This window comes from Pituophis catenifer, unplaced genomic scaffold (assembly GCF_029215685.1).
Source record: "Pituophis catenifer annectens isolate HBS135680 unplaced genomic scaffold, rPitCat1.0.hap2 SCAF_3, whole genome shotgun sequence".
In the NCBI taxonomy this organism is placed as follows: domain Eukaryota; kingdom Metazoa; phylum Chordata; class Lepidosauria; order Squamata; family Colubridae; genus Pituophis; species Pituophis catenifer.
Window position 1 is genome coordinate 215795866 of NW_027256883.1, and position 69872 is coordinate 215865737.

The window sequence follows — 69872 nt, forward strand, 5'->3', positions numbered from 1 at the left end:
GAACAAGGACGGATAAATGAAGGAGGAACAAGCAATAACACAAGCAGGTAGGAGAAGCTGCTGTGTGCCAACCCTTCCTATTCATGGACCAATCTTACTGCACTGATGACATTACCAAGAATGTCAGTGAAACGTGATCAATATGCAAACCAGGTTCTTAGAGCCTCAAGGATCCACCAGGAATTATCAAGGGTGCAGCCACAAGGGTTTCTCCTGGGTCCTCTGCTATTCGATGAAGCTCTGAATCCTTGGATGAAGAGGGGGAGGAAATGCAAATGGATTGCATGGGATAGGGAATCCTCTGGAAGAAAGAAAGAAAATCCACAATTACCCCATTACAAGAAGAAATAGGTGGAAGATCATTAAAGAGAGATTGAAGAACTCAGGAGAAATTTCCTGACAATGAGAACAATTCATCAATGAAGTGCGTCAAAAGATCTTCTAGTCCAACCCCTTGGCCAAGGTGGGCAGACAAGTGACTTTCCAGTCTCTTCTTAAAAGCCTTCAGTGATGCAGCACCAGCAACTTCTGGTGGCAAGTCGTTCCACTGGTTAATTGTTCTTATTGTCAGGAAATTTCTCCTTAGTTCCAGGCCGTTTCTCTCTTTGATTAGTTTCCATCTGTTACTTCTTCTTGTCCTGCCTTCTGGTGCTTTGGGGAATGGGTGGACCCCCTCTTCTCAAAAATCTCTCTGAGAAACTGAAAGACCAAAAGGACAAGTACCAAAAATGGGAAGAGGGTCACATAACTAAGGCAGAATATCAGCAGATACCCCGAATCTGCAAAGATGAAGTCAGGAAAGCAAAGGCTCAGAATGAACAAAGACTTGCAACCAAAGTCAAAGATAAATTTAAAAACAGATAATTTTATATATGTAAATTTTATATTTCAACATATAAATAGGAAGAAAAAAGTCAAGGAAACAGTCGATCCATTAAAGAGAGAAGACGGCAAAGAAGTAACAGGCAACAGAGAGAAAACAGAGCTGCTCAACTCATTCTTTGCATCGGTCTTCATGCAAAATATAGCCCAACATACGAAAAAAAACTACTGCAAAAGACAAAGTCTGCCATTGGTTTACATATTTACAATCAAAAGAAAGATTTAAATCAGACAAAAAAGTTACGGGTTTGACTTTGTGAAAAATGAATTGAAAATCCTACTGTGTGATAGTGATGAACATATTATTGCGAATATCTATAAATTGTTATTGAATTTAAATTTGGAAAATGAATATGTAAAGCACTGCATGATTCAGTGGGCAAGAAACTTCAGATATAATGTAATGCTTGAATAGGAGAATATGTGGACGAAAGGTTTAAATTTTACACTACATTATAATTTAAAAGAAAATTTCTGTAAGATGATGTGTCGCTGGTATTTAACACTAGATAAGTTGTCCAGAATGTATAAAGGTATTTTGAATGAATGTGGGAGATTCAAATGTAAAGAAGGGGGCCTTTTATCACTTATGGTGGACATGTAACAAAACAAAGAAATATTGGAATAGGATTCACATTCTAATACAGAAGATTCTCAAAGTGAATATAAAGATAAAACCAGAAACATTTCTTATGAGTTTAATGGAAAAAGATTTGTCAAAATTTTTTGGAACTTCTTATATATGTTGACAGTGGCCACTTTATGAACAAAAATGGAAGGACACTTTGATTCCCACAATGGCTGAAAGGCTGCAAAAGTTGATGGAGTTTGCAGAGATGGCTAAACTGATTGCTTTAATTAAAGAAAAAAATATAATTACTTTTGTTTCTACTTGGAAACCACTGCTGGACTTTGTGCTGGGGGGGGGGGGGGTGGAATTAAACACCGATTTGGGGCTTTACTGATTAGATAGGTTTGTTACTATAGAAATCTAGTTCAGACTAGAAATAAAAATTAATATAAGCAAGAAAATGGCAAGAGAACACCTGTCTGATCTTGATGAATATAAATCACCAGGACCTGATGGATTACATCCCAGAGTTCTGAAGGAGCTGACAGATGTCATCTCAGAACTATTGTACCATATCTTTCAAAAATCCTGGAGCATTGGGGAATTATCAGAGGATAAAAAAAAAACCAGACCCAGGAAATTACAGACCAATCAACCCAACATCAATACTTGGGAAGATAGTGGAAAAAAATAATCAAAAAACAGATCTGTGAACATCTAGAAATAAATAAGGTTACAACTGGAAGCCAGCATGAGTTTGTTAAAAACAAATCAAGCCAAACCAATCTTATTTCCTTCTTTGACAAAGTGACTAAATTAGTAGATCATAGTATATGTAGATTTAACAAGGCATTTAACAAAGTAGACCACAACCTACTTCTTGGTAAGCTAGAAAAAAGTGGGATAGACAACATCATCACCAGATGGATTTGTAACTGGCTGACCGTACTCAACGAGTCGTCCTTAATGGTACCACATCTACATGGAGGGAAGTGAGCAGTGGGGTACCACAATGTTCCCTCTTAGGCCCAGGACTCTTCAATATCTTCATAAATGGCTTAGATGAGGGAATAGAAGGGGAACTCATAAAATTTGCAGATGACACTAAACTGGCAGGAATAGCCAACACCCCAGAAGACAAACTCAGGATCCAAGACTTGAACAATGGGCCCTATCCAACAAGATGAAATTGAATGTGGAGAAAAGCAAGGTTTTTCACCTAGGCAGAAAAAAACCAAAGGTACAAATATAGATTAGGTGAAATCTGGCTCAAAACAAGCAACTATGAGAGGGACCTTGGAGTTCTAGTGGACGATCAGTTAAATTGAGCAAGCAGTGTGCTGCAGCAACCAAAAAATCTAATACATTCCTAGGTTTTATAAACATAGTGACAAAATAAATCATGTAAAATATTAATACCTTTTATAAAGCCTCAGTAAGGCCGCACCTGGAATCCTGCATCCAGTTTTGGTCACCACATTACAAAAAAGATGTTGAGACTTCAGAAAAAGTTGCAGAGAAGAGCAACTAAGAGGATTAAAGGCCTGGAGACTAAAACACATGAAGAACAGTTGCAGGACTTGGGTTTGGCCGGTCTAGAGAAAAGAAGGACTAGGGGGGACAGGATAGCAGTCTTCCAGCATTTGGGAGGCTGCCACAAAGAAGAGGGGGTCAACTTATTCTCCAAATCACCCTGGAAACAACCTGGAATTAAGAAGAAACTTCCTAACAATGAGATCAATTAACCAGTGGAACAGAAGTTGCCTTCAGAAGTTGTGGGTGCTTCATTACTGGAGGTATTTAAGAAGAGACTGGACAACCATTTGTCATGAATTTGTCAATTCAGAAGAGTCTCCTCGTTGGTGATGCAAACATTGAGATGTGAGGTTTGTGCCCAGAATGGCCTCCAGTGCTTACCCCTGTCTCATCTTAGAACCATGGAGACCCAAAGCTGAAATCAGGAGGAATGTTTTGATTAGGAGAGAGCCAGGAAACAATGGGGCAGCCTCCCCCTTGGAGTTATGGAGCCTCAACACTGGAGGTTTCCAGAAAAGGTGGGACAGAATCTCTCCAGAATGCTCTGAGGATTTCTGCACTTGAAGGAGGATGGACTAGATGACCTCCAGTATTTTTTCCCCATCCTCTCCTTCTAGGAGACCCCAAGGCCAATACTTGGAGCATGGGCAAGGTCATGTTCAAGGTCATGTGACCCTAACCGCCTGGGGAAGCTGTGCACTTTCCTGTCCCCTGATCTTGGACCAGTTCTGGTCTGCCCAGAGGATGAGCTGGACCAAAGTGGGCAAATGTGTTCTGTTCTCACTTCTGTTTCTCCTGGAAGTCCTCATTGCCTGGGACTTCTGGCTTCCTGACCAGGCAGGAAGGAGAACCATCTTCTTCAACCCAGTGCCCACAAGCAGCTGAACTGTCGGAGGGCACTGTTCTACCAATGGTGGTTCAGGAGGAGGAGAATTCAGAAGCGAGTGGGTGGGAGACATGGAAGGTCAGCCTGAGGGCTTCCACAGAGTGGGGATGGGTACCTATCAGGAATCAGGGCCCAGAACACCAAGTTCTGCTTCAGCATCATGGCACTTTCCTTTTTCTTACATCAGCTCCACCTTTGATGGACACAAGGAGAGCCTGAAAGGTCCCAGAGAGACCTGCCTGTGCCCAGATCACGTCTAGGCCTAGGAGACACAAGGAATAAGCAAATGACACAAGCAAATGACACAAGGAACAACCTAGAGCACATACCTTACTTCCTGTAGACAGGATCCTTGCACTCAGACAGGCAACCGTAATGGCAACACTTCTGCTCCCCAGCACAATTCCAGTCATTTTCACATATTTGGAGACAAGAATGTTGTTGAGGGATGTGGGGACACTTCCCATGTTTTTCTGCCCAATCCCAAGGCAAGAAGACAATCCCAAGGCTGAGAGAATCTGCTGGAATTGGAATCCCAGTTCAAGAAAGATCTCATCTCTGGAAATTTCTGGACCCCAAACATCTCCATACATGCAGGATGATACATTGCCAGAATCCCACCTCCCCACTTCCTACCCCACAAAGCACAGCCATTTCCCTCTGGGGTCAACTCTCAGACCCTGGGGGAGGGAGGGACACTATAAATGGGACCCCCTCTCTTGGCTGGGATCAGGGGTGGACCTGCACAACTCCAGTTTCCACCAAAGAGGAAGGAGGAATTTCATGGAATGGAAAGTAGAGACTTTCTGTGCTGGTTCTGCACACCCCCAGAGCCCCCTCCCCAAATACAGAGGGGATAAGATAGGACCCTCCCCCAAGCAGATGATGGGCAACCAGAGAAGTCTTCTTTCCTTGGACCTCCTGGAAGTTGCCTGAAGTTCTTAGGCTAAATGGGGAGTGTTAGGATATGGTTTGAGCCTAACAAGTTGTCCAGGCAATATATGTGTTCTGTGACTTTAATATGAATATGTATTGTGTGACTTTAAAGTTTTCCTGCTGATTCATTGTAATGCTGAGTCATGCTGTAATTAGATAATCACTGGTTGTAAACGTATTTAAGAAAGGTACTGTAATGTATTCAGTTGATGATAAGCTACCATTGTGTGTGGAGTTGCTACCATTGTGCTATCATCGGTTGGATGGATCTGCTACCATTGTGGTTTGTGAACCAGAGTGAGTTTGTTATTCTAACCAACTACCAATATGGCTTTCCCCTGTTTTCATAAAAAATATTTTCAAATATTTATATTTATATAAATATTTATATTTATATTCCCCTAGTCCTTCTTTTCAGTAAACTTTTCAATTCCTGCAACCATTCTTCATATCTTTTAGCCTCCAGTCCCCTAATCATCGTTGCTGCTCTTCTCTGCACTCTTGTTAGAGTCTCAACATCTCAACATCCATTTATAATACTTTGGATTTTGTAGTTTTGTCTCCTGAGTTTTTTTAATCAAAATATGATGTGACGGTGCCATACGATGAATAGATGAATGCATTTGGCCAAGGCCCCAGTGGGGAGCCGAGCAGAGCAGAGGAAAGAAATTCTCCACTCTCTTTGAGGGGGCATCCCTGCAGACATTCTGTTCCAGAGTGGGTGCGTGAGGGAGAATTTTCCCGGGTGGGTGGGTGGGTGAGATGCCACCAATTCTCACCAGCTGGAAGGGCTCTTCGCCACAGCTGCAAGAGCCCTTTGAGGAGCATCTGTGTGTGACCACAGAAGGTGAACGAGGCGGTTTGTTCAGGGTGTTGCACGAAGATTCGTGTAAAGAGGAACACTCAGAGCAGAGCAAGGATGGCCTCAGATCAGGAGTGACCCTTTGCCTTGGCCATGCAGGGAAGGGCTGGCTGCAGAGGTGGGTTCCAGCAGGTTCTGACCAGTTCTGAAGAACCGGTAGCGGAAATTTTGAGTCGTTCGGAGAACCGGTAGTAAAAATTCTGACTGGCCCCGCCCCCATCTATTCTCTGCCTCCCGAGTCCCAGCTGATCGGGAGGAAATGGGGATTTTGCAGTATCTTTCCCCTGCCACGCCCACCAAGCCATGCCCACAGAATCGGTAGTAAAAATTTTTGCATCCCACCACTGGCTTGCTGGGACCTATCACTGGGGGAAGAGAGTTTCCTGAGAATCTGAGCACAAACACCTGGGCAGGTGGTGCCACCTGCCTGCTGAATGAAGGCCGTAAGCAGATCTGGCAAATAAAGGTATTTACTCCAGTTAGATTTATATGGCCAGGAATTTATAGATTTCTATCACCAGCTCCAGGAATTGGAATGGCTCTTCTTTTCACAACAGCCCTGTGGGGGAAGCTGGGCTGAGAAAGAAGGCTTATCTGAGGTCAGTCCAGATGGCTGGTCAGGTTTCAGCCCAACAGTTGGCCTCACAATTACACCTGGTTTTGTTCACACAACACCCTTCCTTCCTTCCTTCCTTCCTTCCTTCCTTCCTTCCTTCCTTCCTTCCTTCCTTCCTTCCCTCCCTCCCTCCCTCCCTCCCACCTTCCTTCCTTCCTTCCTTCCTTCCTTCCTTCCTTCCTTCCTTCCTTCCCTCCCTCCCTCCCTCCCTCCCTCCCACCTTCCTTCCTTCCTTCCTTCCTTCCTTCCTTCCTTCCTTCCTTCCTTCCTTCCTTCCTTCCTCTACATGGTGAGGAGATGAAAGTACTCATGACTTAGGAACAAGTAGTAAGCAAAAAAGATTTTCCATAGACAAGCATGAGAAACCCCCATATATTTAATATTCTTCCTGCCATTTTGTTTTCTTTCTCTGTTTTTTCCTGCTCCTTTTTCCCCCTGTTCTGCTTAGTTAAATAAAGACAGAAAACTTTCTCTGATTTGCCTCATGGCCTCCAGCCAGACCATCCCTGTGGAGCCATTGCAAAGTCTCTGTGTCCACCCCAGACATAACTCTGGAGTAATCCCATCGTAGGGACTGAGTTTCAGGGATTTCTGGCTCCGAGAGATGCTTCCCCTGTGCATTCTCTCTGGGAAGCCACATTGGAGAATGATGCGCTGCCTCTCAGCTCCTCTTCCTCTGACACGGGGGGGGTGGGGGAGAGACATGGGTCAAGGTGGGGAGGGGAAACCCCCAAAGTGGCAAAAGAAGACACCTGAGACCAAGAGGGCAGCTGGAACCCATGCTTTATTGCAGAGAAAAAGGAATGAGCCCAGGGTGGGGTTTGGGGGGAGGGTCTCCAGGGTGGTCCAAGACAGAAGAAGGATCTTTGGGACAAGTTGGAACACTGGATCCAATTCTGGTGGATCTCCTTGTTGGGGATTCTGTAAAAACAAATGTTCAGATGTGAGGTTTCTGCCCAGAACGGCCTCCGGTGCTCCCCACTGCCTCATCTTACAAGTTACAACCAGGGAGACCCAAATCTGAAATCAGGAAGAATGGCCTGATTGGGAGAGAAGGGAAGCAATGGGGCAGCCTCTTCCCTGGAGTTATGGGGCTCCATCACTGTGGGTTCCTCCACTGGAAGGAGGGTGGACTAGAAGACCTCCAGGGTCCTTTCCCCATCCCCTCTATCCAGGACACCTCAAGGCCAGTGCTTGGAGCATGGGGAAGGTCATGTTCACTTGAGCTTCCTAACTTGGAGAGGGAACATTTCTTACAGCCAGAAGTGTGAGATTGTGACCCTAAACGCCTGGTGAAGCTGTGCACTTTCCTGTCCCCTGATCTTGGACCAGTTCTGGTCTGCCCAGAGGATGAGCTGGTCCAAAGTGGGCAAAGGTGTTCTGTCCTCACTTCTGTTTCTCCTGGAAGTCCTCATTGCCTGGGACCTTCTGGCTTCCTGACCAGGCGGGAAGGAGAAACATCTCCTCCAACACAGTGTCCAGCAGCAGCAGCTGAACTGGGCGGCCACCGTTCTCCCAATGGAGGTTCAAGAGGAGGAGAAGTCAAGAGAGAGTGGGAGGGGGATGTGGAGGGTCAGCCTGAGGGCTTCCACAGAGTGGGGGAGGGGTTATCTATCAGGAAGAAGGGCCCCACCACACCATGCAAAGGTTAATGTTTGTGCTCGCTGCATGAAGCTTCCACCACTTTCCTTTTTTCACCTTAGCTGTACTTTTGATGGACAAGGGAGCCTGCAGGTGCACAGCCCGGGAAATCTGAAGGTGCCCAGGCCAAGTCTTGCCCTAGGAGACCCCACACAGACGTTCCTTTGGTCTAAGCAAACTTGTATCGTTGTTACCTTAGCTAACATCCATGCAGTCGGTAATGCAACCGTAAGTGCAACACTTCTGCTTCCCATCACATTCCCAGTCACTTCGACATCTCACAGGACAAATAGTGATTCCTGGAGGAGCCTTGCCACACACCCCAGGTTTTTCTGCAAAAGAGAAGATCCCAAGGCTGAGAGATTCCCCTGGAATTGGCACCCCAGATCAAGCAAGATCCCATCTCTGGGCCTTTCAGAACCCAAAACATCTCCATACATCCAGAGGAGACAGAGCCAGGTGTAGCGTCTCCCAATCTCAGCGTCCTCACAAGGTGCAGCCATTTCTTCTGGGGTCAACCTCTTAGCATCCCAGGCTGGACTTCATAACTGGGGTCTTCTCTCTTGACTCTGGATGCTAGGCTTACAAATGGGCACCCCCCGTTTCCATGAATGAAAAACATAGTTCTCCTTTAGCTCTGCTGGGGGTCCATCTCAGTCTGCCTTCCCCACCAGGAAGGGATTCCAGGGTATGGGAGTAGAGCCTTTCTCCGCTGGCTCTGCACACTCCTGAAGCCCCCTCTCCCAAAACAGAGGGGGGAAAAGACAGAGGTCTCCCTCTGGACATCCAGAGAGGTCCTCTTTCCTTGGGCCTCCTGGAAGTTATCCTGAAGTTGTTCAGCTCAATGCAGAGGAGGGTCAGGGAGGGAGGTTGAAGCTCTGAGCTGGGCCACTCAGCACACACACCTGGACCCAGGTAGAGATGGGCCTTTGATGGCTCCAGAAGAGGGCAGGGTGTCCTTAGGCTAAATGCTGATTAGTGTCTAATGTGGTTATGCCAACAACCATATAAGCAGGGACAAACAACCACACAGAAAACAATTCCCCAATCAAGGAACTGTCAAAAAGAAAACAACCCTCTGACCAAGACTTGCAAGGAAAGCTGCAGTATATAAACAGGGAGCAAACCTCCCCACACAGTGGTACTGAAGATGTCCCTAGTCAGACATTGAAAAATCTGCAAGGAAACAACCAAGATCTCCTCCTCTCCCGTCTAGCACTGATGATGTTCTCTAGTTGGGTAATAAAATGTCTGCAAGGAAACAACCAAGCTCAGAGAGCACCAAGGATCCTACAATCCTCCTCCTCCTCCTCCTCCTCCTCCTCCTCCTCCTCCTCCTCCTCCTCCTCCTCCTCCTCCTCCCCCCTGAAAACTCCACTCCCTTCTATCACTGGTGATGTTACCTACTTGGGTCATGAACCATCTGCAAGAAAACAACCAAGTTTAGGAAGCACCAGTGACCCCCACAGTTCAACCTTGAGCTACATGAATCCTCTTTTATTGGAAGAGTCAGTCTGCAACTCCTCCCCTACTTACCAACACAGGTGTAGTGACATTTATCTTTGGTCTTAAAATTATTCTCATTCCCATGGCATCCACCGTAATTAAACTCCTCGCATTGTTTGGAATCCGAGTTGTAGTAGAAGCGAGTTATTATTGCTCTACATGGTCCGGGTTCAGCAGAAAGATCACAATACTCTGTGACAATGGAGGGGAAGGTGTTATTTGATTAGCTAGCACAAATGTCTTCAACACACTTCCTCAACCTGGTGCCCTCCTAGCATGTTAAAATAGGATAGATTAACAGAGTTTGAACAAACCTTGGAGATCATCTAGTCCAACCCACCACCCAAGCAGCAAACCCTACACCATCCCCAGCAAATGGCAGTCCAGTCTCTTCTTGAAAGAGTCCAGTGATGAAGCTCACACAACTTCTGGAGGCAACTTCTGTTCCATGGGTTGATTGCTCTCACTGTCAGGAAGTTTCTCCTTATTTCCAGGTTGAATCTCTTCTTGTTCAGATTTCAATGTTCAGATTGCAAACAGTCGAGAGACATCTGGGATGTTTTAATCTCATTTCCTGCTCTGGGGGTTGGATCAGATGGCTGACTGGATTGTTCCTGTTGCTTAAAATCCTGATTCTGCTGCTGCATTGAGTAAAGATAGGTCAGCCTTTCCCCTAAAATTGCATTTCTCTTTCTTGGGGGCCCTTCCCATTTCTATCTCCTACTCAGCTGACACCCAACCACCATCTCCAGAACCTCCCCAGAAGAAGCCCCACCAAGCCAGAGGTTCTAGACTGGGGTCTTTGGTTTCCCTTTCCTGGGGGGGAACTCTGGTCACTTCAGCCCCTCCCTGCAAAAGGTCTCAAGATCTTTTTGAAAGCTCACTTGGACGGTCCTGGGCGGAGACAGGGGTCAGCTCTGCCCAGAGGGTGAGGAGTCCCAGCAGGAGAAGAAGACCTCCAGAAGACATGATGGATCCGTCTGCCCCACCCTTGGGCTTCTGGCTCTATTTATTCTGCCCATTTGTCACCTCCAGATCCTGGATGAAGGATGACGTAATGCACTGAGAATCCGAATACTTTCCTCTTTCACAAGATGGTTGAACAGGTCCCTGTTGATGTCCAGGGGTCAATTCTGTGGTTAAGCAAAGCTCACCTTTCCAGAGTTGCAGCAGAGCCGGGGAAAGTCCCGTGTTAATGAGTTGGGGGTGTCCCTGAACTGTGGGAATGTGTAGGTTGCTCACTTGCTGTGATGGCACAACTTCCTTATCAGGGCTGCCCTCAAGCTGGATGTGAGACGTGAGGACACTTCTCCTCTTTTGTTCAGGTATGACTGCAGAGAAACTTTGCCTCAGGACAGGGGCAAAGAATCCAGAATGACAGAGTGAGAAGGGACCTTGGAGGTCTTCTAGTCCAGCCCCTACAGTCAGACCTTATACCATTCCAGACAAATGGCTGTCCAGTCTCTTCTTAAAAGCCTCCAGTGATGGAGCACCCACAGTTTCTGAAGGCAAGGCGATCCACAGTGAATTGTCCTCACTGTTAGGGGTTCCAGGTTGCTTCTCTCATTAATTAGTTTCCATCCATTGTTTCTTGTCCTGCCTTCAGGTGCTTTGGAGAATAGGTCAGACCCCCCCCCCCTCCTCTTTGTGGCAGCCCCTCAAATATTGGAACGCTGCCGTCATGTCACCCCCTAACCCTTCTCTTCCTTGGACTAAACAACATACCCAGTTCCAGCAACTGTTCTTTACATGACATAGTAAACGTGGGGTTTTCTTTGTGTGATATTTCAATTCTCAACTCCCACCCCCTCCGAAGTGGGCAGAGCAGCCTGGAGAAAATGAACAAGAACTTAAGACAAGGGCATCACGAAAGGGACACTCAATGAGAGAAGACATTCGTGTCTTGTCCCCTCACCCCAATACCCCGCCTTCTCCTACCAGTTCACTTCTGACTCTCATCTTGTCTTTGCTGAAGCCCTTTGCTAAAGAAAGAGAGGAAAGTTTTAAGGAGTCAAGCGCCTAGGAAGATTTCCTGCTCCAGGACCTTTGTGCACAGTGCCTGCATGCAGTGATGATGCTACTTTGATTGGTAACGAAATGTCTGTAAGAAAACAAATAAACTCAGGGAGCACCAAGGATTCTCCTCCTGCCCCTCCTCCTTGGCACAAACCCTTCTCCCTTCTAGTACAGATTATGTTCCCTAGATGGGTAATGAAACGTCTATAAGAAAACCGCCCAGCTCAGAGAGCACCATGAATGCCACAGTCTTTCTCCTCCTCTTCCTCTTCCCCTTCCCCTTCCCCTTCCTTCTCCTCCCAGGAAGGAAGCAGATCAGCCCCTGAAACCCCTGTTTCAGAGGCTTTTTGTTCAGCCTCTGAAACCTCCATTTCAGAGGCTGGGCAGGGCTACATTCGGTGTATAAGACGCACCCAAATTTTCACCCTCTTATTTTCACCGTCTTATACCCAAGTATGGGAAGGAGCATACTGCTTCCTTTTTCCTTTATTTAATCTTCCCTGGTACAAGCTGACAAAGCAAGGAGAACCTGTGGCTTAGAGGTTAATACATCTGCCTAATATGCAAGCAAGCCCAGGTTCAAATCCCAGAAGGGTATGGCTAGCTGATGAGAACTAAATAGCTTGAAATAGATCTATACTAGTCCCCCTTTATTGCTTTGTCAGTAAATATAAATTTAACACAAAATAGTTTGTCATGAAAGGGACTGCCTGAGGGCTCATGGATTGGGGCTGAAAGGCGTAAAGGAAGCAATATGCTCCTTCCCATATTTGGGTAGACCAGGTTGCTTCGATAGAAAACACACACACACACACACACACACACACACACACACACACACATTTTCTCCAGTATTCTTAAAACAATCTTAGCTAGCAGGAAGTATGCCATTTACTTACTGTGCTTTAATGCCTCTGGTTGAAAGTTCATATTAGTTGCAAATGTATCTCCTGTGTCAGAAAGGACCATCTCAACACAGAACAAGACCAGCAAGCCAACCCAGAGCCTCTTGAAGACTAGATCCATAGTGACTGAGCGCTCCTTCTAAGCAACAGGTTGACAGAAAGTCAGAAACGAATCCTTAGCTATATAAAATTGGAATAAGAACACCAATATTTAGATTCAGTGGATCAGAGCTGATGGGAAGAGGGGAAGGGGAGCCATTTCCCTCAGCCTCAAACTAGAGGTTATCTCAAATAAATAATCATGTTACTTCTCACTTTTTGGAAGGGAGGGAAGGAAGAGGTCTGATTTTGTTCTATTCTAATCATTTCCCTTTACAGCAGCGCCTCAAAGGCTCAAAATGGCTGACACTGAGCTGCTCTTACATAACATAAATGGTAGCCATAAAAGACATGGATTCCTCTTATAGAGCCCTTGGAAGCAGCCCATGACTCAGAGACTGGCATTTCAATCTTCTGTCTGCACAGAGCATCTCATTCTCTAGAAGAAGGACAGAGTCAATTATTTTGTAGCCCCCTCAACTCAAGCGACAGAGCCCAGAAGTAACTGGTGGCTGTCCAGTCTCTGTAGAAGAGACAACTGGAGGAAACTGATTGAACAAGCCCCCTTTTCAAGCAGTGAGAACCTCAATTTTCAATTCTGCAGAAGAAGACGTGGGTAGCTCCTTCTAAGCCTGCTGGAACACTTCATAGTTGCATCCCAGACTCTGGAGCAAAAGATTCAGGAATGGCTGGATGGGAGACTCAACCCCAATCTTACGTATCCATCAACTTTCTCAGAAGGGGCCTCTTCCACCATCTGGGCTACCTTTGGACCATCACACAGTTGACTTACATGTCTGGATGGATGGATGGATGGATGGATGGATGGATGGATGGATGGATGGATAGATGGATGGAGCCTCCTTGGTGTGCTCAAACCTTTGCCCAGTAATCTTCTCTTGGGCTGCCAGTTATATAGTTGCCCATGAATGAAAGAACCAATTCAGGGCATGGAGATGTTCCAAGGTAAATCTTTTCATTAACATCTTGAAACTTAGAGACAATCTTCAGTGCCAGATTCATGTGATTCTTCCAGGTGACCTGCCAAATCAACATCTTCACCTGGAATAGATTGGTGGTCCACCAAGCCTCAGAATGTGAAAGCAAAGAGGAAGGGGAGAGCTGGTCCATTCAAATGACTTATCTGGTTTTGGCTTAGTGTGTTGTGTGACACGTTATCAGGTACTCCAAGAATCTAAGGATGAGCTCCAAATTGTACATGTGATCTGCCTACTTACCAAGGAAGTATTGTCTCTCTCTTGAGGGTTAGGACCACCTAGAGGTCACCCCTTGTAAGGGGAACTTCCTTGATCTGCAGCTCTGAAGGACAACCAACTGAAGTCCAATCCTACTGCTGAAGGCTATGTTCAGCCATGTCTTCTTGTAGAGCAATTTTTCACATTGGTATCCAATACAAGCCATGATGAAAGCACAGACAAAATGAATGACAGAATGTATGTGACAACATCATGTTTCATTTGATGCCACTCCTCTCCTTCCCTTCCCTGTGTCTTCTTGCAGACCACACAAGCTCAGAATCCTGGCTTGTTTCTGGTAAGCTGGATTCTAGAGTTTTAATGAATCACTTGGGAACTCTGCTCCTCTCGTGGTATGCATTTCCTGAGGTCCTTATGTTTCTTTGAAAGCTACAAAGCCTGCCTGATCCTGTGAATCTTGAAGATTGAATTGAATCTTCAGTCTTGACCTTTCAACCAACCCCTTCTCCATCTTTGAACTCATGGTACATTTTCCCAGGACCAAAACAAGAACACTCAAGGCTTTCTCTTAGCAATTTAATACCTGACAACCAGCTTAAATTCCATTTTGGAGGATTTACACTTTTCATCCCATCAGGAGGCAGGATTTTAGCATTAGCAGAGTTTTAAGAACCCTCAAGAGGCAAACTGAGGATGTTTTAGTGGCTGGTAATACAATCCGCCCTGAGTCTCCGGAGAGGGGCAGCAGATTAATTAATTAATTAATTAATTAAACAATTAAACAATTAAACAATTAAACAATTAAACAATTAAACAATTAAACAATTAAACAAATAAATAAATAAATGAATAAATAAATAAATAAATGAATAAATAAATAAATAAATAAATAAATAAAATCCCCTTCACTGACATCCTCTTTGAAAGGATAATGGGGCTGGTGGCCCAGTTGTCGGTCCCCTAAGGCAGCCAAATCACCTCGCAGGTACAATATGAATATGAAATACATCTGAAATAGACTGGGTTGTTTCTCCATGTCATATAATATATGTGGGCATACATTATTATTTTGATGCAGTATCCCAACCCCTTATCCCTTTGCTGTGGGGATCCCTTTGCTTTAGGGAGAGACCGGCTGGGTGGCTCTGCTCTAGTGGGGGAGGGGTATGTGTGAACTGGCAGGAACTGGTGTGCAAATGGCCGCGAAGTGGAATTCCCTCCCAGCTGAGTGTGCAAGAAACCCAAAAGGAGGAAGACATCCATGACGGCTGTGTGAAAAAGAGAAAGGGGGGGGGGTGGCCCCGATGCCCACGTTCTTTTCATCACTGCACCTTTAGGTGGAAATTAATGAATGGAGAGAGGAAGTAAATGCTTTTCCTCTGCTGAGAGATTCATCATTCTAAATGGAGGAAATGAAATTATTGGTGACTTATGAACAGGTGGCATGCAAAGATTCTGCATGGACAGCTATAATAACGTATGTTTAAAACAGACACTTACTCTATCTACATGCATAAGAAGCCCTCATATACCTAATATTTTTCCTGCCATTCTGTTTTCTTTTCCTGATTTTTTTCCTGCTGCTTCTCTCTCTCTCTCTCTCTCCCTCTCTCTCTCTCTCTCTCTTTCTTTCTCTCTCTCTCTCTCTTTTTGTTCTGCTTCATTAAATAAAGGCAGAAAATTTTCTCTCATCTCCCCCATTGTCTCCAGCAAGACCATCCGTGTGGAGCCATCACAGAGTAACAGAGTCTCCGCATCTACCCCATATTTACTCTGGAGTAAGCCCTTTGTAGGGACTGAGTTTCAGGGATTTCTGTCTCTAAGAGAGGCTTCCCCCATGCACTCTCTCTGGAAAGCCACATTGGGGAACGATGTGCTGCCCCTCAGCTCCTCTTCTTCTAACATGGGGGGGGACACAGGTCAAGGGGAAGAAAACCCCCAAAGGGGCCAAAGAAGACACCTGAGATGAAGAGGTGAGCAAGGACCCAATGATTTATTGCAGAAAAGAAGGAATGAGCCCAGGGTGGGGTTTGGGGGGAGCCCAGCCATCAGTCCCCTAAGGCAGCCAAATCACAATATGAGTTTATTAGCATGACAACTGAAACCGTGGACATGCTAATAGAAAGTAATAGAATAACAGAGTTGGAAGGGACCTTGGAGGTCTTCTAGTCCAACCCCTTACCCAAGCAAGAGACCCTGTCCCATTCTAGGCAAATTGCTGCCAATCTCTGTTTAAAAACCTCCACTGATGAAGCACCCACAACTTCTGGTGGCAAGCTGTTCCACTGGTTAATTGTTCTCACTGCGAGGGAATTTCTCCTTAGTTCTAGGTTGCTTCTCTACTTAAAAGCAATGCAGTTGTATTGCATTCACAGTGTACACTTATTTACGGTTCTAATTTCCGATTGACCTCACGCAAGCAGGACAGAGGTAGCCAAAGACTGGATGTAGCTTGCCGCTGCTCGCCCCCCCCCCCCATCCCACCCCAAGCAATGAGCGGTGCTCACTTTCACATGGTGGAAAGCGGGAAGCCACACTCCACTGATACAAATTTCACTTTGTTTTATCTTTTAAAAAATCCATTTTTTAAAAATTATTTTTTTGTTGCACCACCCCAACCCCTCATCCCTTTGCTGCGCAGATCTCTTTGCTTTAAGGAGCTGACCAGAAAGATGGCTTGGTAGCTCTGCTCCAGTGGGGGGGGCGGGGGTTGAACTGGCGGGAGCTGGTGTGCAAATGGCCACGAAGTGGAATTCCCTGCCCGCCGAGTGTGCAAGAAACCCCAAAGGAGAACGACGTCCACTGTGGCTGTGTGAAGAAGAGAAAGGGGGGATGGCTGGGCGGTGGGAGACGGAAGGAGAAGGGGGATGTGTGGGAATCTGCTTTGCGGAGACCCTCGGCTGCTCTATTCCAGGAGGGGGCACTGCAGCTGTTAGTTGGACTCTGGGAAAGGGTTGAAGGTTCCCCAATGCCCACGTTCTTTTCATCCCTGCACTTTTTAGTGGAAACTGATGAATGGAGAGAGGAGGTGGATGCTTTTCTCTCTGCTAAGAGATTCATCACTCCATTTTGAGGTAATGAAATTATTGGTGACTTGTGAACAGGTAGTAGACAAAGGAGATTTTGCTCAGACAACTATAATGATATATGTTTAAAACAGACACTTACTCGAAGGGAAAGGGAAAGGTTCCCCTCACACATACGTGCTAGTCATTCCCAACTCTAGGGGGCGATGCTCATCTCCATTTCAAAGCCGAAGAGCCAGCGCTGTCCGAAGACGTCTCCGTGGTCATGTGGCCGGCAGGACTCAACGCCAAAGGCGCGCGGAACGCTGTTCCCTTCCCACCAAAGGTGGCTCCTATTTTTCTACTTGCATTTTTTACCTGCTTTCGGACGGCTAGGTTGGCAGAAGCTGGTACAAGGAACGGGAGCTCAACCCCGTTACATCGCACTAGGGATTCAAACCGCTGAACTGCTGACCTTTCGATCGACAAACTCAGCATCTTAGCCACTGAGCCACCACATCCCTTACTTACTCTATCTACATGCATAAGAAGCCCTCATATACCTAATATTTTTCATCCCATTCTGTTTTCTTTTCTTGATTTTTCCCTTCTGCTTCTCTTTTTTTCCCTCTTCTTCTTCATTAAATACATGCAGAAAACTTTCTCTGATTTGCCCCATTGTCTCCAGCCAGACTTACTCTGGGTCCATCCCAGACTTACTCTGGAGTAAACCCTTCATGGGTACTGAGTGTCAGATATTTCTAGCTTTGAGAAGAGCCAGAATGTATACATCCGAACTAGGCTGTGTTGTTTCTCCATGTCATATAATATATGTAGGTATATGCATAATTTTGTATTTATTTATTTGGTCATGTTTATGTAGTGCATATTGGAGGGGGTGACCTTTGAGAGCTGAATGCAACGAAACTTAATTTTAATGTTTACTATACATTCCGTAAAGCCCTGAAGACGTTTTTATTCCATCAAGCCGGCCTAGCCTAAATGGTTTTTAAATTGGGATTTTAAATTTTATGGATTTGGGGGTTTTAAATTGGGAAGCTAGTGATTTAATTCTTTTTAATTATCTTAATTTTTGTATTTGTATGTTTTTTAATTTTGGCTGTTCACCGCCCTGAGTCCCTTCTGGGAGAAGGGCGGTATACAAATTAAATTAATAAATAAAAAAAATAAAATAAAAATTCAAAGTGACAATAAAGCTACTCTAAGTCTAAGAGAGGTGCTTCTCCTGTGCATTCTCTCTGGGAAGCCACATTGGAGAAGGCTGTGCTGCCTCTCAGTCCCTCTTCCTCTGACATGGGGGGGGGAGACACGAGTCAAGGTGGGGAGGGGAAACCCCCAAAGGAGCCAAAGAAGACACCTGAGACCAAGAGGGCAGCTGGAAACAAAGCTTTATTGCAGAAGAGAAGGAATGAACCTAGGGTGGGATTTAGGGGAAGGGTCTCCAGGGTGGTCTAGGACAGAAGAAGGGTCTCTGGGTCAAGTTGGAATACTGGATCCAATTCTGCTGGGTCTCCTTGTTGGGGGTGCTGTGAAAACAAACATTCAGATATGAGGGTTCTGCCCAGAGCGTCCTCCAGTGATAATCTTACAACCAGGAAGACCCAAACCCGAAATCAGAAGGAATGTCCTGATTGGCAGAGAAGGGAAGCAATGGGGCAGCCTCCCCCTTGGAGTTATGGGGCTCCGTCCCTGAGGGTTTCAAGCAAAGGAGGGACATCCATCTGCCCAGGATGCTCTGAGGATGTCTGCACTGGATGGAAGATGGACTAGATGACCTCCAGCATCTTTCCCCAATCCTCTGTTTCCAGGAGACCTCAAGACTGCCACTGCTTGGAGCACAGACAAGGGCATGTTCACGGGAGCTTTCTAACTCGGACAGGGAACATTTCTCACAATCAGAAATGTGAGCTTGTGAGCCTACAGCCTCCTCCCCCCTCCGGGGAAGCTATGGATCTTCCTGTCAGCTGAGCATGAATTAATTGTGGTCTGTTCAGGGGATGAGCATGGATGGGACTGCATGTGCCCAGACCGAGTCTTGGTTTAGGAGGTCCCACACAGCAATCCCTTTGGTCTAAGCCAACTATACAAGTGACAGCACAATGAAGTGCAACCATTGTTGCTTTTCAACTTGCCAAAGAGGAGGAGGGAAGGGTGGCATGGATTGCAGGCTCCAGACTTCAAGCCGAAGAGCCTGAGAGCCAAGGACACATCAGCAGGTGTCTTCCAAGCCTAGAGACTTTTTCTCAAATCAAAATAATGACACTCAATTGGAGAATGTGACCTGCACTAATAGGGGGAGGGGGAATTCTATACTCTAAGTACGTGGGTTTCTGCGGGAAATAATCAGAGCTGGTTTTGCCTTCTTCAGTACCAAAATGAGGTACTCATTAAAGTTTGCCTCCCAACCTTTGGAGAGCCCCGAAAGTGTTTGCTTCGGTTGGGTTCATTAGTCAGAATGTTACCTTAGACCGGGTCCATGCAGTCAACCTTGCAAGCATAACTGCAGCACTTCTGCTTCCCGGGGCATTTCCAGTCATTTTCACAGTTCACAAGACAAATAGTGATTGTGCCTGGAGGGGCCTTGCGACACACACCAGGTTTTTCTGCAAAAGAGAAGATCCCAAGGCCAAGTGTCAGGCTTAGCAGGCAAACCAGATAAGAAACTGATTCTGCTTTATTGTCAAGCTACATTAACAGAATCTTGCAGTTCTGAAAGCTCTCTCCTATACAGCCTTAGAAACTATAGAGGGTCTCTTCTCTTCCCTCCCCTCTTCCCTCTCCTCTCCTCTTTTCTCTCCTCTCCTCTCCTCTCTTCTCCCCTCCCCTCTTCTTTTCCCCCCCCTCCCCTCTCCTCTCTCTTCTCTTTTCTCTCCTCTCCTCTCCCCTCCCCTCCCCTCCCCTCTCCCCTCCTCTCTTCTCTTTTCTCTCCTCTCCTTGCCCCTCTCCTCTCCTCTCCTCTCTTCCAACTCTGTTATTCTGTTAAAGCACAGCCATGGACAGGGACTGAGGTTCAAGCCAACATCCAGATAACAGGGACAAACAAACAAAGTAGAAAATAATATCCTCATTATGGAACTACCAAGGAGAAAAACCACACCCACACTGGCAGGGGAAGCTACTGCATATAAACAGGGAGGAAACCACACGCTCAGTTGCACTGTTGGTGTTATACCCAGTTGGGTAATAAAACTTTTGCAAGAAAACAACCAGGCTCAGAGAACATCAAGGATCCCACACTCCTCCTCTTCCTCCTCCTCCCTTCCTTCTAGCAGTGATGATGTTCCCTAGTTGCATCATGAAACATTTGCAAGAAAACTACCAAGCTCAGAGAGCACCAGAAATTCCACAGTTCAACCAGACAAAGATTCCCTTCTACTGAATCAATCATAGCTAGTTGTGAGAACCAGGATGCTACATTAAATCACCCTATGCTTAATTTTTGGGGACAGCAGTTCTTTTTCCGAGGCCAGTCCGGAACTCCTTCCCTACTTACCAACACAGGTGTAGTGGCATTCATCTCTGGTCTCAAAATTGTTGGCATTGCCCTGGCACCCACCATAGGTAAACTCTTGGCATTTGTTTGAAGACGGGTTGTAGTAGAAGCGAGGTATTTTGGCTTTACATGGTCCGGTCTCAGGAGGAAGATAACAAAACTCTGACAAATAGAAGGGAAGGTATTATTTTACTATTTCATTCAGGTACCACAAATGTCTTCAACATATTTCCCCAACCTGGGGCCCTCCTAGCATGCTCAGATTGCAAGCAGTTGAGAGTCATCTGGGATGTTTTAATTTGGTTTCCTGCTCTGGGGAGTGGAACCGGTGGCTGAATGGAGAGTTCCTGTTGCTTGAAATTCTCTTTTTCCCCTGTATGATATTTAGTTTATTCAAAAAAAGTTAAAATACAAAGCACCAAAATATTTTTAAAAAAAGAGAAAAGAATAAAAAAACAAAGAAGAATTTAAGTGTGTTAAAAAGGGGAGGGAGAGACCAAGAGCCTTGGTGGTGCAGCGGACTAAAGTGCTGCCAGCTGCCTGCAATTACTGCGAGTTCAAATCTCAGCAGGCTCAAGGTTGACTCAGCCTTCCATCCTTCCGAGGTAGGTAAAATGAGGACCCGGATTGTGGGGGCAATAAGCTGACTTTGTATAAAAAAGAACTCCGCCTGGGGGCCCCCGAAAGCCCTACTAAGCAGGTATATACAAAAGTATGAAGTATGAAGGGTATTGCTTAACGCATTGTAAGCTGCCCTGAGTCTCCAGAGAAATCAAACAAACAAACAAACAAACAAACAAATATACAGATAGTATTCTTCCCAGTTGAATGAGGTTTAATAGAATATAGTAGCGTTAGTTTTTATCTCCTGTTCAGCTGACACCCAACTACCATCTCAAGAACTTCCCCAGAAGCCCCACCAAGCCAGAGGTTCTAGACTGAGTGCTTTGGTTTTCCAATCCTGGGAGAGAACTCTGCTCTCTCATCACTTCAGCCCATTTCTGAAAACTCACTTGGACGGTCCTGGCCGGAGACGGGGGTCAGCTCTGCCCAGAGGGTGAGGAGTCCCAGCAGGAGAAGAAGACCTCCAGAAGACATGGTGAAGCCGTCCGCCCAACACTTGGGCTGCATGCACTAAATAGTCTTCTTGCGACTGGGAATTTCACATCCAGGAAGCAGGATAACGTAATGCAGTGAGAATACAAATTCCTCCTCTTTCGCAAGGTGATCAAACAAGAGGTGGGGGATCTGAGAGTTGGATTGGCTGAGCAGTTTGGAGGAGGCTAGGCAGGTGCCTGTTGATGTCAATGGGTCATTTCTGTGGTCAAGCAAAACTCGCCTTTCCAGAGTTGCAGCAGAGCTGGGAAAGTCCCCTGTTAAGGAGTTAGGGGGGGTCCCTGGTAGAAAGTGGAATATGGGGGCTGCTCGGCTGAGGGGATGACGTAACTTCCTTGTCAGGGCTGCCCTGGGGCTGTGATGGGAAAGATGAGGAGATTTCTCCTCTTTGGTTTGGGACTGCAGAGAGATTTCAGGCACAGAAGCACAGAAGGTCTGGTATTATAGGCAGAATATAATAATATAATGTAATGTAATGTAATGTAATGTAATGTAATCTTAATATAATATAGCATAGCATAACATAACATAACATAACATAACATAACATAACATAACATAACATAACATAACATAACATAACATAACATAACATAACATAACATAACATAACAAACATAACAAACATAACATAACATAACATAACATAACATAACATAACATAACATAACATAACATAACATAACATAACATAAGTAGTTGGCTTGAACTCTACGCATGTGGATATGGTCACTTACATTTGACATTCCTAGGTCACGGATGATGTAAACATAGATTTAGAAGGAGAGAAGCAACCTATAACTAAAGAAAAATTTCCTGACAGTTACAACAATTAACCTGTGGAACAGCTTGTTTTCAGAAGTTATGGGTGCTCCAACAATGGAGATTTTCAAGAGGAGACTGGACAGCCTGAAATGGTATAGGGTCTCCACCTTTGGGCAGGAGGTTGGACTAGAAGACCTCCAAGGACCCTTCCAAATTTTTTATTCTACGCTTCTCAATCACCTAATTGAGAGGACACCTAAATGAAGTCTTGTGGACTTCAGCTCCCAGATTTCCCCAGACCTGCATAGCTATCTATGGAGAGGTTTGGAGACCCCTGACCTAAATGGTTGGGAGTTGGAGCAGTTCTACCTAAGTGGGTGGTCCAGTCAGGGGTGACAACCCCTTCATGATAGATCACCTCCAGGCTTGGTCCTTTCTGTCTTCTGTTTAATAAGCTACATGAAGCTGGTGAAGGAGATCAACCATCAGCCTATGACAGGGTAGCATGCAAACCACAGAATATGCTCTCTTCGGACTTGGCATGAACCACACAACCCACAGAAGGAGGAAACTCAAGCTTACCAGGGCAGATTCCTCAAGATGTGCTGCAAAGCCCAGTTTACTCAACCTCTGGGCAAACATTTCATGTTTACGGCCCCTTCTTGCACAGAACGTGTGAGTAAACTACTATGCAGATGTTGCACCACCTGACTCTTGACTCCTCAGGAATCAGCCCCATCGTGAGATGTTTGAAATGAAGATGTTGAGAAGGGAGCATTGGTGACCTTTCCAGCTGGAGTCTTAGATTCGTGTTCTCTTAGCTGGGCTCCTCCTTCAGGGGACTGGAAAATACCCCAATTCATTAACCCCCTAAAGGTAAGTAACACAACCTGAGGCTGCCACAAAGAAGAGGGGGTCAATTTATTTTCCAAAGCACCAGAAGGCAAGACAAGAAGCAATGGGTGGAAACTAAACAAGGAGAGAAGCAACCTGGAATTGAGGAGAAACTTCAAAAAAGGGAGGACAATTAACCAGTGGGAATGGCTTCCCTCCAGAAGTTGTGGGGGCTCCACCACTGGAGGTCTTCTAGAAGAGACTGGACAGCCACTTGTCTGAAATGGTGTAGGGTCTCCTGCTTGAGCATGGGGCTAGACTAGAAGACCTCCAAACAGGGGTGAAATGCTACCGGTTCACACTGGTTTGGGCAAACCAGTAGCAGTGGCGTAGCGTGGTTTGGTGAACTGGTAGCAGAAGTAACCTGTTTTTGACCCGCTGTGCATGCACATGCACAGGCTTTGTGCATGCACATAGGGTCCAACATTGCATGTGATGTGTGCACGAGCGTGAGCGCAGCAAGCAAGCATGTGCTGAGCACGAACTTCTGAACTGGTAGGGAAGATAAGTAGATTTCACCCCTGCCTCCGAAGTGCCTTCCAGCTCTCTTCTGATTCTGGTATCACCATACATCTGCTCAAGCCAGGATTCTGAACCTCATTAAGGAAGTCTACCTCATCCTAGTCTGACTCATATGGTATCCCATCACATATGTTTTGGCTAGGAAAACCCCCAGTGATTTAGAGGAAACTGGACAGCCTTTTTGCTTGAAGGTCATAATTGGTGGGATTCCAGAGGCCATTTGTTGCTTGAACATGTCATGCAGGGGGATTCACAATTATGTTTGGAAGAGTTAGTATTAAAAAGAGCCTTGGTGGCACAGTGGTTAGAGTGCAGTACTGCAGGCTACCTCTGCTGACTGCCGGCTGCTTCCAATTTGGCAGTTTGAATCTCACCAGGCTCAAGGTCGATTCAGCCTTCCGTCTTTCTGAGGTAGGTAAAATGAGGACCTAGATTGTTGGGGGTGAACGATCAGATGATGGAATGTATGTCCAGATGAGGCCCTGGGGATCAGAGGAAGGGTCACATGTGGAGTTAGGACCCAGTGTGGATGGAATGGACATCAGAGTGAGGAATATGAATTCTGATAAAACATTTTCTCTTGTCTTCATTTCATTGCCTTACAACAAACAAATAAGAGCTTTGCTCCTTCCTGTCTTCTCTCTCTGCAGAAGGAGTGGGGGTTGCAAGGGAGTGGAGGTGCTGTCTCAGACAAAGACTTAAAACTGCTTTTACTTTTCTCTGAAGAAGGAGGGGGGTCGTGGGGAGTGGACTGCTGCCTTGAGCTGCTCTGCAATAGGAAGTGAGGTGGGGCCTGCACAGTTGTAGCGAGACAGAAGTTCGCACCTTACTTGTTAGAAAACCACTAGCCAGGATATTAGGAACAAAAATAGCTTGCTTATAAGAACCCCCCCCCCCAAAACCACATAGCTGGCACACTTTGCAAAGTATCCATGACCTGGGGTGAAAAACAGGTGACGCAACATTTAGCTATTTAGCATAACAAACGTAAAGGTTTAGGGGGCTGAAATCCAAAGAACCAATCAATATTATCTGTGATGCATGCAGTATGAGGGGAAGGGCAAAGGATTGGATGTGACCATCCCTTGACTATAAAAATTGCTGTAAGATTCTAATCTGGGCCCTTGATTAGCTTTCAAACCAGGGTCCTTATATCTTGGTTCCAAAATAAAAGTATGATTCTGTATCACACCTTGTGTTTGATGACTTATCGGCTTTGACACCAAGCAAGAGTCCAGTTTTGGAGACAACAGTGACAAAGTGTTAAGTTAGCAAGAGATGGCAGGATTCCTCGATGCCCGTCCTTGCCAGCCAGCAGCTCGGTGTCCCGGGAAGAGTTGAAGGGCAGGACTTGGGCTGAGATCAATAGAAATGAGATCCGGGGATTTCCAGGGAAAGGAAGAAATCAGGGCTGGTCTTGCCAGTATCTCTCAGGGCATCGGACTCATTGGAGGAGTGGCAGAGAAGGAGAGGAAGGCAAATGTTACCCTTCTCTTCAGAAATGGACAAAGGAAGCCTCAGGCACTTTGGCATCAGTTCTGGGCAAAGCTCAAAGACACGGATCAGCTGGCTGTCAGCCTTGGAAGCCATATTAGGCTGGAAGCTTCAATGCTGCCACCTTCTCATGTGTGGGAAAGTAGAAGGGGGGATTTAGGAGAGGGGAATTAGTAGACATAATAGCATTCCTTCTATCAGTCAAGGTCAGGGCGATCCAGCATCTGGAGGAGGAGTGGTCAGGGGCTGGGTCGAGGTGAAACAGTTGGTGATTGGAGCATGTGACTGACTGGGGAGGAGGGGGTTGGGCCCGGGCTTTTCAGATTTGGGATTTCCCAGATGTGCCAGTTTGCCTATTTCTAATAAAGAGAATTTTGGAAAATGCCTGCTTCCGCGTCTTTACTGGGAGTCGGGGGTTTTCTGGAATGCTGACACTGGCATCTTGGGGGCCATTTTCTCCTCCCTCTCATTCCAGAAGGCAGTCCGGGGAACGAAGGGCAGAAGCGCCAGGGAGGAAAATTCTGGCTGAACACCAAAAGAAGGAGTAGTTGGACAGGAGTGGAGGGGAGGAATGCGATTTCTCAGGGAGGGGCTGGGCTCTCCTCCCCTGAATGGGTTTAAGGAGAGGCTGGATATAAGGCATACTTAGACTGTGCAGTATGTAAATCATCAAAGTCCAAATCACTCCCAGTAAGCAAGAGTAGCACAAAACAGACAACAAGAGCTCTAGAGCTGGTACGTGCAGATTTGGTGGGGCCAATGCAAGCCAGTTTGGGAGGAGCAAAGTATGCGCTGGTCATTGTAGGTGACTACAGCAGGTTTGGGTTCTGCTATTTACTAAAGAGTAAAATAGAGGTGCTAGAGAAATTTAAACAATGGGTAAGCTTCATAGTAAGGAGATATAAATAACAGATATGCCAGTTGCAAACTGACAGAAGTACAGAACTCATGTCAACAAGTTTTCAACAGTGGTTGGGACAATTAGGAATAAAACAGATGCACAAATCCATACACAGCAGTTGAGAATGGTGTTGTTGAGAGGATGAATGGAGTCTTACAAACCATGAAGGACTCATGGTTTTGGACTTTGGACTTTGATGCTGGAGGATTCTGGGCTGAGCAGGTCATATTGGGGTGAAGCCATGTTGACTGCTAATTATTTAATTAATAGGCTGTGGAATTCATCCATCAATGATACTCCATATGCAGTGCTATATGGAAGAAAGCAATCTCTGGCACATTTAAGGGTTTTTGGAATTTAAGGGCATGGATGCATATTCCAAAAACAGTTAGAAGAAAGGGACAACCAAAGGGTAGAAAGGTCAGGTTGATGGGCTGTGAGCCAGGTTCTAAAGCAGTGGCTCTCAACCTTCCTAATGCCGCAAGCCTTTAATACAGTTCCTCATGTTGTGGTGACCCCCAACCATAAAATTATTCCTAACACCATTGAAAATATGTGTTTTCCTATGGTCTTAGGCGACCCCTGTGAAAGGGTTGTTTGACCCCCAAAGGGGTCGCAACCCAAAGTTTGAGAACCACTGTTCCAACGGCTATTGTTTTAGCGATGGAAGCAAAGAATAGTGATTTCAAGATCTGCAAGCTTTGCAGAGCAAAATTGGAAAAGAATTGATGCAAATTTTTCTAATGATTCACTTAGTGATGGTAATCAACTTAGTGACTGTAACTCGCTTAGTGATGGTAACTCACTTGGTGACAATGTCAACATTCAGGTAGGAGAAGCTGAAAAAGCTGTGAAGCAAGAAAGGGTTGAAACACAGCAGCAGTCAATGGCACACAGGTCAGAGCAATGGAACAAGAAGATTCCACCTGACAGGTATTCTGCCAGGAAAAGTGTGTAATGTATGGTATGAGCCAAGAAACTATAAAGCAGTATTGGCATTACCTAAATTTAAACAAGTAAAGTGGAAAGAAGCCATGGACAAAGAAATGAAATCCAGAGACGTTCAAGAGGAAAAGTGGGAGCCGTATGGCAGCCAGTCAGAGATGGTGACAAAGTGCAGACTTCTGGTTGATGTCGAGGCAAGAACAGCTGGATTTCTGTTGAGCTCCATGAAATCTATCCGGCAACTGCTGTCGGGAGAACTTATGGCATCAAAGCCACCTTGGAGGGGTGGTGAAGAAAGGAGAGGCGCTTTGTCGACCTCATGGAATTTTCAATTTCCTCATTATGTCCGAAGAAAGCTTTCCTGAACAGCAGAAGTGAGGATGGCCATTTTTGGCTACTCACAAGCTGTGAAAACTGGGACCATAAGATTCCTGTTGGAGCGCTCTGTGGACAGAGCATTGAAACTGGGTGAGATAAATTCCAACTGTTATTTTAAAAACCTAATTCAGTGATGGCTAAACTTTAATTGCTCGGGTGCCAAAAGCGTGCGTGTCCACACCCAAAATGCAATGCCCCCCAGACACTCCATCCCTCTGTACATGAGTGAGCGACAGCACCCCCCCGCTCCAGGGGCCCCCCCCTGCTCCAGCCCCCCCCCCAGCTTCCCAGGGGAGTAGTAAAAAGGGCTTTCCCCATACCTCGGTCAGGGCAAAAGCCCCACTTCCTGTCTGAATCGTAGTTGCTGGTGGTGGCGCACCAGAACTTCCCATCGGTGCGTCCCTCTCTGGTGCAGCTGCTGTACATCTGGCCCTGGAATGTGAAGGGGAAGGAGCAGGGCTGGCCCAGGGAGTTGACTCCAAACACGGTGGTGGCTGAAGGGTGGACGGAGAGGCCACCCTTGGGCCGCAGCTGTTTCACCGGCTGAGCAGAACCCCCTTGAGACTTGTAGGAGGCAGGTCCTAAAGCTGAATGGGAGACAGTTAGGCTGGTCTGTGTGCTATGCAGCCACAAACCAGCAACAAAGGCTGGACCAGGGTCCAGCTTTGAAATTCTTGCATAGGGCTCTCAATGCCTGCGACCCCTGGGACAACATCCTCCCCCACCCTGTCCTTCCTGCTTCTGATGAAAGCACCCATTCTCCTGGGTTGCCGGAGAGTCCTCCCAACACACTTGGTGTGTGTGTGTGTGCATGTGTGCGCATGTGCAAAAGTAAAGGCCAATTTTTCTCTTGCCCAGTCATGTCCAACTCTGAGGCATGGTGCTCATCTGTTTCCTGGCCAAGGAAGCCAGCAGTGTCAAAAGACTCTTCTGCGGCCATGTGGTCAGCAAAAGTGTACATCAAAGGCACTTGGAAATGATACCTATTTATCTACTCATATTTGCTTGCTTTCAAATTGCTGGGTGGAATGGAGCTGGAGCAAGGAATAGGAGCTCACCCTATCATGCAGCACTCGGGCTGTCACCTGACCAGCTGTTAACAACTGAGTTATCATGCCCTGTGGGTGGGTATGCTGAGTCCTCCCCACCAGGAGGGCAGTGAAAGAGGCTTCCCCCATACCTTGGTCAGGGTAAAAGCCAGTCTGCATTATAGTCTCTGGTGGTGGCGCACCAGAGCTTCCCATCGCTGCGTCCATCTGTGGTGCAGCTGCTGTACATCTGGCCCTGGAACTTGAAGGGGAAGGAGCAGGGCTGGCCCTGGGAGTTCCCTCCAATCACGGCCATGCCTGGACGGGATACGGAGGGGCCAGCCTTGGGCCACAGCTGTTTCATCGGCTGAGCAGAACCCCCTGGAGCCTTGGAGGGGTCAGGTCCCGAAGCTGAATGGGACACAGTCAGGGCTGGTCTGTGGGCTCTGCAGCTGCAAACCGGCAACAGAGGACGGACCAGGATCCAGTTTTGAAAGTCTTGCCTAGGGCCCTCAATCCCTGTGGCCCCTGGGTCATCATCCTCCCCTCACTGCCCTTCCCCCTTCTGATGAAAGCAACCATTCTCCTGGGCTGCCGGAGAGTCCTCCCAAGATACTTGATGTGCGTGCGCACATGTGCACTTTTGCAAGATCTCAACATCTTTTTTATAGTATGGTGACCAAAATTGGTTGCAGTATTCCAGGTGTGGCATTACTAGGGTTTGATAAAGGAGCACCAGTACTTCATGTGATCCTGATTCTATGCCTCTGTTTATCCAACCTTATAGAAAAGCCCCTCAGTCAGAACTGAAGAAGTTTGTGGGGTGAGAAGCAAAAGGTCTTCAAGGAAGAAAAAGGGAAAGGCCAGTTGCCTTTTGCAAAAGCACTTTTGGAGCAACCAGGACCTGGATGACTGAGAATCTCCATAGACATAAAGATCAAGGATTCCTTGTCCAGTCCTGTCTGACTCAAGGGCACAGGACGCCTCTCCATTTCTTGGCTGGGAAGCCACCACTGTCCAAAAACATTCTCCGTGGTCCTGTGGCCAGCATGGCTGTATGCCAAGCGAGTCTTTAATGGCTGAGCTATCGTGCCCTGTGGGTGGGTGTGCTGGGTCCCCTCCCCTCTAGGGGGTCAGTGAAAAGGGCTTCCCCCATACCTTGGTCAGGGCAAAAGCGCCACTTCCTGTCTGCATCGTAGTCTCTGGTGGTGGCGCACCAGAGCTTCCCATCGGAGCGTCCGTCTGTGGTGCAGCTGCTGTACATCTGGCCCTGGAACTTGAAGGGGAAGGAGCAGGGCTTGCCCTGGGAGTTCCCTCCAATCACGGCCAGGCCTGGAGGGGGAAGGGAGAGGTCAGCCTTGGCCCCCAGCTGTTGCACCGGTCGAGCAGGACCCCCTGGAGCCTTGTGGGGCATCAGGTCCCGAAGCTGAATGGGAGACAGTCAGGGCTGGTCTGTGGGTTTTGGAGCCGTAAACCAGGAACAGAGGATGGACCAGGGTCCAGTTTTGAAAGTCTTGCCTAGGGCCCTCAATCCCTGTGGCCCCTGGGTCATCCTCCTCCCCTCACTGCCCTTCCCCCTTCGGAGGAAAGCACCCATTCTCCTGGGCTACTGGAGGGTCTTCCCAAGACACTTGGGGTGTACGTGTGTGTGGTGTGTGTGCAAAGTTAAATATAACCAACACAATTCACACTTTATATGTAAAAATAAACTAACATCGAAGCTTGTCCACCCCAAGGATATAACAACCTGACAGCAATGGAGCAATGTGATATATATAACACAATGCAGTGAGACATGTGCAGGACTTTACATTGGAGAAACAAAACAACCACTGCCAAATGCATGGCACAACCTGGGAGAAAAAAACCATCAGGACAAGATTTAGCAATCCACCTGCATTTGAAAGACACTCTTTTGAAGACAGCAAAATCCATTTTCTGATAGAGAGAACCACTCTGTTGAAAAAGGGGTCAAAGACGCCATCTACATTAAGATTGAACAACCCTTTCTCAGTGGGGTGTGTGTGTGTGTGTGTGTGTGTGTGTGTGTGTGTGTGTGTGTGTGTGTGTGTGTGTTACAACACCACCCATCTCCTGTTTACAACACAGTCCATACAGCAGTTCCAAGAAGGCTACACACTCATTTGCAGTCTTCAGGTGACCCTGAGGGCACAGATAATCCTCCAAGTGGCCTCAATGACTCTCAAAGAGTGCCAATGAGCAATTGTCCCCAAAGAATATAAATCCTTCCATTCCTCACCAGAGTAGGGTAGAGTAGGAGAGGGGGAGGGTAAGGGAGGGGAGGGGAGAGGAGAGGAGAGGAGAGGAGAGGGGAGGGGAGGGGAGGGGAGGGGAGAGGAGAGGAGAGGAGAGGAGAGGAGAGGAGAGGAGAGGAGAGGAGAGGAGAGGAGACAATAGAATAGAAAATAGAATAGTCATGTATGTCTTGAGTGACAACTCTGGCCTGACGTCTCCCCTCCTCTATTTGTTTCTTGGCTGTCCACCGTCTTTTCAGGAGTCTTCACCAAAGCCCAAAGCTCAAAAGCTCACAAAAGACACTGTCCTCCTTGCTCGTAAAAGAGGTCGTGGGAAACCTGCCTGTCAGATCCTGATTTTGGTCCAGATGCATCGTAACATCTGAAGACACCTTTTCCAGGCCTTCATGGCGGTTCTAGCTAGGGCTGGTCTGCCTTGATTGCTGTGGTTCCTTGAGGGTCAGTGTGTGAGAAATTATGAGCTGGGATAGCCGTAACAACAAGTCAGCCAATGGGAACCGTTTGGCGTCCGAGAGCCATGGGTTCTGGTTCTGGCTTCTGCTGTATGGTATTGTATAGAAAGAAGTTTCTTTTATAAATGAATCCTGCTGAATTATTTACTTGTCTGCTGCAAACTCTAACATTGAGTGCTGATGGTTAATCAGAAAAGAGCTGAAGGGACCGCGGAGGCTTCTAGTTCAACCACCTACTCCAGCAGGAGGCCCTAGACCACTTCAGAAACGGGGCTGCCCAGTCTCTTCATAAAAAGCTCCAGGGATGGAGGACCCACATCTTCCAGAGGCAAGCAGTTCCACTGGTTAATCTTCCTCACTGTAAGAAAGTTTCTCCTGAATTCCATTGATTAGTTTCCATCTTTTCCTTCTTACTTCCTGCCTTCTGATGCTTTGGAAAATAATTTGGACGCCTCTTCTTTGTGGTAGCCCCTTTCTTATCAGGTCACCCATAATTCTTCTTTTGTTTAGACTAGCCCTGCCCAAATCCTGCAGCCATTCTTCGTATGGTTTAGTCTCCAGGCCTTTGATCACCTTAGTTGCTCTTCTCTGAACTTTTGCAAGATCTCAACATCTTTTTTATAGTATGTTGACCAAAACTGGTTGCAGTCCCCTCCCCGCCAGTTTCCCAGGGGGTCAGTGAAAGGAGCTTCCCCCTTACCTTTGTCAGGGCAAAAGCGCCACTTCCAGTCTGCATCGTAGTCTCTGGTGGTGGCGCACCAGAACTTCCCATCGGTGCGTCCGTCTGTGGTGCAGCTCCTGTACATCTGGCCCTGGAACTTGAAGGGGAAGGAGCAGGGCTTGCCCTGGGAGTTCCCTCCAATCACAGCCGGGCCTGGAGGGGGAAGGGAGAGGTCAGCCTTGGCCCCCAGCTGTTGCACCGGTCGAGCAGGACCCCCTGGAGCCTTGTGGGGCGTCAGGTCCCGAAGCTGAACGTGAGACAGTCAGGGCTGGTCTGTGAGCTATGCAGCCGTAAACCAGCAACAGAGGATGGATCAGGGTCCAGTTTGAAAGTCTTGCCTAGGGCCCTCAATCCCTGTGGCCCCTGGGTAATCCTCCACCCCTCACTGCCCTTCCCCCTTCGGAGGAAAGCACCCATTCTCCTGGGCTGCTGGAGAGTCCTCCCAACACATGTGGGGTGTATGTGTGTTTTTGTGTATGTGCGCACATGTGCAAAAGAAAAGGCCAATTTTTCTCTTGACCAGTCATGTCCAACTCTGAGGCATTGTGCTCATCTGTTTCCTGACAAAGGGAGCCAGCGTTGTCCAAAGACTTTCCTGTGGCCATGTGGTCAGCAAAAGTGTACGTCAAAGGCGCATAGAAACAGCACCTATTTATCTACATGTCAGCGTTTCAACGCTGGCATAGAGAGCAGAGGAGAGCGAGAGATAAACTCTGAAACTTTTGCCTGCTAAATCCCTTTGAAGTCGAGTTGTTGTGGAAATGAGGGGAGGGGGAACATTCCTGGGAAATGACAAGAAAACAAGTCTGAAGAAGGACTTGGAAGATAGCCAATGAGAAGCAGAGATTTGGGGATTGGAAAGGGAGGGATTGGGGGGCAAAAGGTCAGTCTTGTCCGCACGGAGTCATGATCCGGTGGCTGTGCTCAATTAAAGAAAGATTTCCTTAAAGATTGGCAGTTTGGAAATTCATTTAATTTTGAGATAGCATCGTAGTCTGACACTACACATATTTGCCTGCTTTCGAATTGCTGGGTGGAAAGGAGCTGGAGGAAGGAACGGGAGCTCACCCCATCGTGCAGCACTCGGGCTGTCAGCTGACCAACTCAGTGTTGGTAACAGCTGAGTTATAGTGCCCTGTAGGTGGGTGTGCTGAGTTCCCTCCCGCCAGTTTCCCAGGGGGTCAGTGAAAGGGGTTTCCCCCTTACCTTGGTCAGGGCAAAAGCCCCACTTCCAGTCTGCATCATAGTCTCTGGTGGTGGCGCACCAGAGCTTCCCATCGGTGCGTCCGTCTGTGGTGCAGCTGCTGTACATCTGGCCCTGGAACTTGAAGGGGAAGGAGCAGGGCTGGCCCTGGGAGTTCCCTCCAATCACGCCTGGGCCTGGAGGGGGGAGGGAGAGGTCAGCCTTGGACCCCAGCTGTTGCACCGGTCAAGCAGGACCCCCTGGAACCTTTGGGGGCAGGTCCTGAAGCTGAATGTGAGACAGTCAGGCCTGGTCTGTGGGCTATGCAGCCGTAAACCGGCAACAGAGGATGGACCAGGGTCCAGTTTTGAAAGTCTTGCCTAGGGCCCTCAATCCCTGTGGCCCCTGGGTCATCCTCCTCCCCTCACTGCCCTTCCCCCTTCGGAGGAAAGCACCCATTCTCCTGGGCTGCCGGAGGGTCTTCCCAAGACACTTGGTGTGTACGTGTGTGTGGTGTGTGTGCAAAGTTAAATATAACCAACACAATTCACACTTTATATGTAAAAATAAACTAACATCGAAGCTTGTCCACCCCAAGGATATAACACCCTGACAGCAATGGAGCAATGTGATATATATAGCACAATGCAGTGAGACATGTGCAGGACTTTACATTGGAGAAACAAAACAACCACTGCCAAATGCATGGCACAACCTGGGAGAAAAAAAACCATCAGGACAAGATTTAGCAATCCACCTGCATTTGAAAGACACTCTTTTGAAGACAGCAAAATCCATTTTCTGATAGAGAGAACCACTCTGTTGAAAAAGGGGTCAAAGACGCCATCTACATTAAGATTGAACAACCCTTTCTCAGTGGTGTGTGTGTGTGTGTGTGTGTTACAACACCACCCATCTCCTGTTTACAACACAGTCCATACAGCAGTTCCAAGAAGGCTACACACTCATTTGCAGTCTTCAGGTGACCCTGAGGGCACAGATAATCCTCCAAGTGGCCTCAATGACTCTCAAAGAGTGCCAATGAGCAATTGTCCCCAAAGAATATAAATCCTTCCATTCCTCACCAGAGTAGGGTAGAGTAGGGGAGGGGGAGGGTAAGGGAGGGGAGGGGAGGGGAGGGGAGAGGAGAGGAGAGGAGAGGGGAGGGGAGGGGAGGGGAGAGGAGAGGAGAGGAGAGGAGAGGAGAGGAGAGGAGAGGAGACAATAGAATAGAAAATAGAATAGTCATGTATGTCTTGAGTGACAACTCTGGCCTGACGTCTCCCCTCCTCTATTTGTTTCTTGGCTGTCCACCGTCTTTTCGGGAGTCTTCACCAAAGCCCAAAGCTCAAAAGCTCACAAGAGACACTGTCCTCCTTGCTCGTAAAAGAGGTCGTGGGAAACCTGCCTGCCAGATCCTGATTTTGGTCCAGATGCATCGTAACATCTGAAGACACCTTTACCAGGCCTTCATGGCGGCTCTAGCTAGGGCTGGTCTGCCTTGATTGCTGTGGTTCCTTGAGGGTCAGTGTGTGAGGAATTATGAGCTGGGATAGCCGTAACAACAAGTCAGCCAATGGGAACCGTTTGGCGTCCGAGAGCCATGGGTTCTGGTTCTGGCTTCTGCTGTATGGTATTGTATAGAAAGAAGTTTCTTTTATAAATGAATCCTGCTGAATTATTTACTTGTCTGCTGCAAACTCTAACATTGAGTGCTGATGGTTAATCAGAAAAGAGCTGAAGGGACCCCGGAGGCTTCTAGTTCAACCACCTACTCCAGCAGGAGGCCCTAGACCACTTCAGAAACGGGGCTGCCCAGTCTCTTCATAAAAAGCTCCAGGGATGGAGGACCCACATCTTCCAGAGGCAAGCAGTTCCACTGGTTAATCTTCCTCACTGTAAGAAAGTTTCTCCTGAATTCCATTGATTAGTTTCCATCTTTTCCTTCTTACTTCCTGCCTTCTGATGCGTAGGAAAATAATTTGGACGCCTCTTCTTTGTGGTAGCCCCTTTCTTATCAGGTCACCCATAATTCTTCTTTTGTTTAGATTAGCCCTGCCCAAATCCTGCAGCCATTCTTCGTATGGTTTAGTCTCCAGGCCTTTGATCACCTTAGTTGCTCTTCTCTGAACTTTTGCAAGATCTCAACATCTTTTTTATAGTATGTTGACCAAAACTGGTTGCAGTCCCCTCCCCGCCAGTTTCCCAGGGGGTCAGTGAAAGGAGCTTCCCCCTTACCTTTGTCAGGGCAAAAGCGCCACTTCCTGTCTGCATCGTAGTCTCTGGTGGTGGCGCACCAGAACTTCCCATCGGGGCGTCCGTCTGTGGTGCAGCTCCTGTACATCTGGCCCTGGAACTTGAAGGGGAAGGAGCAGGGCTTGCCCTGGGAGTTCCCTCCAATCATGGCCGGGCCTGGAGGGGGAAGGGAGAGGTCAGCCTTGACCCCCAGCTGTTGCACCGGTCGAGCAGGACCCCATGTGAACATTGGGGGGGCAGGTCCTGAAGCTGAACGTGAGACAGTCAGGCCTGGTCTGTGAGCTATGCAGCCGTAAACCAGCAACAGAGGATGGATCAGGGTCCAGTATGAAAGTCTTGCCTAGGGCCCTCAATCCCTGTGGCTCCTGGGTCATCCTCCTCCCCTCACTGCCCTTCCCCCCTTCGGAGGAAAGCACCCATTCTCCTGGGCTGCCGGAGAGTCCTCCCAACACATGTGGGGTGTATGTGTGTTTTTGTGTATGTGCGCACATGTGCAAAAGAAAAGGCCAATTTTTCTCTTGACCAGTCATGTCCAACTCTGAGGCATGGTGCTCATCTGTTTCCTGACAAAGGGAACCAGCGTTGTCCAAAGACTTTCCTGTGGCCATGTGGTCAGCAAAAGTGTACGTCAAAGGCGCATAGAATCGGCACCAATTTATCTACACATATTTGCCTGCTTTTGAATTGCTGGGTGGAAAGGAGCTGGAGGAAGGAACGGGAGCTCACCCCATTGTGCAGCACTCGAGCTGTCAGTTGACCAACTCAGTGTTGGTAACAGCTGAGTTATCGTGCCCTGTGGGTGGATATGCTGAGTCCCCTCCCGCCAGTTTCCCAGGGGGTCAGTGAAAGAGGCTTCCCCCTTACCTTGGTCAGGGCAAAAGCCCCACTTCCAGTCTGCATCGTAGTCTCTGGTGGTAGCGCACCAGAGCTTCCCATCGGAGCGTCCGTCCGTGGTGCAGCTGCTGTACATCTGGCCCTGGAACTTGAAGGGGAAGGAGCAGGGCTTGCCCTGGGAGTTCCCTCCAATCACGCCTGGGCCTGGAGGGGGGAGGGAGAGGTCAGCCTTGGCCCCCAGCTGTTGCACCGGTCAAGCAGGACCCCCTGGAACATTGGGGGGGCAGGTCCTGAAGCTGAACGTGAGACAGTCAGGCCTGGTCTGTGAACTATGCAGCCGTAAACCAGCAACAGAGGATGGACCAGGGTCCAGTATGAAAGTCTTGCCTAGGGCCCTCAATCCCTGTGGCCCCTGGGTCATCCTCCTCCCCTCACTGCCCTTCCCCCTTCGGAGGAAAGCACCCATTCTCCTGGGCTACTGGAGGGTATTCCCAACACATGTGGGGTGTATGTTTCTGTGGTGTGTGTGCAAAGTTAAATATAACCAACACAATATATCTATTCGCACTTTATATGCAAAAATAAAGTAACGCCGAAGCTTGTCCACCCCAAGGATGTAACACCCTGACAGCAATGGAGCAATGTGATATATGTAGCACAATGCAGTGAGACATGTGCAGGACTTTACATTGGAGAAACAAAACAAAGAGTGCTAATGAGCATTTGTCCCCAAAGAATATAAATCCTTCCATTCCTCACAAGAGTAGAGTAGAGTAGGATAGGGGACGGGAGGGGAGGAGAGAAGAGGAGAGAAAATAGAATAGGAAATAGAATAGTCATGTATGTCTTGAGTGACAACTCTGGCCTGACGTCTCCTCTCTTCTGTTTGTTTCTTGGCTGTGGGGGGCAGGTCCCAAAGCTGAACATGAGATAGTCAGGGCTGGACTGTGGGGTCTGCAGTGCAAACCAGCAAAAGAGGATGGACCAGAGTCCAGTTTGAAAGTCTTGCCTAGGGCCCTGGGTCATCATCCTTCCCTCACTGCCCTTCCCCCTTCTGATGTAAGCACCCATTCTCCTGGGCTGCTAGAAAGTCTTCCCAACATACTTGGGGGGTGTGTGTGTGTTTGTGTGCATGTGTGTGCATGTGCAAAAGTATAGGCCAATTTTTCTCTTGCCCAGTCATGCCCAACTCTGAGGAATGGTGCTCATCTGTTTCCTGGCCAAGGGAGGCAGCGTTGTCCAAAGACTCTTCTGTGGCCATGTGGTCAGCAAAAGTGTGTGTCAAAGGCGCATGGAAATGGGGACTTCCGGTTGGCACCGCGGTGATCCAGTCGACAAAATGGCAGGGCTCTAATGAGTCCTACGGAATTCCCGACTGTCGAGCCGTCGCTGACAGGTCTGTGGACCTACCGTGTCCTGGCAGGACAGGGGGAAAGAGAGGGATCTCTTGGACGGCCCAAGGAATGGGCAGGTTCCTCGGGGCTGGAGGAAGTCCTCTGTGGCGGCGGCGGGGGAGCGGCAGCCACGGCGGCTGCCTTGAAGCCGGGGCCAACCGGAGAAGCATTGTGCAGGAGGAAAAATGAGGAAAAAAGAGCGAGGAGTTTGGAAGCCAGGTAAGTGAGACCTAACCCAGGTGGGAACAGCACTTGAAATATGGATTTATACAAGTGAGCCCCTAGCCTTAAACAGCGGCTACGGACCATTGGGGCAAGAAGACTCAGTAAAGCAATTAACAGGAGGGAAAGACCCATTAAGGAGTTATTTTCATTACTGACCCATTTGGAATGACTGTTTGCTGTAAAGTTATAAAACTATGAAACTTTTCTAAAATGGAATTGATTACTTTTGAAGAAAGAAAGAGGGAAGAGGCAATAAGCAGGAGTGGGGAGGAAAAGAAAAGACAAGCCGACAATTATACAATGGATAAAATGGAGGATTGCCGTGACGAAGTGAAAGTCTAAAATGTGGGTTGCTTTTGGCTTGAAAGAGAAACAATGTATCTAGCTACTTAAATTGGATTATTTTGAAAACAACCAAGGAGGATTGCTCTGGGGATTTCTAATCTGCCTATTGGCGGTTTTATGGAGGAAAAGAAAGAAGAAATAAAATAGAACTATTAAAGTTGAACTAGCAGGCACAACAACAAAAGAAAAGGGTGCGGCAATAAAGAAGGGACGATGATACCATATACGGAATAGATGCTACAAAGACCAAAACTTTACAGAGTTTTTAACTCTGATAACATTGAACTTGAAAAGCTTTAGACAGATGGGAAAAAGAAGAAATAGAATATAGTTGGTTGTGAGACAAGAAAAATAAAATATTTTGATTAAACATGGAAATATAATGATTAAATGTTTGAATGAAGTTTGAATACTGACAGGTGTTTTTTTTTTCCTTTTTCTTTAAAATCTTGTTTTCTTTTTCCTCTTTCTCTTTTTTCCTTTACTCCCTTTTTCTTTCTTCTCTCTCTCTCTGTTTTTTCTTTTTTACTTTTTATTCTCATTCCTTTTAAACTTGACTATATAAATATACATATATTTAATCTGGTCATGAAACAAGAACATAAATGATTAAATGATAATATGATGTTTTAAATGTTTAAATGAATTTGAATATTAACAGGAATTATTCACAGATTTAACAATTAGAGAAAATTGATTTTAAGATGGATAAAAATGTTCTCATAGAGAAATAAGAATATATATGAAATGTGATGAATTTAAGGGAAATTTATAATTTAGAAGAGAATATGTGAGAAGATATTTGTTGCAACACATTTCTATTTTAAATTGGCGGGAGATATGGAGAAGAATATGTTGGAAAAATAATTTATGTAATATGCTGTGAATTAGTTAAAATAAACAGCTAAAATAATAGAAGTAGGAGCAGAGGAAAGCATGCTGGTAATCAGCAATAAATAGATTTAGGAGTGGAGGAGATTATGCTGGTAATCAGCGGAAGAAGTGGGGTATACTATGCTGGAGAACAGCTAAATCAAAATGCTGTGAACCAGCCAAATAAATAAAGATAGATTTAGGAGAATATACTGGTAATCAGCGAGAGGAGTGGAGGAGAATATGCTGGAAAACAGCTAATTCAGTTGTGAACCAGCAAGATAATAGATCTAGGAGTAATGGAGAATACACTGGAAAATGATCAAATAATTAAAATTAAGTAGGCTGGGAACTAGATAAAATTATGGATGGAAACATGGAATGAGTGATAATGTGAACTGATCTTGAAGTGTTTTTATGTAAAATGAGAAGTGTATTTTATGATAAGATAAAGGAAATTGTAATTCAATAGAGGTTAAAATCTAGATTTGATGAATTGGGTTTTAAGATTAAGGAATATATATGGAACAATGATTGATAAAATGGAAAAAATTTAAGATGGTGTCTATTTGGAAATGAAAGATTGTATATAAAAAGGAGCTGTGTTTATTCGGGATTTAAGATTCATGGTGATACAATAGAATGCTAAATGTTTAGAATAAGATGTTAGAATGCATGATAAAAAAATGTTGATTTATTTTTTAAAGATGTAAATGAATGAAATTTGGAATCAAATTGGTTAAAGAAGTGTGAGCAATTGTACTTATTCAATACCGGACCAAATCTTTGCCCTTAAAAGATGTATTTTATGTTTAAAATGTTTAAAAATAAACTAAAAAATATTTTTTTTAAAAAAAGGCACATGGAAATGATACCTATTTATCTACACATATTTGCTTGCTTTCGAATTGCTGGATGGAAAGGAGCTGGAGGAAGGAACGGGAGCTCACCCCATCATGCAGCACTCGGGCTACACTCAAGTGTTGGTAACGGTTGAGTTATCATGCCCTGCGGGTGGGTGTGCTGAGTCCTCCCCACCAGGAGGGCAGAGGGACGGGCTTCCCCCATACCTTGGTCAGGGCAAAAGCCCCACTTCCAGTCTGCATCGTAGTCTCTGGTGGTGGCGCACCAGAGCTTCCCATCGCTGCGTCCGTCCGTGGTGCAGCTGCTGTACATCTGGCCCTGGAACTTGAAGGGGAAGGAGCAGGGCTGGCCCTGGGAGTTCCCTCCAATCACAGCTGGGCCTGGAGGGGATATGGAGGGGCCACCCTTGGGCCGCAGCTTTTTCACCGGCCGAGCAGAACTCCCTGGAGCCTTGGAGGGGTCAGGTCCCGAAGCTGAACGGGAGACATCCAGGGCTGGTGTGTGGTCTCTGCAGCTACAAACCAACAACAGACGCTGGACCTGGGTACAGCTTTCAAAGTCTTGTGTGGGACCCTCAATCCCTGTGGCCCCTGGGTCATCATCCTCCCCTCACTGCCCTTCCCCCTTCTGAGGAAAGGGGGGAACCCATTCTCCTGGGCTGCCGGAGTTCTCCCAACACACTTGGTGTGTGTGTGTGTGTGTGTGTGTGTGTGTGTGTGTGTGTGTGTGTCTGTTTCTGGACGGGATAGGGAGAGGTCAGCCTTGGCCCCCAGATGAGCAGAACCCCCTGGAGCCTTGGGGGGGGCATGTCCCGAAGCTGAATGGGAGACAGTCAGAGCTGATCTGTGGGCTCTGCAGCTGCAGCCCCCCTTGGTAATGCCAGCTCTGAGGGTCCCTGAGCACCACACCCCCTCCTGAACACCACATGCCCCCCGATCCCATGTACATCTATTCAGGCAGAAGCCGTATTTCTTGTCCTGGTCAAAGTTGGCGGTGGCCATGCACCAGCAGTAGCCATCTGTGCGCCCATCAGTGGTTCATCCCTGGTAAGATTTGCCCCCGAAAATAAAGGAGGAAACACACTTCTTCCCATTGCTCTTCCCTTCGTAAGTGAAGAGGACTAGCAAAGCAGGCAGGAGAAAGGAATTCCCCCAATAATTGCAGGGAACCAAGCTTCCCTCATTGTCTTCCCTTGGGAGGCAGCTCAGTTCCCCTTGTTATTTATTAAATTTATATTTAATATAAATAACTGCAGCCATCTTGCCAGCAGTGAGTCTAAGTGGCTCACGACTAAACAAGGGTCAGGGGTCTCAGAAGCAAATTGCTTGAGGGGGGCACTTTGAGAAACCCCCCCCCCCCACCTGCCCCTGGTTAGATTCTCCCTGCTTGCTTCCACCCCCTCCAGCTTTTTGCTTCTCCCCCTGGGAGGGGCTACGCAGCTCAGCTTTCCAAAGCCAGGTGCCCCCTTCCAACTGCCTCCCATCTCCCCCCCCCCCCACATGGTGGAGCAACCAGAGTTTCAATCCTGATCAATCCAATCACTGCAGGCTTTTAAGAAGAGATTAGACAGCCACTTGTCTGAAATGGGTATAGGTTCTCCTGGTTGAGCAGAGGGTTAGTCTAGAAGATCTTCAAGATCCCTTCCAGCTCTGGTTCCTGTTCCCATTCCATTCCATTCTATTTTCTCTTCTCCTCTCCTCTCCTCTCCCTATTCCCTATTGCATTCTATTTTATTTCCTATTCCATTCCCATTCTCTAGCAGCCAGCAAGGGGAGCCAATTCACCGATGCCCGTGCCCAGTGTCCAGAACTCATCATCCTCAAAATGGGCCTTGCTGGAATTCTTCCAAGCCTCCAGGCAGAAGGGGGAGGAGGGGCAATCCCAGCTGCCCTCAACCCTCTCCTCCCCTCCAACTCCCCTCCAAACTGGATGAGAATGTCCCCCTCCCCCTCCTGCTGGCGGTGGAAGGTGAGGAGCGGTGGGTTTCAACCAGGGGTGGGTTCTAAAATTTTTTACTACCGGTTCTGAGGGCGTGGCTTAATTTGTGGGCGTGGCTTGATGGTCATGTGACAATTCTTTAGGATTTAGAAGAGGTACTGGTCTACCAGGCTTTTAACTGCTTGCAGAGCTGTATCGGTCTACTCATTTGTTTTTGCAGGCACTGGTCTACTCATTTATTTTTGCAGGCACTGGTCTACTCATTTGTTTTTGCAGGCACCGGTCTACTCATTGGAGTAGAGGCACCAGTCTGGAGGCACCAGTCTACCACCACACTGCCTTTTAACAGTGATCAGCTGTAGGGCGGCCCTTTGAAGCCCCGTGGCAAGAGTTTAAACAGTTTTTTTCCTTCTAGCCGATCAGCTGGGACTCAGGAGACAGCAATAGATTGGGGGTGGGGCCAAATAAAAGGTAAGAATAACGGGGGGGGGGCAGAACCGGTTCGGTGATGTCATATCGTCACCGCTACTGGCTCGGTGGAACTGGGCAAACCAGGAGGAACCCACCACTGGTTTCAACAGGTTCTGGAGAACCGGTAGCTGAAATTTTGAGTAGTTGGGAGAACCGGCAAATGCCACCTCTGACTGGCCCCGCCCCCACCTATTCTCTGCTTCCTGAGTCCCAGCTGATTGGCTGGGTCTTCTTTTGTTACCCTGCACAGGAGAAGGGAGGAAAGCAGGTTAGTGGGGTGGGGAGGGAATGGAGATTTTGCAGTAACCTTCCCCTGCCATACCCACCAAGCCACGCCCACAGAACTATACGCTCTGGTGCCGTCCAGGTCAGGGGAATAGTCGACCACCCTGCCAAAGAGCGGAGGCTCAGAGGCTGCCAATGTGCCAGGCAGCCTGAAGCACGCCCTGCCCCAGCCCCCTCCTCACGCGCGCGCGCACACCCCTCCCCCCGGGAAAGTAAAGATCTGCCTCAGGGGAGGGCAGCCTTCCCCAACCTGATGCCCCCCAGGAATCTTGGGGTCCCTCCGCTTGCAGTCTTCCACGGGGGCCGTGGACCCACCGACGGCGCCTGCCCGCTCGCTCGCTCGCTCACCGGTAGGTGAGGGCTGTGTGGTTCCACTTGGAGTAGTCCTGGAAGGTCTTTAAGAGAGCCACGTGCGAGAATTCGCAGCAGGGCGCCCGCATGGCCGTGAGGGTGGGGGCGTCCAGCTTCCCTGTTTCCGGCAAGCCCAGTTGCTTCTGCATCGCCTTGACGGGGGTCCTCAGCTTCACCTGCCCCCCGGGGTTGGTCGCCGTCAAGTATCCGCAAAGCTGGAGGTAGCGCTGCGGAGAGAGAGGAGCGGGCGCTAGCGGGGGGCTCTCGGCCGGGGAAGGGAGCCAGGCGGCGGCTGGGCGGACGGGGCCGGGGCTGGAGCTTGCGTTGATCTCCTGTCTTGGCCTTGACCCCAACCCTCATCCCGCGAGCGGACCCCGCGGGGTCTCCAGTCAGGCACTGGCACCGAATGAAGAGCCGGCTGGGAGTCGCTGGCGCGGCTGGCTTCCCGCAACGGCGCCCGCACTCGCGCCATCTGACCTGGGTCGGGCGAGCGGAGCGCAGCGCAAGTTAAAGCGCCGGGCGCCCCGGAGGGAGAGCCTCGCCCCTCTCGCGCTCGGTCTCTATCTTGCTCTCGCCAAGCACGAAAGGCGTGGGGGGGGGGCTCTGCCCAGCGGAGGACCCGCCAGAGTGCGCAGCTTGGAGACTCACGACGGCCAGCTCCCGGTCCGTCATGCGGCTGACCGCGTCCCCGGGGAAGACTACGGGGCTCTTGCCCTTCCCTTTCCTTGGGCCGGCCCACGAGCAGGGCAGCGGCAGGAGCGCCAGGAGGAGGAGGAGGGCCGGGGCTGGGACCCTCATGGCTGCTGAGGCGAGGTGGGCGAGGGTCTCGGGTTCGTCTCTCCTTCTCCGCTCTCGGGTCCTGCGGGTAGCGCCAAACTCAGCTGAGCACAGCCGTCTGCAGCCCGACGGCCGGTGGGGTCCTTTATGGTCCGCGGGGAGAGGGAAGGGGGTGGAAGGCTGTGTCAGCCACGGACCCTCCTCCCATCTCCCCACCCCCCATGGAAGAGGGGGAGAACCGGAGATGGCCAGCTTCTCTCCACTTGATCCTTGGCCATCCTGGTCTAATTAGAAGGTTGGGGGCTCCTCGGCCAGTGCGTCCCACAGCTGGAGAAATTTGGATTAATTTTTGTGGCTTTGTGTGTTGCTCTGTGGTTAGTTTAAGATCCAGTGTGTGGTGTGAACACAGAAGGTAGATTCACTATCTGGTCTGCAGGAAGGAGTGAGAATCCAGGTGCTGGATATAAAAGGGGACACCGTTAAGCTGGCAATACAGGTGATGGGCTCCTGTATGAGGAGGGGGAGACACTCCAGAAAGACCCCCTCCCCCATGTCTGTGCTGGCTCCTTGGGTGGATGGGACTGGCACAGCTCCTCTGTATGCCGGGCAAGGAGGAAAGAGAGCAGCCAGATGGGCACCCAGCAAGGTGTGTGAGATCTGTGGCCAGTGGGTACATTTATTTATTTATTTGTTGGTTCAATTTCTACAGGTGTGTGGAGGCCACCGTAAAAGTGCTACCAGAACCCTTTCTCTTCCTCTCGGACTCCCTCCCCTCCATGAGGAGAGCGGGAACCACAGTGGCTGTCTCTCTCTGGATGAAGGGCTTGGCAACTGAGGCAGAAGTAGCCAATCACTATTTGTCCTGTGAAGTGTGAAAGCGACTGGAAATGTCCTGGGAGACAGAAGTCTTATGTTGCCTGACTGAGTGCTGGGTTCCTGCCTATGGCAGCTATGGCAGGCCGTGTACATTGTCCCATGTGCAGTTTTTCTTAGAGACCAATGAGGCAATGAGGACTTCCAGAGGAGAAGCCATGACAGAACATCATGCCCACTCTTGGGCTAGCTCATCCTTTGGGCAGACCACAGCTGCTCTATGCTCAGGTGACAGGAAGGTCCATAGCTTCTTAATCTTAATCGGAATAGAGCTGGGAGGGACCTCGGACGTCTTCTAGTCCAACCCCCTGTTTCTAGCAGGAGACCCTATGCCAGTGTTTCTCAACCTTGGAAGCTTGAAGATGGGTGGACTTCAACTCCCAGAATCCCCCAGCTGGCTGGGGGATTCTGGGAGTTGAAGTCCACCCATCTTCAAGCTACCAAGGTTGAGAAACCCTGCCCTATGCCATTCCAGACAAATGGTTGTCCAATCCCACCTTGAAGACCTCCCGTGTTGGAGCACCCACAACTTCTGGAGGCAACTTCTGTTTCACTGGTGAATTGTCTTCATTGTTAGGGAGTTTCTCCCTAATTCCAGGTTGCTTCTCTCCTTGATCAGTTTCCATCCATTGTTTCTTGTCCTGCCTTTTTGTGCTTTGGAGAATAGCTTGACTCCCTCTTCTTTTTGGCAGCCCCACAAATACTGGAACCTGCTATCATGTCACCCCTAGTCTTTCTCTTCTCTAGACCAGGGCTCTCAAACTCACGTCATCACTTCATCGTCACGTGATATATCGGGACTTTTTCCCCTTCACTAAATTGGGGGTGGGGGTGGCCAGAACATGATGCTTCTGACCTGTGGGCCATAATTTTGACACCCCTGTTCTAGACCAGCCAAACCCAATTCCTGCGACCCTTTTGCATTTCCTATTTTAAAACCTTGTCTTGAACCAAATACACAAATATACATAAAAATCCCTTGGTCAACTCTACTGTTCCCGTCAAGATCACCCAGGGCCCCGTTTATGAGCAGATGCAGCCCACTAATTTTATTAAGCACACCACGGCAACTGAACACAACAGAATCTGTATAATTGCTGGGACTTAGACATGGCATGCCGTTTGTGTAGTCCACTGTCGTTTTTGCAATTTCGTGTACAAGAACGACTGTCTACGGGACATCCTCAAGGGCAGCCACGTCACGAGGATACTTTTTTTCAGCCTGATGACATCTAAGCAATGATGGACCCCTATTCTCCAAAGCACCTGAAGGCAGGACGAGAAGCAACGGATGGAAACTGATCAGGGAGAGAATCAACCTGGAATTAAGGGGGGAAATCCTGACTGAGAACAATTAATCAGTGGAACAGGTTGCCTCCAGACGTTGTAGGTGCTTCATCACTGGAAGTCTGTAGAGTTTCTCTGTCATCCAGGTCATGGTTGTCCCAAAGGAGCTTTTTCAGGAGGCAGCTGGACTTTCTTGTTTTTTCTTTGAATTTGGGATGAAGACCCCTTGAATGGTGTGGGAGCAGGAATGGATTTCCAGAGGAAAAAACTTGCAGACTACAGGAACCATTTGCACCACTCAGGTGACCCTGAAGACACAGAGAAACCTCCAAGTGGACTCAAGGACTCTCTAGAAGGATGCAAATGACCAGCTGTCTGCAAGGAATATAAATCCTTCCATTCCCCATCATCCAGTCAGAGCTGAAGAAGCTTCTTGGATGAGAAGCGAAACGTCTTCAAAGAAGAAAGTCCAGTTGCCTCCTGAACAAGCACCTTTGGGTGCTCCATCACCGGAGAGTTTTAGGAAGAGATTGGGCAGCCCTTTGTCTGCAATGGTCTAGGGCAGGAGTGGACAAGACTTGTGGACTTCATCTCCCAGAATTCTCCAGGCAGCATGGGTTTCTCGGGAATTCTGGGAGCTGAAGTCCATGAGCCTTAAAGTTCCAAAGTCAGACACCCCTGGTATAGGGTTGTCTGTTTGAGCAGGGGGTTCGACTAGAAGACCTCCAAGGTCCCAACCCTATTATTCTATGCGCTAACACCTGTATGCAAGTAGAGCTCATGGGAATCCCCCCCGTGTTTGGCCCCTGAAGGTATCCCAGACGTTTGGAGTAGTCGGCCTCAGTATGCCTGTTATAGGTGCCATGTCAAAGTCCCAGCAATTGTACAAATTCCGTTGTGTTCGAGCTCAGTTGCCGTGGTGTGCTCAATAAAATTAGTGGGCTGGATCTGCTCATAAACGGGGCCCTGGGTGATCTTGACGGGAACTCTACAGTTGACCAAACACAAAACTAAACTCTTCCGTCTTGCCTGGGAGAAGAGAATTCCACACCAACTGAATTCGGGTACTAGAATCAGGATCCTTCTGATGAGGAGAATGAACCTGAATCTGAAAATGGGCAGCAGCAAAGGTTGAGCCCCCCAGGGTGCGGGGGCAGGGACCTTATCTAGTGACCAGCCAGGCTGCAACTGGTAGTTGTGTTGTGGTCCAGGAGGAAGCAGTCCAGAACCCCACTACTCTTGTACCAGATCTTCCATCTTGTTCCCCACAGATCTGGGCATCTACCCACTGCAGCCTCTGATGCCTCCTTGGGAGATGAGACTGTCCACTGGACCCATAAATTGAGGGTGGAATGGGGAGAAACTGGGATATGTGTGAGGGTGGGAGAGTTTTAGAGATGTGAGGGATATCGGTATAAGTAAGCTGATTCCTTGGAACATCTCTGGATAAGACAGGAGATTGCCCACATACGCTCCAGACAGTTGCTCCTCATAAGGAGATAACAAGACAGATGTTTTCCATGGCTTTGGGCACAGGGAGATGATGGGATTAGCCACATTGCTCACATTTGTGGCAGAGACTTTTAAAGGACACTGAGTTTGCAAATGTCAATTTCTAATCATGTTTTAGAAATTTCTCATTAGCTACTTCTAAGTTATTAGAAATCTTTGGAATGACAAGTTTTCCTTCAAACCTGAGTGAAGGAACATTTTAATCATAAACTTAACAATGTAAAGAATCCAAAATAAAGAGCAAAAAGCTGTTTCCATCCATTGCAGGGGTGAAATGCTACCGGTTTGCACAGGTTCGGGCGAACGGGTAGCGGTGGCAGCGGGTGCTTCAGAGAACCAGTAGCGGCAGCAGCGCGACGCTCCGCCCACCTGCCCGGATGTCTTTAGTTCCTGGTTTTAACCAAGAAGTAACCTGTTTTTTACCCTCGGCACATGTGCAGAAGGTTTTGTGCATGTGCAGTGGGTCCAAAAACACACGTGACATCCTCATTGTCAAGAAGTTTCTCCCTAATTCCAAGTTGCTTCTCTCCCTGATCAGTTACCATCCGTTGCTTCTCGTCCTGCCCTCAGGTGCTTTGGAAAATAGGGGTCCATCATTGCTTAGACGCTGAAAAAAAGTATCCTCGTGACGTGGCTGCCCTTGAGGATGTCCCGTAGACAGTCGTTCTTGTTCACGAAATTGCAAAAACTGCAGTGGACTACACAAACAGCGTGCCACGTCTAAGTCCCAGCAATTGTACAAATTCTGTTGTGTTCAGTTGCCGTGATGTGCTTAATAAAATTAGTGGGCTGCATCTGCTCATAAACAAGGCCCTGGATGAGCTTCACTGGCATAGTAGAGTTGACCAAGGGTTTTTTATGTATATTTGTATATTTCATTATTTGGTTCAAGACAAGGTTAAAATAGGAACTACAAAAGGGTTGCAGGAATTGGGTTTGGCTGGTCTAGAGCAGAGGTGTCAAAATCACGGCCCATGGGTCGGATGCATCATGTACTGACCACACCCACACCCAATTTAGTGAAGGGGGGGAAAGTCCCGATATATTACGTGACGATGAAGTGAGGACGTGAGTTTGAGAGCCCTGGTCTAGAGAAGAGAAGGACTAGGGGAGACTGGGGACAGATAGTGAGTGCCTGGAGAGGGTGTGGGACATACCCGGGTTTTCCTGCAAAATAGACAATCCCAAGAGTGAGAGATTCTTCTGGAGTTGGACCCCCATTTTCTTTTCTTGTTGCTTCAATGCTGACAACTCCTTAAGGAATTCCAATGAAATTCCGGAGCCTTCGTCTCTTGAGATAGGAGATAAATCAAGGCTACCATGACTGGTTAGCAGTTGTCCCACTTAGTTGAAGGTCCACTCTGAAGAGCAACTCCAGAGTGGCCAACCATTCCCAGCTTTACAGCTGAACCCAAAGGATTCAAAAAGATGATTATGGGGCTGGAGGCTAAAATATATAAAGAACGGTTGCAGGAACTGGGCATGGCTAGTCTAGGGAAGAGAAGGACCAGGGGAGACAGGAGAGCAGTCTTCCAATATCTGAGGGGCTCCCATAGAGAGGAGGGGTCAGGCTATTTCCCAAAGCACCCAAGGCCAGACAAGGAATAATGGATGGAAACTGACCAAGGAGAGATTCAACCTGGAAATAAGGAGGAACTTTCTGACAATAAGAGCAATCAACCCATGGAACAGAAGTTGCCTTCAGACGTTGGGGGAGCTTCATCACTTGAAACTTTCAAGAAGAGATTGGACTGCCATCTGTCAGAAATGGTGTAGGGTCTCCTGCTTGGGCAGCGGGTTGGACTAGATGACCCACAAAGTCCCCTCCCAACTCTGTTATTCTGATTCTGTCTACCCCGTAAGTCAATCCTCAATAGACTTAGAACTCAAGATAGCAGGTGTGTTGGCCTCCTCCATAAATGGGGAAAGTTCTCCTTGGAAGGTAGTTGTAGTGCTCCAAAGAAGACAGTGTGACATATTGTGGAGCAGCGCCCTCTGTGTGCATATCAGGGAAATGCCAGAGAGTTTCTCTTCTATAACTCCATCATGTATTGATAATATAAATAGTCTACCTTTGAATTTGTAAAAAGGCTAAATAGTTTCATATTTGCTCATTGCGACGGTAATTGTGATGTGCTTTTTAACATTTTTGCCATATGCTTAAAAAAAAGAAAGGAAAATCCACTTTTTAAGCCGTTTTTCACCTTGTCTTGTAGTGAATTTATTAAAGATGGTTTGATTTTCAACTAGATATATGCTGAATTAGGTCTCAGGGGGATGGCCAGAGCTGGGTGCCCCTGTCCTTGCCAGGATGGGACAACTTGCTGTGACCAACTCACCACCGGACAATTCAAGAGGGGATAATTTAAGAGAAGGACAAGGGAATTGCAGTCAGTTTTGTCTTGCTTTAAATTTGAACCTTTCTCAAGTTAAAAGTTCTGAAGGCTGGGGTGAGTGTGGAGTCCCAGCAGCCTGGAGGCCCATCAGCATTGAATGATCCTGTGGCAAGTTGTTCCACAGTGGGTTGGCTGGGGCGATTCAGCTCTGACTTTCCTCATGGGGGCTTAATTGCAGACCAATGCACAGTGTCAAGATTGAAAAACGCTTAAGCTTCTTGTGACCATTATTGCTTTCCAAGTTGCCAAAGAACTGGGGTGTGGGGGAGGGAAGGGTGAGATGGAATGTGGAGGCTACAAACTTCTACCATGAGAGCCAAGGACACTTCTGTAGATGCCGGTCAAGAAGTGAACTGCTATCAAAACAAAAGGCTGATTCCTAACTGGACCATGTGACCCGTTTCATGGGAGGAGGGGATGAAATTCATTTTTAACTATGCAGGGTTGCGTGGGAAAATTTAGAGTTGGTTTTGCTTTCTTCAGGGCTGAAATGATGTACTCAGTAAAGTTTTGCTTTTGGGATTTTAAAGTTCCTGAAAGTGTCTGTGTCAGAACTGGAAGCCATCTTTTACATTTGGGCCTTCAGGCCTGCCACATTTTTTACTGTAGGAAAATGGGAGGGGGGATTGTATAGAGTATGGGTGATATGTAGTCAAAATAACATTCTTTTCTCAGAGAGTCAAGGCCACCTTGCCCTGCAGCTGTGATGAGGTGACTGGGAGGCATTTCCAGTTTTGGATGGTGCCTGATTGGATCATGGGATGGACATGTGGGTGCTGGGCAGGGACTTAAACTTTCTTTTGGGTGGGGAAGACCTGGAAATGTTTAGATTTGGGTTTTCCCAGATGTGCCAATATGACATAAAATGGAGCTTTGAGGAAACTCAAGCCTCGGAGTCTTCTTTCATTGGGGGGTGTTACTTGGAACCCTGACAGTCTGCTTTTATTGGGTTCATTAGTCAGAAGATCACACACAGAAGTTTCCCGAATCCCCAGACCTCAGCCTTTGAGAGAGCCCTTGTTTAAATACAAAGTGGCTGACATCAGGGCTGGTGAATCAGCAAACTCTCAAGCTGTGACTGTTAAAGCTTTTCAAGAACTTCTAGAATCTTTTAATTCTGCTGTTTTGGATACAATTGAAAGAGCTTTTTCAAAAAAAACAGCTTGGAACATTATAAGGAGTTGTTGGTTGGGCAGCAGGAAATTTTTCAGAGGAGTTTGCCCTTGGAAGATCAAGAGGCTGTTAGGACTGAAAGGCAGGCTGGCATAGTTGAAACAAAGGTCTGAGTAGACACTTCCATTCAATTGATAGAAAAGCAACAAATAGACTCTTTATCGCAAGCTGACAAACTTTATGGCAACAAAATTTGGCTATATGCACAAAGGAATGGACTGAATGATTATACAAGCAAGAAGAGTCGAAATGGAGATTTCAAATTAGAAAAAGTGATTTCAAGAAGAGAGCGAGTATTTCAGAAACATCAACCTCAAATCAACATTTTAAAATTTTCAAAAATAAAATTGGGGGGAATGCTGAAAGAATTAATAAAAAAAAGGATTGGAAAAAATATAGAAAGAAGAGAAGAATAGAAGATTGAGTACTTATTTTTTCTCTTTGGGGAAGGAAGATTCTAGTAATAAATTGAAAAGTTTAATTTACTGATAGGTCAATATTGGAAAAATGAAGCTATGCCTACTATTGAAGAATGGACTTTGAAGATGGCCAGTTTTGCAGAGATGGCGAAGATTTCAGCATATTTAAAAGATCGCTCACAAGAGACTTATGTATGGGAGTGGAAAAAGTGGATAGATTATGTGCAGAATAAATATCAAACTAGGAAATATCAGATAGCATTTAACTGAAAGTATTGTATAGGGATAGAATAATAATAGAATTTTGTGAAGATGTGAAAAATATATAGGGGGTGGACGGGTTCAAGTTTTATAAAAAGGGGATTTTGATTTGGATTACATTCTGAGGAAGTCTGGGGGGGAGGGGAGGGTTAGGGGGGGTTAGGGAGGTCAGGGAGGGTTAGGGGGGAAATTGGGGAGAAAATGTAATTGTAAAACTTTTTCAATAAAAAAAAAGAAAAGTTTAATTACATTGGTATTGTTAAAGGCTACTTTAGGAATTGAAAATTTGAAAGATATCTTCCTGTAGATTTTGAAATCTGCATTTGGCAAATATGTGTTTTAATGGTATTAATTGATTTTTAAAATGTTTAACATAAGATTATATTATTTTAAAAGTTATATGAGATAAAATGTGTAAGCTTTCAAGATGCCCAATTTTTTGAAGCAAAGAGGATTAATGTTAAATTCAGAATTCTATTACAAAATGATAATTAGTTTTGGATAGTAAAAGGGCTGCTTTCTAAAAAGTTAGAGGTATTAAAATGGTTAATTGAAAATTTGAAAGATATCCTCCTGTAGATTTTGAAATTTATATTTGGTAAATATGTGTTTTAATGGTATTAAGAGATTTTTAAAATGTTTAACATAAGATTATATTATTTTAAAAGATATATGAGATAAAATGTGTAAGATTTCAAGATGCCCAATTTTTTGAATGTTTAAAAAGAATGATGTTCGAGAGTATGGAAATGAAATTTATTCATGATTTTTACTGTTTGTAATACTGCTAAAGTATTGGATTATACATGAAGAAAAAGGTTTTTTTATAATTAGGAAGAATGAATTCAACTTAATTGGTCTTGAGAATTTATAAAAGGAAGGTTGATGAATTGGAGCAAGGGGAATTAAAGAACGGTGGGAGTTTCGAACTTTATAATTAGTTAGTTTATTTTAGCATATGTTTGTTAGATGCTATACCCTGTTTTTGCTCTAGGAAGTCGGGGGGGTGGGGAGGATGGGATAAGGGTTGGGGTGGGAAAAAAGTGGTGAATAGAGAAATGTTTTAACAGAAAAGTAAATGTGGGGGAAATGTATAAATAATAAAATTATGTGGGGGAAATGTAATAATAAATGAAATGATAATATTATTATAAGAATAAATGTACAATTAGGATGATAATGCAGATAGAATAAATCTGAAAAGAAACTGAAAGAAAGTATCTACAATTAGAATACAGGAGTTGCTCAGACACTAAAGGAGGAGAATATTTCACAGCAAAGAAGTTAGAAAAGAGAGAGGAGGAGAGGGTAGGAAGAGGAGAGGGAGGGAGAGGAATGGAAGAAAGGAGAGGAGGAAGGGAAGGGAAGGGGACAGGATAGGAGTGAAGGTGAGAAGGGGGAAAAGAAGAGAGAAGTGGGGGAAAGGAAAAGGAAGTAGGATGAGGTAGGAGAGGAGGAAGGAGAAAGTAGGAGAGAAGAGGAGGGAGGGAAGGGAAAGAAAGGAGGAGAAGAAGAAGGTTTGTTGTGGAATGAGGGAAGAAAGAGAAGAAGAGCAACTCCGAATGTAATTAAAATGTCTTATTTTAATGCTTTCTTTAAGGGAAACATGTATATGTAGGATTTATTAGGTATAAGAAAATGTACATTTTCTATTATGGGGGGAGGGGGAAAGGGTGGGGGGGAGAAAATTGTTTGTATTTCTTATAAAACTTTTCAATAAAAAAGAAAAGAAAAAAAGAGAGAGCCCTTGTTTGATCAGCCCCTGATCCTCAGACATGTGGAGGACATGCATAAAGGGGAGGGGGAGAGCCTCCAAGGGACAGAAAAAAACACCACTCCATGGGAAGCAGGGACCCAATGCCTTTATTTTGAGAAAAGAAGAATAAGTCCACCATGTATTTGAGGGGAAGGGTCCCCATGGCAGCTGCTGGGTCTTTGGTCCAAGTTGAGGCACCAGACACAATTTGGAAAAGTTGAATGGTGAATCTTGACTGACAGGAATCTGTAGAAAGAGAATCAGTTAGGGCAGTGATGGCTAACATTTTTGCCATCACGTGCCAAAAGCGGGGGGGAGAGCATGGGGGTGTCGCACATGTGCGTGCCCACACCCATAATTCAATGCGCCCCAGCCCATACGCATGCACACACAATCCCCCGGCGCTCCCCCCACTTTTGGCACATGATGGCCCGGTAGGCCTGTTTTTCACCTTCCCCAGGCTCCAGAGGCTTTCTTGGAGCCTGGGGAGGGTGAAAACAGCCTTCCCCATACCCCCGGAGGCCCTTCGGAGGCCAGAAATGACCTGTTTCCAAAATTCCAGTGGGCCCAGAAGGCCCGAAAATCAGCTGGCCAGCATGCACATGCGCACTGGAGCTAAGCTAGGGCAACACTCACGTGCCCACAGATATGGCTCCATGTGCCACCTGTGGCACGCATGCCATAGGTTTATTTTATTTATTTATTTTATTGAATTTGTATACTGCCCTACTCCCGAAGGACTCAGGGCAGTGAACAGCCATAGAATAAAACATATAAATACAAAATTTAAAATAAACTAAAACAAATCAAATAATTTGGCTGAACAAATTTAAAACCCCAATAATTTAAAACCAAATTTAAAATTTCCATTTAAAAAGGGGAAAGACTTAGGCCAGGCCAGCTTGATGAAATAGGAAAGTCTTGAGCGCGCGACGGAAGGTGCACAGATCCGGGATCCTGAGTATCTCTGGGGGGGGGAGCTCGTTCCAGATCGTAAGTGCCCCCACAGAGAAGGCTCTCCCCCTGGGGGCCGCCAGTCGACATTGTTTGGCCGACGGCACCCGGAGGAGCCCCTCTCTATGGGAGCGTACTGGTCGGTGGGAGGCTACTGGTGGCAGAAGGTGGTCCCGTAAATAACCAGGTCCTAAGCCATGGAGCGCTCTGAAGGTGATAACCAAGACCTTGAAGCGCACTCGGAAGACCACCGGGAGCCAGTGCATCTCGCGCAGGAGAGGTGTCACACGGGAGCGCCACGTCGCTCCCGTCACCACCCGCGCGGCCGCACTCTGCGCCAGTTGGAGCCTCCGAGTGCACCTCAAGGGGAGCCCAATGTAGAGAGCGTTACAATAGTCCAGACGGGAGGTGACGAGGGCATGAGTGACCGTGCGTAAAGGTTCGCCATCACGGAGTTAGGGTGTTGCTGCTCAGCGTTGTCTTCCACACTCTGCTTACCTCTTAAAACCAGGCGGCCCTAAGCCTTGCCCTGCTTAATCTTATAACAACGGAGAATTCAGAAGGTTGTTGGACAATCAGTGACGGGTCTAGAGGACCTCTCTGAGAGCTGGAGTTTGTAGGTGGCTCACCTGACCAAGCCTTTATGTCTTTATGTCACCTAAGTGTCGCCAGTCCACAGCCAAACGGCAGTGAAGCACTGCCAGGCCCCACATGCTGGGATTGTGTGAGGATTCCCACGGGTGGAGGGTCATCCTCCCAGGGGCCTGCGCTCCCAAAGATGTGACCATCAGTCAGCATCTGCTCTCCTTCAGAGCTTTCTGGACCTTTCACACACCCCTCCAGGCCTACCTCCTTCCTTCTGGCCTCCTAAGAGGTAGTGATGACGGTGATAGGGCTTCCCAAAGGCATCAGAGAATGAACCCAAGCCATGGGCCTTGAGCTTCCTGCAACCTTTGTGGCCTCAACATAGTCAAGGAGAGGAATTTAGAACAGATATCAAATAAAAGGCAGGATCAGGGTCTTCCTTGCCACAAGAGGGAAAGGAGCAAAGAAGACCAGGCTCTCTGCAGTGAAAGAGGCCCCCCTCTCAATCTTCCTAAGCCAGAATCAGACCCTCTCCTGAGGCTCAGCTGATAGAGAACTTCACCTCTCCATCCCCTCTGCCTGTCCTTCTAAGGTGGGATTGGGGGAGGCCTGTCCCACCTCAGAAGGACGGAGACCTTGAGGTTCTCAAGGCAAGACCGGGATGCTCTCCTTTCCTCACTATCATATTTGGGCCTTGGCTCATCCAAGGACAGATGCAAGAAGGACGGAGGCCTCAAGGATTCCAGAGACATCAGCTTGGATCCAGTCCATTCTATGATCTATGAATCCCTACAGAGAGGTATAAAACTCAGTGTTCTTACCTTAGACAGGATCCATGCAGTCAATCTTGCAACCATAAGGGCAACACTTCTGTTTCCCATCACACTCCCAGTCACTTCCACACAACACAGGACAAATGGTGATCGTGCCCGGAGGGGCCTTGGGACAAACCCCAGGTTTTTCTGCAAAACAGACAATCCCAAGGCTGAGAAAATCCTCTGGAATTGGAATCCCAGATCAAGCAAGATCCCATCTCTGGATCTTTCAGCAGCCAAAACATCTCCGTGCATCCGGATGAGAGAGGATCCTACCTCCCCCATCCCCTACTGCCCCACAAAACACAGCCATGGACAGCCATTTCCTTATTGTGGGGTCAACCTCTCAGGACCCTGGGCTGGACCCTAGAACTGAGCTCCTCTCTCTTGATTTGGGATCCTGAAGTGGAAATGTGCAATCCTGTTTCCTTCAAAGAGGAAAATAACAGAATATCACAGTTGGAAGGGACCTCGGAGGACTTCTAGTCCAAGCAGGAGACCCTATAGTGTTCTGGAGAAATCGCTCCAGATTTGTCTGGAGGTTTTCAAGAAGAGTATTGAAAACCTCCAGGGTTGGAGCACCCACAACTTCTGGTGGCAAGCTGTTCCACTGGTTAATTGTTCTCACTATCACAAAATTTCTCCTTAGTTCCAGGTTGCTTCTCTCCTTGATTAGTTTCCAAGCATTATTTCTTGCCTTGCCTTCTGGTGCTTTGGAAAATAATTTGACCCCTTCTTCTTTGTGGATTCCCCTCTCTTTCCATTGTTCTTCAGGAAAGAGAGATAGCGTCCTCCGCTGGTTTCACACACCCCAGAGTGCCCTCCCCACATCCAATGGGGCCAGGGTGGAACAAGAAAACCATGTCTCTCTCCCCCAAGGAAACGGTGGCCTACCCAAGAACTGTCCACTCCTTGGAGCTTCTGGAATCTGCCCAGATTTCTGAGGGCAATGAGGAGTTAAGTGACAAGTAGGCAGATTCAGCTGGCCCTCAGCCTAGGAGAAATCCAACATATTCTCCATTGTTAGAAAACCCACAGTCAAACCAGAAAAGAGTACAGGTAGTCCTGGACTTATAGCCATTCATTTAGTGACTGTTTCATATTACAACGGCAGTGAAAGAAGTTACTTATGGCTGTTTTTCACACTTACGACCGTTGCAACATCCCTGTGATCAAAATTCGGATGCTTGGCAACTGACTCGTATTTATGATGGTCTCAGTGTCCGGGGGTCATGGGATCCCCGTTTGCGACCTTCTGACGAGTAAATTCAATGGGGGAGGCCAGCTTCACTTAACTGTCTTACTAACTTAATTACTGCGGTGATTCACTTAACAATTGCTGAGCAATTGCTGAGCAAATATTGCTGAGCACATTGTAAGCCGCCCTGAGTCTCCGGAGAAGGGTGGCATATAAATCAAATTAAAGAAAAAAAAAAACAATGGTGCCAAGAAAAGCTGTAAAACAGGGCAAAATTCACTTAACAACTGTCTCGAGCAACAGAAATTTTGAAATATTGCATCTGGTTTTGGTTGCCACGATGTAAAATGAACGTTGAGACCCTGGAAAAAGTTGCAGAGAAGAGCAACTGAAGATGATTAAAGGCCTGGGGGCTAAAACATATCAGGAACGGTTGCAGGATTTGGGTTTGGCCAGTCTAGAGAAAAGAAGGAGGGGGAGGGGGAACATGATAGCCGTATTCCAATATCTGTGGGGCTGCCCCAAAGAAGAAGGGGTCCCCCTATTCTCCAAAGCAGCGGAAGGCAGGACAAGAAGCAATGGATGGAAACTCATCAAGGAGAGAAGCAACCTAGAACCCCCACCCTCCAGAAATTGTGGGTGCTCCATCACTGGAGGTTTTGAAGAAAAAACTGGACAGCCACCTGTCTGAAATGCTGTATCAGCTGTGGTGATGCAGTGGTCAGAGTGCAATACTGCAGGCTGCTTCTGCCGGCTGCCTGCAATTTGGCAGTTCAAATCTCACCAGGCTCAAGGTTGACTCAGTCTTCCATCCTTCCAAGGTGGGTAAAATGAGGATCCAAAGTGTTGGGGGCAAGAGGCTGTAAACCACTTAGAGAGGGCTGTGAAGCGATATATAAATCTAACTGCTATTGCTATATACGTTTTCCTGCTTGAGCAGGAGGTTGGACTAGAAGACCTCCAAGGTCCCTTCCAGCTCTCTTCTAAATTAAATTTTCTCTAATTGTGGGGCCAGAGGCTGCTCCCTTTTTGCCCACACTGGTGGTCCTTGTCAGGCCAACCCATCCCCAAAGCCCCTTCCCCATTTACCTTTACAGAAGTGAAGGCATTCCTTGAAACTCTCAAAATTGTTGTCGTTTCCTTTACAGCCGTGATAATAGAATTTCTTACACTTCTTATATCTGTCATCGTAGTAAAAGCGAATCTCTTCCTTATCACACTGTCCATGGTCAAGAGGTTGGTGACATCTTTCTGTGGCGAAAAGGGGATTCGTTCGTTGGCTTGGAAGGAGAGGCCAAAGGAGTATGGAGATCTCTACCATGCTTCTCCAACCTCAGGCCCAACGCTGGGCATCTAGTCTATGAACCTCTAGGATCCCCCACACCAAGGTTGTGGGTTCCTTGGCGATCTCTGAGGTTGGGTTGCTTTTTTCTTGAAGACTTTTTATTACCCAATTAGGGGACGTCATCAGGGCTACTGTGCCTTATCATGATAGAACTAACACCAGCATTGATGATGCTGAGTACCAAACTATCTGGAGAGGAAACTTCCTCCTTCCTCCTCGTTCCCTCCTCCTCCAGTGGGCCAACCCCACTCCCGTCTAAGCACTGATGATGTCACCTAGTTGGGTAATGAAAATCTGCAAGTTAACAACCAACTTTGGAGACCATCAAGGAGTCCATAGTCTTCTTCTCCTTCACCTTCGCCTTCACCTTCTCCTCCTCTTCCTCCTCTCCACAAATCCCTCTCCCTTCCAGCACTGATGATGTTACCTAGTTGGGTCATGAAACATCTGCAAGAAAATCACCAAGTTCAAAGAACATGAAGGTCCTGTCATTTGCAACCTGAGATTCTCCTGGACAAACTGGGACAAGTATCTCTCCCTGTATAATTCTTTCTCATTCAACAGACCGTGATCCTTGCTCCACATGGAGAACATGCAAGGCATTGCAATGCATAAAAAATGGGTGGGGAGGGCCCGGGGAGCCCATGTTAGTATTGGATGTTAGATTTTAGAAGCGTTAAACCCAAGAGGAGGACAAGAAATTTCCCCATCTTCAAAAACAAGAAGACTAATCAGTCTGACGTCAGTATTGAGAAAGATGTTAGAGAAGATTGCAAAGGAATCCATCCGTCGGTTCCTTAGAATCAATGCAGTAATTACCAAAACTGGCACCAAGTTGACAAAAAATGTCTTGGCTAACATTCTGCTGCTGTTGTTGTTAAACAGAGTAACCTGACATGCCTTCAGAGTTGTAGAAACGCACAAGAGGACTCTTGGGAACAGCTCTCTCAAGAGATGGACGGGTTCCTGACAGGAGGGGTGTCCTTCAGATAACTTGAGTCATTCTTGCGTCAAAAGGAGACCCCGACACTCCAAATTGTTCACAGAAACAGGGGGCCACTGCAGGCCCCCAAGGCTCAGGTGCTCCTTATATCTAATATCTGTTATTGTAAGGCAGGGGTGTCCAGTCTTGGCAAATTTAAGACTTGTGAACTTCAAGTCCCAGAATTTCCCAGCCAGGAATTCTGGGAGTTGAAGTCCACAAGTTTTAAAATTGCCAAGTTTGAACATTCCGGCTGTAGAGTAATTTCTAAATTCTTTTGAAGGCTTCCATGGAAGACCTTAGGACAGAGGAACTAAGGTACCAAACTAAGTAACATCATCAGTGCTGGAAGGTAGTGGGGCTTGTGGAGAGGAAGAAGAGGAGGAATAGTGTGATGTATTTGGTGTACTTGGTGCTCCCTGAGCTCAGTTGTTTTCTGGCAGACATTTCATTACCCAGTTAGGGAACATCATCAGTGTTAGAAGCAAGTGGGGGGGGAGGAGGAGGAGGAGGAGGAGGAGGAGGAGGAGGAGGAGGAGGAGGAGGAGGAGGAGGAGGAGGAGGAGGAGGAGGACGGTGACAACAGCTGGGGTCCTTGGTGCTTTGTGAGCTTGGCTATTTTTTTGCAGATATTTCACAACCCAACTAAGTAACATCATCAATGCTAGAAGGAAGAGAGTTTGTGGAGAGGAGGAGGAGGAGGAGGAGGAGGAGGAGGAGGAGGAGGAGGAGGAGGAGGAGGAGGAGAGCTGGGGCCCTTGGTGCTCTCTAAGCTTGGCTGTTTTCTTGCACAGGTTTCACAGCCAACTAAGTAACATTATCAATGCTAGAAGGAAGAGGCTTTGTAGAGAGGAGGAGGAGGGAAAGGACTGTGGGTGCTTGGTTGTTTTCTTGCAAACATTTCATTACCCAACTAAGTAATATCATAACCATAACCACTTTGCTAGGTAAAGAAACATCTGCAAGAAAACAACCAAACTCAAAGAAGAACAAGGATCCCACAAACAGGTCTATATCAGACATTTGGAGGGAGATCTTAGAAATGGAGCAGATGTCTTTGGACAGCAGTGGACTTTCCTCCCTGAGGTAGTTTTTTGGCATTTTGAATTCCAGATCTCAAGCGTCCATTATTCCTTCCATTCTTAAAATTCTATTCATATCATATAACGAGATCCTTAAGAATGATAAACTTGTCTTAAGAAACTTAAGCAATCTGCAGAACATCTTGAGACAAGGACCAGAAGAAGTTGAGAAAAGAGGAGCAGGCGTTAGAGTAAAGTGGGAATGTAAATTTCACACAAAAGTTCCCATAAATGGCATTTATGAAGGCCAGAAGTTAACCTTGATCTGGACAACACCTAGCTGAGGTTCTCTGTCCGACTCTGAACTGTAAACAATTCAAGGTGACCACTATTTTCATGCTGTCTAAATAGACACCCATGTTCAGAAGTAGCCTGTCTTTGTCTCAGAAGGTCAAGCTCATAAAGCAGGAAATAGTATCTATCTCAAAGTAGAAAAACTGCTTCTAGAATAAACTTCAAACATCTGGGGACAGATGCTGAGGTTTGTCCTTTCACCGGAGGAAAGAAAAGGTGTCTCTTACCATGCATCTTCCATCCAGAGATAGGTGTCAGCTCAATCCAGAGGCTGAGGAGCCCCACTAGCAGGAGAAGGCTAGCAGATGGCATCCTGACTCAGTCTGCTGACCACCAGCAATCCCTCCCTTATAAGCCATGGTGGGGTGTGGGTGGAGTCTTTGGAAGCTTGAAGAAAAAGCGGGGAGGGAGGTTTTCTCTCCCTGGAAGGACAGAGCCAAAGCTCAGGTGGACCTTCCCCATTTTCTAAATGGGTGGAGCAAAGCAGGAAAGATTTTGGAATCTGGCGAAACCTGAGAGAGCAAAGTCTGAAGAGATAGGTCTCCGGATCCCACCTATGCTCAAAGCATGGTCAATCCTCAGAAAGCCCATCCTGGGAGCAATTCCCAGAAGAAAACAAGAAGTCCAGTTGCTCCATCAAGTTCCTCTCACCATTTGTGGTGGGCCCAAACACCACCCTGGCTGAGAACGTCTCTTCTCCTTCTTGTCCATGTGACATCTATCTATCTATCTATCTATCTATCTATCTATCTATCTATCTATCATCTACTTACCTACCTACCTACCTACCTACCTACCTACCTACCTACTTATTAAATGCCTCCCCCAACTGAAACCAAGTTGATCTGGCTTGCATGCAAAAAGGAGGAAAACTATAATTAATCCATACAAAATGATGTATCTCATGAAAACATAGAAGTGTAATAAAGGTCATAGGTAAGAGAACTGTGATCTTCGGTAGAAATATGGAGAAATTTTCTGACAGTGAGAACAACTAATCAGTGGAACAGAGCTTTTGTCTGAAAAGGTCTAGGGTCTCCTGCTTGAGCAGAAGGTTGGACTAGAACAGGGGTGGGCAAATATGGCCCCTTTATGGCCTGTGGACTTCAACTCCCAGAATTCCTGTCTCAGGAATTCTGGGAGTTAAAGTCCACAGGTTGTAAAAGGGCCACATTTGCCCACCCCTGTTCTAGAAGACCTCCAAGATTGAAAGAGGTCAGCCACCAGTTTAGGATGAGGCATCAACAACATAGTGCTGACAATAGCACTTAGCACTAGCACTTAGACTTATATACCGTTTCACAGTGCTTCCCAGCCCTCTCTAAGTAGTTTACCGAGTCAGCATATTTGCCTCCAACCATCTGGGTCCTCATTTTACCGACCTCGGAAGGACGGAAGGCTGAGTCAACCTTGAGCCTGGTGAGATTCGAACTGACAAATTGCAGTCAGCCGGCAGTCAGCAGAAGGAGCCTGCAGTACTGCACTCTAACCACTGCACCACCGCGGCTCATCTATCTCCAACCCTGAGGCCTGGTTCTAGACACTGTCAGGGTCTAGACAAAGAAAAATAAGCTCAGATTTAACCTAGTCGGAATAGAGTAGATGTTCATTCATTCATCATATCAAACCAGGATAGCAGCAGGAGGAAAGAAAAAAAAAGATGGGGGCATCAGACAGGTATTCTTTGAAGTCTGGATTTCCCTTTCTAAGCTTCCACCTGTTGGTTCTTGTCTTGTTTTGCCCTCAGGCATTACGGAGAATCAATCACCCTGTCTGCTCTTCCCTTCCCTTCATGTTTTGGAAGACTATTATTATGTCTTGGCTCAACTTTCTCTGCTGTAGGCTAAACATACCAAGTTACTTTCACTGCTCTTAGAGAGAAGCAACCTAGAACTAAAAAGAAACTTCCTGAAAGTGAGGACAATTAATCAGTGGAACAGAAATTGCCTTCAGAAGTTGTGGGTGGTTCATCACTGGAGGTTTGTCTGAAATGGTAGTGCATCTCCTACTCAAGAAGGGGGTTGGACTAGAAAATCTCCAAGGTCCCTTGCTATGTTCTAAGCTTTAGCTGCAATCCCTTCACCATTCTTGTCACTCTTCTCTGCAGTCTTCCCAGCTCTATTGCATCCCTCTTGTATTATGATGACCAGAACTGGATCCCAGGGGTGGCTCCACCAGTGAAGCCAAGAGGAAAATGGTCACCAAGACGACAACGACGACGACGACGACGATGATGATGATGATGATGATGATGATGATGATGATGATGATGGTGATGATGATGATATCCATTCAGTTGCATCTGACTCTTGGTGACTCTGTGGGCCAGGTGGTCTCTCCACATCTTCCGATCTTGCCCTACTTCCTTCAGCCCTTCACTGCTTAGCTTTGATGGTGTCCAGCCACTGTGTTCTTTGGCGGCCTCGTTTCCTTTGACTGCAAACTCTTCCCAACTTTATTGCTTTCTCGAGTGAATTCCCCCGCAAGACAGGGCCAAAATAAGTGAGATGCAGTTTCATGATTTTGCCTTCCAGTGACAGGTCTGGTGCGATGCGCTTCTGTGCTTGCTTGTTAGTTTACTGTCCAAGGAATATGCAGATGCCTTCTCTAGCACCACAACTGAAATCAATTTTCTTCCTGTCTTGATTTTAAGGTCCAACTTTCCCAACCATGGATAGCTCTGGGCAACACAATAGAGATCTTCGCATTGTGACTACTGTTGATACATCACAAGATTGCATTGGCGTTGGCAATTGCTGCACATTGTTGGCTCATACTTAATTAATGGTCTACCAAAACACTCAGATCCTTCTTACTAATACTACTGATGAGTCAGGTAATACCTATCTTGTAACATCTACTTTTTCATACTATTTATATGATTTATAACCATAGCCTCCCATCTCATGCACGTAACTCTGGGTGGCTTACACAGTAACCCCAAAGTAGTGGAGAACCCTGGAGTTCTTGGAATTGAACCATGTTTTGTTAGGCCTGATGTTCAAGTTGGCCTTCTGAAGCGTTAGCAATCCCTTCTACTTTGGGTCATCTAGACATCAACATACAGGCAAACGAGACAGGGACTGGTTCTCAATAGGGTTGTGGAACATAGAATAAGTTTGGGAGGGACCTTGGATATCTTCTAGTCCAGTAAATCTCAACCTCCGGTCCACAAATCCACTTTGGGTCATCAAAGGGGGTCTGTGAAAGTTTGAAGAAATGTTATGATTTAAATCTTGAGTTAAGTCTTGGGGGTCTGTGGCCACAAAAAGATACTCCTTGGTCAAATGACAATGGGAAACCTTTTCCCAGTTCTTCTCTCTCTCAGCCGTTAAAGAACAACTCTCTTTCTAATTTATCTATGGTAAATTCCACTGTCCACCTAGAACCAGTATGTTCTTTCTTCTGCCCTCCCAAAGGAAATAGAGCTTTTATCTGTGGGCCGTCAGACTTCTGAATGCAACATAACACCACAATTAGGTTTAATATGATAGACTTGCAGGGCCAGCGCAAGGTACAACATGTTCATACTGGTGTAACATAATATAATGTTATATACAGTACATATATGTATATGGGAATATCTGTTAGTTACTTATTTGGGTTTAGGGATTTCTTTTTCTTTTATTTATTGAGTTATTGTGATATATTCTGTGATTTGGGGGGGAGGGGCTGCACCAAGGGAAGCTCATTTAATCTCATTGTACACATGTTGTGCATTGACAATAAAGGTTTGGTTTGGTTTGATTTGAAATGGACTATCCATTGTATGTGTTTTGGGTGGGCACAATCCCCAAAACCTTTGCCAAAGCTGGACCACCCCCTCAGTTGCCTCTGTTTATTGGTCACACTTCCTGGGAGTCAACAGCATGACAACAACACACATTCCTTGCCTTTTTAATTTCTCAGCAAACAGGTGCATACCTCAAGCAGGTACAAAATGCACCAGCCAGACAATAGTGAAAGAATGTGCTTATGGAATGGGTGCAACTAGTTAAAAGTTAATATCCAACTTGTTTTTTTCACCCAGGAATGTAGGATATGAACCTCAAGACCTTCACTTGCTTCTTTGGGACGGGTTCCCCTGAAATAACCTCAAAGAAACTTTGATATTTTAAACACTGAAACTTCAATCTTTCTGTGTTCCAAATGTACTTTGTTTCCTTTTGTTTTTTTTTTTTTAATTTGATTTTTATTATAACATACAGTAATACATTCGGTACATTTTCGGTTCATTGGTGCAATTATATACATATATACATCTACATGCATTATTACTTGTCTTTTATTTGATATTGTTTCTTAAAGCTAGATTTAATTTCAAAACACTTAAAGATAATAGTGCTCAACTCCCTAAGACTAAATATAATACTATTCATATAGATTTTGTTAATTAATTAATATTTAATCTCTATTTCCTTCTTTATTTCTTTTCCCCATCCATTCGTACCACATGTCCCACACGCTATAAAATTCCGAATCTTCTCTGTCATTAATTTCTGCAGTCAATTTGTTCATTTCGGCGCACTCCAATATTTTTCCAATAACATGTTCTTGAGGTGGTATTTGTTTTTCTTTCCAATACTGGGCAAAGGAAATTCTAGCGGCTGTCAGAATATGTATAATTAAATACTTTTTCTTTTTTGCATATTCAGTTTTCAAAATTCCCAGGAGAAAAGCTTTTGGGTCAACATCAACATTTTCTTTTATTATTTCTCTAATCCACACCCATATCATCCTCCAGAATTTTTGTGCCTGATTACATGTCCACCAGCAATGATAAAAAGTACCCTGCTGATGGTCACATTTCCAACATTTAGGGCTCGAATTGGGGTAGATCTTCGCTATCCTAGCTGGGGCCATATGCCATCTATAAAACAGCTTGTATTGGTTTTCCTTGTAAGCCGTCGCCTTTGTCATTTTAAGATTATTATTCCATATTGAATCCCATTCATTCAGATTTATATTCTGTCCTATATTTTTGGCCCATGCTAACATTGGTTCTTTAACTACTTCCTCTGCCATATCGTACTCCAATAAGTAATTATATAATTTAGCTAGAATTTTGTCGTCCGTACCCATCCATATCTTGTCAAATCCATTTATTCTCGTCTCAATGCCAAATTCCTCCTTATCTTTTTTATATCTGGGTTTAATTTGGTTATATGGCCACCAGTCTATAGAAATACCTTGTTCCATCAATTCTTCCCTTGTTTTAAGGTTCCCTCCCCCATCTAATAATTCATTGTATCTGACCGTTTTACCCATTTCTAATACATTTGGATATATTATAGCCTCCATGGTGGAAAGCCATCTCAGAATTTTCCTATAGTGCTTCTGTCTCATCTCTCCCCATATTTGTATCAATATCTCCCTTATTTTATGTCTATGGAAGTAAGTTTTTATCTTCTTCCCAGTATCCCAGAGATATGCATGCCAACCCTTCTGGAGATCATACCCTTCTAAAGTTAACAGTCTTTTATTTCTCAGGGTTGCCCATTCTTTCAGCCATACTAGGTTTGCAGCTTTTTGATATAACTCCCATTTAGGTAATCCGAAACCCCCTCTTTCCTTCTTGTCCTGTAAATTCCTAAATGCTATCCTTGGTTTCTTTCCCTCCCAAATAAATTTCCTGATGATGCTATTGAGCTCCCAAAAAAATTTTTTATCTAATTTAACAGGGACCGTTCGGAATAGATACAATAACTTGGGTAATATGCTCATTTTTATTGCCGCGATTCTGCCTAATAATGATATCTGTAGTCTTCCCCACTTTTCCAGATCCTGTTTAATATTTCTAATCAGAATTACTTTGTTTCCAAAGGCAACTGGACTTAAATATATCCTTGAAGAATTTTGCTTCTCATCCAAGAAGCTCCTTCAATTCTGACTGAATGGTGGAGAATGGAAGGATTTTGTATCTTTCTGGGTCTACTTTCTTGCAAATAAGGGCCTCATGTGGTGAATTGCAGGGTCTCTGTCAGGTCCAAAGAACCAGGAATCTTCAGAATAATGGAATGACAAAGTTGGAAAGGACCTTGGAGGTCTTCCAGTCCAACACTCTGCTCTAGTAGGAGGTCCTAGACCATTTCAGACAAATGGTTGTCCAATTTCTTCTTGAAAACCTCCAGTGTTGGAGCACCCACAAGTTCTGGAGGCAAATCATTCCACTGATTAATTGCTTTGTCAGGAAATTCCTCCTTATTTCCTGGTTGCTTCTCTCCTTGATTAGTTTCCATCCGTCACTCCTAGTCCTGCCTTCAGGTGCTTTGGAGAATACGTGGACCCCCTCTGCTTTGTGGCAGCCCCTGAGATATTGGAACGCTGCTATTATGTCACTTAAATTTGTTGAATTTAAGCACAGAGATTTTATTATTATACCCTATGTGCAAGAATTTAGTCAACTAAGGATCAGCACTAAGTTGGTGCTAGATAAGGGTCAATGAAATTCAAGGGGTGCTGGACCTGGATCACTTGTGGGAATGCAATGATTCTAAACGGATCACGCATTTAACTCCACCTTCCAGCTCTGCCTGGTCTTCTCCTACAGCCCCACTGTCTGTTTTAAAAGACTCTTATCCCTGAGAACACCAGAGCAGCTGAATCAACACTGCTCTTACAGCGGACAGCCTCATGTCTGCTTGCAAGACTCCACAAGCAGGTTTCCATCCATGGTTCCAAGGATCTGACCTTCATTTGGAAGACATGAATCTCCTCTGTGGCCTTAATAAGAAAGGAGTGGGAAGAAACAACTGCCCCCTTCAGGACAAAATATCTGAGGATGATCTTTGGCCCAGAAAGAATGTAGTTCTCCAGAGTTGGAGGCCTTCTGCCTGATCTCTATTCTCCAACCTATCCCTGCTTCATTCGGGGCACAACTCAACTGGTACTGAAGGCCAGCACCAAACACTTGTGATCCAGTAGTGTAGGAGCTTCAACCACTATTGCTTTAACAGATTAACAGAGTTGGAAGGGACCTTGTAGGTCATCTAGTCCAACTTGGTGGACTCAAGCAGGAGACAGATGGCAGTCCAACCTCTTCTTGAAAGCTTCCAGTGATGAAGCTCCCACAACTTCTGAAGGCAACTTCTGTTCCATAGGTTAATTGTTCTCACTGTCAAGAAATTTCTCCTTATTTCCAGGTTGAATCTCTCCTTGGTCAATTTCCATCCATTATTCCTCACTAGGCCTTCAGCATTATTCCTTCAGCTTGACCACCTTCCTCTCTATGGAAGCCCCTCAGATATTGGAAGACTGCTATCCTGTCTCCCCTGGTCCTTCTTTTCACTAGACTAGCCACGCCCAGTTCCTGCAACCTTTCTTTATACATTCTTCATATGGATTAACTGTAAATTCCCTCCTCTGTCTTACATTTGCTTGGGGTGACATGCAAAGCATGGAAAACCCAGAGCAGTGCAAGTCATAGAACAAGGAAGGTCAAGAGATTGACCAAGGCCAGATTGACCAACAGCAAGTTCTATTCAGGCAAAGATCTCCTCTCCTGGATACGCCCCTTTCTTGCACACAACATGCAAGCAATCCATCATAGGATGTTGCATCACCTGACCCTCTCTGCAGAACAACCCCTGCCCAAGTGAGATTAGAAATACACAGTTGAGGCGAAGAATTCTTGCTGCAAGTTGGACTTGAGCTGCATCATGAAACCTTGGATTCTTCTATTCCTAGCTGGTCTCCTCATTCTTTCCACTCAACTGGCAACAGCAAAGACCAACAAACAACTTCGTCCTCCAAAAGGTAAGCACCACAGCCTGAGGGTGTCTTCCCACACCTCTCCTCAATCCAGGACTTTGCACCTCACTAAGAATACTTTTAGTTTGACTTACAATTGGTCCACCTGAAGCCAGGTTGTTCTTCTTCCTTTGCAGAAGGTAGGGTCTACCCATTGCATACACTCTGGGTAGCCAGAATCCCATTAATTAATTACATCCCATTAGAGCAATCAAGACGATTCTGGGACTTGAGGCTAAAACATATGAAGAACGGTTGCAAGAACTGGGCCTGGCTAGTCTAGTGAAGAGAAGGACCAGGGGAGTCATGATAGCATTTTCCAATATCTGAGGGGCTTTCATAGAGAGGTGGGGGTCAAGCTATTTTCCAAAGCACCTGAAGGCCAGAGAAGGAATAATGGATGGAAACTGAACAAGGAGAGATTCAACCTGGAAATAAGGAGAAATTTTCTGACAGTGAGAACCGTCAACCGGTGGAACAGAAGTTGCCTTCAGAAGTCGTGGGAGCTTCATCACTGGAGGCTTTGAAGAAGAGGCTGGACTGCCATCTGTCAGAAATGGTGTAGGGTCTCCTGCTTGGGCGGGGGGTTGGACTAGATGACCTACAAGGTCCCTTCCAACTCTGTTATTCTGTTAATTTCAGAGAGGGTGGGCTTCAAATGCCTCTGCTTAATGGCCACTTGGATGGAAATCATGAAACCTTTGGTTGCTTCTCAATGCAGCCAAAAATTATTTTTTAAATAGCAAGCAGTTATCTGTATCAAGCAGGAACAGAGCACAATAGCTAGATGGCAGCAAAGGAAACTGATTAAGACAGAGCTCAAAATACTTCCTAGAACGTGAAGTCCATATCTAGCGTACACTTCTCACCCAGGAGGTAGGACATGAAGTCAGAAACTTTGTCAAATGAAATATCTTTGAATATTAGTAGCTTAGGTTGGTAGTTGGGCTGTTGGTTTGAGCTCCGATCGTGGCAATTTGGTTGCAAACATTTCGTCACCATTTCGCCAAAGGCATCATCAGTGCGCTTTGAATTGTGGCTTGTCTGTCAGAATGCTGGCCTTAAATACCTTTTTATGTGATGCGAATTTTATGTGATATAAATTACTTACCGTATTTTTTGGAGTATAAGACGCACCTTCCACCCCCCCCCCCAAAAGTGGGTGAAAATTTAGGTGTGTCTTATAGACCGAATATGGGCATCACGTTTTTGCCCTCCCAGACTCCCAGAAGCACTCTGCAGTGTTCTGCATGGCACATTTTTGCCAAAAACGGGCCTGTTTTGGGGCTCCCAAGCCCTCCGCACCTCACGTTTCCGATTTTGGCAAAAACGGGCCATGTGGAGCATTGCAGAGTGCTTCTGGGGGCCGGGGATGGCAAAAACACAACATGTGGAGGCCAAAAACTATTTTTTTTCTTGTTTTCCTCCTATAAATTTAGATGTGTCTTATAGTCTGAAAAATACAGGGTACTTCAAAAGTATGGGAACAAACTAGCATACTAATGCTAGTTTGCATCACATAAGAAGGTATTTAAGGCCGGCATTCTGACAGACAAACGCAATTCAAAGATGTCTCCTTGAATGGTGCTGAAATGTTTGCAACCAAATTGCCAAGCTCGGAGCTCAGACGAACAGCTCAACTTTGTCCAATGCCTCCTCCTCCTCCTTTCTTTGCAGCCAATCTGGGTTCTTCAGCCAAGGCCTTTAGAAG

The 69872-nt window shown here is 46.5% G+C and overlaps 5 protein-coding genes across 5 annotated transcripts in view; 1 reads left to right on the forward strand and 4 right to left on the reverse strand.

Annotated features, from left to right (window-relative positions):
• Positions 1-8125: 8125 nt before the first annotated feature.
• Positions 8126-10405, reverse strand: LOC139315520 (kunitz/BPTI-like toxin). The gene is made up of 3 exons (XM_070941882.1): positions 10321-10405; positions 9467-9628; positions 8126-8262 (listed from the first exon to the last, which is right to left on the reverse strand). Exons 1-3 carry the CDS (start codon positions 10403-10405, stop codon positions 8126-8128), a joined length of 384 nt encoding a protein of 127 aa, XP_070797983.1.
• A 7721-nt stretch (positions 10406-18126) lies between these two features.
• LOC139315515 (kunitz/BPTI-like toxin) lies at positions 18127-21330 on the reverse strand. The gene is made up of 4 exons (XM_070941876.1): positions 21206-21330; positions 20193-20354; positions 19162-19302; positions 18127-18225 (listed from the first exon to the last, which is right to left on the reverse strand). Exons 1-3 carry the CDS (start codon positions 21321-21323, stop codon positions 19163-19165), a joined length of 420 nt encoding a protein of 139 aa, XP_070797977.1. The 5' UTR covers positions 21324-21330; the 3' UTR covers positions 18127-18225; position 19162.
• Positions 21331-32347: 11017 nt separating this feature from the next.
• On the reverse strand, positions 32348-43501 carry LOC139313921 (matrix metalloproteinase-9-like). The gene is given in 9 exon segments (XM_070939408.1): positions 32348-32361; positions 32891-33064; positions 35988-36161; positions 39865-40038; positions 41443-41497; positions 41500-41632; positions 42394-42456; positions 42701-42930; positions 43352-43501. Coding segments are annotated over 9 exon segments (1167 nt in total).
• Positions 43502-55518: 12017 nt separating this feature from the next.
• Positions 55519-60724, reverse strand: LOC139315519 (kunitz-type serine protease inhibitor bitisilin-1-like). Its single transcript, XM_070941881.1, has 3 exons — positions 60640-60724; positions 57799-57960; positions 55519-55658 (listed from the first exon to the last, which is right to left on the reverse strand). Exons 1-3 carry the CDS (start codon positions 60722-60724, stop codon positions 55519-55521), a joined length of 387 nt encoding a protein of 128 aa, XP_070797982.1.
• A 7297-nt stretch (positions 60725-68021) lies between these two features.
• The window catches only part of LOC139315521 (waprin-Phi3-like), a 5347-nt gene continuing 3496 nt past the window's right edge, over positions 68022-69872 (forward strand). Inside the window, exon 1 of the mRNA XM_070941884.1 lies at positions 68022-68167. Within this exon, the coding sequence (XP_070797985.1) occupies positions 68071-68167 (97 nt within the window). The 5' untranslated portion in view covers positions 68022-68070. The remainder of the gene's footprint in view (positions 68168-69872) is intronic.

Bases quoted from the DNA above. Each gene is read 5' to 3' on its own strand.
- LOC139315520 (XM_070941882.1), bottom strand. From the start codon at position 10,405: ATGTCTTCTGGAGGTCTTCTTCTCCTGCTGGGACTCCTCACCCTCTGG. The intron at 9,629-10,320 runs GTGAGCTTTCAA...CCATTGTCACAG, and splicing joins CTCCGCCCAGGACCGTCCAA to AGTATTGTGATCTTTCTGCT. The intron at 8,263-9,466 runs GTAAGTAGGGGA...TCTCTTTTGCAG, and splicing joins ATGTCACTACACCTGTGTTG to AAAAACCTGGGGTGTGTGGC.
- LOC139315519 (XM_070941881.1), bottom strand. From the start codon at position 60,724: ATGCCATCTGCTAGCCTTCTCCTGCTAGTGGGGCTCCTCAGCCTCTGG. The intron at 57,961-60,639 runs GTAAGAGACACC...TTTTCGCCACAG, and splicing joins CTCTGGATGGAAGATGCATG to AAAGATGTCACCAACCTCTT. The intron at 55,659-57,798 runs GTAAATGGGGAA...TCTGTTTTGCAG, and splicing joins ATGCCTTCACTTCTGTAAAG to AAAAACCTGGGGTTTGTCCC.
- LOC139315515 (XM_070941876.1), bottom strand. From the start codon at position 21,323: ATGCAGCCCAAGTGTTGGGCGGACGGCTTCACCATGTCTTCTGGAGGT. The intron at 20,355-21,205 runs GTGAGTTTTCAG...TCTATTTGTCAG, and splicing joins CTCCGGCCAGGACCGTCCAA to AGTTTTGTTATCTTCCTCCT. The intron at 19,303-20,192 runs GTAAGTAGGGAA...TCTCTTTTGCAG, and splicing joins ATGCCACTACACCTGTGTTG to AAAAACCTGGTGTGTGTCGC.